Here is a 70913-nt window from a genome sequence, read left to right as displayed (position 1 = left end):
ACCCACCCAATTTGGGTTCCTGCGACAGTGCACCACCATGGACTGTCTGATTCGACTTGAAACATCGATCAGGGAAGCCTTTCTCAAGAGAGATCACATTGTTTCTGTGTTCTTCATTCTCGAGAGGGCTTATGACACTACGTGGAGGTATGGAATTTTGCAGGACCTCCTCTCCTATGGGTTGCGTGTCCATTTACCCATTTTTCTTTTTAACTTTTTACTGAACAGGCGATTCCACGTCCGTGTGGGTTCAACTCTTTCCCATTCCTTTCCACAGGAATTTGCAGTCCCTTAGGGCTGTATCTTGATTGTCACACTTTTAGTGTTAAAATTAATGCCATCACTAATAATCTTCCTCTGACTGTTGCAAATGGGCTCTAAGTCGATGACTTCCATATCTTGTGTCAGTCATCGAACATGAGGTTTATTGAGCAGCAGCTTCAGACTGCCCTCAATCAGTTGTTGACATGGGCCACTGCAAACAGTTTTAAATTTTTCTTTTCCCAAACCGTTTGCATGCATTTTTGCCACCAACAGGGTCTCCACCCCGATCTCGAGCTACGTCTCGGCGATAAAGTTATTCGTGTGAGCCCTGAGGCAAAGTTCTTGGGGCTTATTTTTTACCAGAAGCTTAGCTTCATTCCACACATCAAGCAGCTATGTGTCAAGTGTGCAAGAGCTCTGAACATCCTCCATGTCCTCTCTTCCAGCTCTTTGGAGTGGATTGATGTTCTGTGCTCAGGATGTATCGTGCCCTGATTTGATCCAAACTGGACTGTGGGTTTTTGGTCTATGGTTCTGCCAGGACCTCGGCCTTGAAGATGCTGGACCCCATTCACCATCCAGAGTTTGTACACTGAGTCCCACGAATCTCCTCTTCACCTCTGTCATTTACAACTTTCTTTACAATATGCTACCAAGCTTCGATCCTTACCACGGCATCCCACCTGGGATTGTGTCTTTCTTCCTTGGTGGGCAATGCTCTTTCAGAACAGACAGTTTGCTATTCCTCATATCCAGGCATAAGTGGCTGAATTGGGTCTGGCATTGGATGGCATTGCTCTCCCCAATGATCAGCCCATGCCACCATGGCTTATTACCATCCCTTCCTGTGACCTTTCCTTGAGTCATCTGAGGAAGGAGGATACTCCTGATTGGAAGTACCGTCTTCTTTTTGCTGAACATCTTTAGAGCCATTCTTCTCTTCCTATTTACACAGATGGTTCAAAATAAGGTGAGTCTGTAGGTTCTGCCATGGTGTGCTGTGGCTCGGTAGTTGCTTGCAGGATCCCCTCTACAGTTTCTGTGTTCACTGCCAAGTTGTATGCTATTTCTTGTATCGCTTAATGTTAGTTCTCACCCTATTCTCGTCGATATTCTACAACGACTGGCCCAATTTTCTCTATCTTCTGCTTCCATGCAGTTTTTGGATACCAGGCCACGTCGATATTCACGGGAATGAGCTCACTGACACTGCAACTAAGTCCGTATGCTTTGGTGCCATCATGGCCATGCATGTCCTGTCGTCAAGGTGCAGCTTCGTGCCAGTTGGCAGTCGACTTGGGGTCAGCAACGTCACAACACGCTTTTCTAGATCAAACCTTCTGTTGGTCTTTGGCCATCTTGCTTCCATAAGGATTGAAAGGAGGAAGTTGTCTTGGCAAGGCTACACATTGGTCACAGTTTTTAACCCATTCTTTCCTTTTATCCAATATTTACCCACCAATGTGTAGCCATTGTGACACTCAAGTCACAATAGCCTACATTTTACTGTCGTGCCGTCATTACGACTGTGAGCAGCGGCACCATTTTAGACACATGTTTTGTAAGAGTTTACCTCTGACATTGTGTTCCTCACTTCTGACTCTTCTTCTCCTGTTCACAGTTTATTCAGTATCTGCATTGGACCTCGTACTGTTCTTCCATATAGTAACTCGAGGGGTGAAAATCGTGTATTTGCTTATGGAACTTCTCAGTAAGCAAATAATACAGCCTGCAGGTACCTGTCCCAGTCACGTGGTCTCTCTTGGCACATCTTTTTCAGCATGTTCTTTAAAAGTTTACTGACTCACCTATAAATCCATTAAATTTGGGTTGGATAGGGTGGTAAAGAGCTGCATAGTCCTGATGAATAAACACACCTCTTTCACCAGTTCTATGGTAAACTTGGATCCTCTGTCACCCAAGACTTCTTTTGGAAAGCCTACTCTGCTACTCTCTCCATCTCTATCTTTGTCAATGTTATGGCTTATGCATAATATGTTACATAGTAGACTACTGTCAGCATGTACTAGATGCCCTTGTCAGATACAGGGAGTAGTTGTATGATCTAATCCACAGCTACTCTGCTGAATGGCTCTTCTATGAGATACATCCCACCCAGTAGCTGCCTTCTCTCTAAGTACTCTGCTTTGGCAGATATCACATGACCTGCAGACTCTGGTCACATCTCTATGACCCCTGGTGAATGGAAGTTGCTGGTGATTCTGTCTGCCAATTTCTTTACTCCTAGGTGTCTTCACACAATCGAGTCGTGAGCCAACTTTATCACTTGAGTCTGGTATTCTGTTCGTATGACGATATTTTTAACTTCCCCAGCAGAACTGTACTGATAGACCTGGTACAGCCCTCCCTTCCAGTCCTCTATTCTGTAAGTCCCTTTCTCCTTCGTCTTGCTTGCTTTGCTTTTCTTGAACTCCTGTGGTGACTGCAGATGTCTCATCAGTTTCCTTTCTGTCTGGTTCCTCTAAACTTCTACTGGCAGGTATATTGCAAATCACCATGTCTTAGATGGGTGCCTTCATACAAATGGCATCAAGGTCTCCCATGTAGTATCCACTTTATTCTTGCTATGGGAAACTTTCTCACTGTCCAATCAACCAACCTACACAGATGTACCTTGCCCATCATCTGGTTATCAAATACTACATTTGTTCTCACTGCTTGCACCTAGTGTCTTGTAGGACTTTCACTTTCTTGTCCCTGGCATAGCCTTCACTTACTGGCATGTTGTTGTTTTTGGCACTTTTTGATGTTTGTAAGATGCTCCAATCACCACTGGCACTGCTGACCCATTTGCTAACTTGAGCTGACCATCAATCATGCACTTTTAATCATGATGATAACACTTCCTTCTTCTGGTCAGTCTGAGGAGTTTCTTTATTCTGTTTTTTCTGGAAGCAGCATCCATGGTGACATTCACTCTTTTCCTGCATCTTGCTAGCACCATCTTTGTAGGTAGTTTCAGCTGTGATTTCTGCTGCTACGTGTTGGTGACAGATTTGCAATCACTTGCAATGTGCCCCATTTGGTAACAAGCATGGCATCTCTTCTTCTATTTGTTTATTGACTTCTTGTCACCTTTGATGGCATCCTGCTTCTGGTCAGCCACCCCTAGTTTCGATTTTGACTGGTTATTCTTGGACTTGCCAGTCATACTCTCTTTATGGGCTTCCAAATACTGTTTTGCCAGTTTAATTATTTCGTCCACATCTTTTGGTGCTTTTTCTTTTAGGAAAAGTGGCATGTAAGGTCACATATTAGTAGATCTGTCATTCCTTCAAAACTATCTTCACACTTGGCTATATCAGTCGACCTGGTGAAGTATCACTGTAGACATGCCACAAATTAAATACAGTTCCTCCAGTGCGAGGTTTGACTTTTCTGAATTTCCAGAAAAAAACCTTCCTCAGTTAGTTGATTGCACTTCAGTCATGCCACTTTTAACTTGTTATAGTTCATTGCATCTTCTGATGTCATGGCTGCACACACTTGTAGGAGGGGGCTGAGACAAACTGCCCAGTCGCCTTTGTCCCAGTTCTGCCTTTGGGCTAATATTTCATACCTCTCGAGGAAAGCATCTATGTCATCTTTCTGTTCATCAAATTTGGGCAGTTTGAGTCAGCTGGTTCTCACCATGTTGTCATCGTTAGGTCCTCTGTCTTTCTATTGGGTGAGCTTGGTGATTTATGTTTGTGTTCTTAATCTCTGTATTTTTAGTCTCTTTTCTCTAATTTTCTTCTTTCCCAATTTGTACTCTTATTCTCTGTATTTCTAGTCTCTTCTCTCTCTCATTTTATTCTTTCGCAATTTGTGTTCTTATTTTTTTCTATTTACAGTCTCACCTCTCCCTCCTTTTATTCTTTTTTAATTTGTGCTCTTATTTTCTCTATTTGAAGTCTCTTCTCTCTCTCATTTTCTTCTTTCCCAATTTGTGCTCCTATTTTCTCCATTTACAGTCTCTTCTCTCTCTCTCTTTCTTCTTTTTCAATTTGTACTATTATTTTCTGTATTTGCAGTCTCTCCTTTTCTTCTTTCTCAGGTCTTGGGGCTTGTATTGCATGCTCATGTTCTTCTTTCATTCTTTCTCTTTATTCCTCCCTTCTTGGCTTCTACCCTTTCTCCTCTGTTGACACTTTTCTCTCTCTAGGTCTTGTTGTTGTTTAAGAAACTCTCTTAGATCACCATCTTTGAGCCCAAGTCGCTCACCACTTGTCAAAGTCAATCAACATAGTTATGTACTATGGTCATGACCTCTATATTTTCACTACAACTACAGCTGTGTATATATAGGCCTTTTACCAGCTGTATATGTCTACTTAAACCGCTGTTTACCACTATAGATCCTGCCTGACTCGCCACTGTAAGGTTTTGTGTATGGGCCAGATTCTTTACAGTAGGTGTCTGTGACTTGTTGACAATAAATATAAACAATAAATAAACGGCACATAGTCAACTTGTTTTAAAATAATATATTAAAACAAGTCAAATGTATATATAAATGTTTGTCACACTGTTGGTTATCACAGTTGTATCGAGAATTTTAAATAATTGTTTTTTCGTCCTCACAATCTGATACAGTTACTTTAGAACACAACTTGACAAGACGAATTATTCTTTGTGCTCTGTTATTACAATAAAATCTGTAATAATTTCACTTTAAGATTACCACTTTAACTATTGGTTACCACAGTTGTATCCAGAGTCTTAAATTATTGTTTCATTTTCGTCAAAGTCCACACAGTGGTTTAATTACTTTAGAATGCAATTGACAAGACGAATTATTCTTCTCCACTTTGTTATTACAATACAATCTGTGATAATTTTAATTTAAAACAAGCTAATATATGATATTTATAGCTAAACAATCATGTAGTCTAGATCTATCTCTTTATCTAATTCAGAATACATTTTGGATGGATATTTATACCCCAACAGAGGTCTCAGACGTTCTGCACACTACTATATATTATGATACAACAATACTCAATTAAAACAGCGAGAAAAACTCAGAAAATTATAGTAACATGATGCAATAATACAACAATCACCAATTTATAACTATTAAACTACACAACTTATGATTCGAAAACAGATACGTAAAAAAACTGCGATAAATTGTCACTTCTAAAAATAACTAAATTTAACACTTGTGCTATATAAACTATCTAAATCATAACGCTAGTGTATATCTAGCATGCATGTATAATTTTACATGTATTGGTGGTAGTGGCTGACATTGATTGATATATGTGTGTAGACTGATGATACTGAACATATATAGATATATATACAAGTGGGCAAATAAATCTTTATTCAATCTGTCTTTTCAGTTTGATGTTTAGTGTCATGTTTATGTACAGGAGTTATTTATGGATTAGAGACTGATACTAATAGATGTGTGATATATGCACCAAGCCACAAACTATAAATCCTCAGGTCACAGTCTGAGCACACTAACTACTTGGCCATGCCCAGTCCTGAAGTAATCAGTCATAGAACATCAACTCTGACACTATCATAGCTGGGATGTCAACCTCAGCATGTCTAAACTCTCAATATATATATAAATTCATACCTACAAAGTGTTAACTCTTTCTCAAGTTCAAGTTCAGATGATACTACATCCAGTTGATATCATGAGCTAAATTAAGCCTCAAGTGTTACTTTTTATCTTCGCCTTGTGAGATTGCTCTGCAGCCGATCAGCTACAATAAAAAGTGAATTGTAAACACAGTTATGGCATTTTCACACAGATGCATTTCTAATGCTAACATTGGTGGGAAGTTTGAGAAGAGGTGAGTATCTATTGGAAGCATAATGTTAGAAAATGTTAACTTCCTGTACGATACATAATGTCTGCTTACACACAGCTAAAATTACACATTGGAGTGGTGGAAGGACTGGTGCAAAATTTACCTAGATGAGCCTCCTTTGGGAAGTACTTAATGGAAACCCATGGAGTGTGGCACCATATACCATGGAACAGTATAGGGGCACACCCATGGATGACTGCACATCGTATGTAACAGTGTACACTCTTTATCTGTAAAAAAGTGAAGTCTCAGTAGGATGGGTGGAAAGCACAAGCACAGTCAAAAACTTGCATCATGTATTTGTATTATAGCTAGAGCATATCAGACCGTACATGGTGGGTCAACTTCAGTTCAAAAACAGGCGAAATTAGGAAATTGGCTTCAAGGCCACAGAAGGAGGAGTCTTATCATCTTCATCTTAGGTTCAGTGAGACAGAACAAGAATTTATCATCCAAACTGCAACTGAGTGAAGACTTAGGTTGGCTAATCCTGTGCTAATTCAACACCAGACCACATGGGAACCCAACATCCAGACAGCAGTAGTATGGGGGAAAGGCAGTTGGAGATTGAAAAATCCTACATTGACAAAACACCACCATCATGCTCTCTACTGAGTGTAATTGGTCATACCCAGGAGGTAGCCTCCATGGTACACCACACCAGCAACTAATAACTGGTAATTGGTATCATGAATCATGCAGTGTTCACTGCAAAAGATACATGTGAGCACGTTCAAAGAAATAAGGGGTGCTATGGAAATGTAAGTTCCCCAAAAAGAGAGCGCCTCCCATGTAGGAAGAGAAGGGGAGGAGAAACCTGTGAAATCGAAACTCACCATGGCCTACCCACAAAGTGGAGAAGTCTGAGCTCCTCAGAGATTGGAAATAAAGAACACACAGAAGTATACCAGATACTGAGTGAATATGAGATGGGACCTCTCCAGCCTGATTCATCAACCAAAACGAGCCACATTCTGAAGAAGGAGAATAATATGTTCAAAGGAGTCCTAGTGGAGTGGAGTGAAATCCTGGAGGAGGATGAGAAACTCATTCGATAGCATCCTTGGCCAACGTGTCTGAAACTGCCACTGAAAGATGTCAGCAAGAAACTGGATCTTGTGTAAAAGGAACATAAAACGATGGAAGAAGGGAAGAAAAACGTAGAGCATGACCATCTGATAAAACCTGTAGTGTGCAACAGTTAACCTAGATCAGCAAATGGGTCCCTACTGGCTCTGAGCCCATGGGATAGTCACTGACGAGATTGTCGACGCCAAAAAATTCACAGAGGATAGATGGATAGAAGCAGACAAATGGAAGGAAGGGACAGAGAGTATAGAAGATGTAAAAGGATGGGAGAATATAATAGGAAAAGAATGAGCTATGGAGAAATATGAGACAAAGGAAGACAAGAAAGAATGTTGATGCATGGGTTTAACACATGACTTTAGAGAATAAGTTCCTTCAAAAATAACTTGTCAGAAGAGAGGAGCCAGACAAAGATCCCTGAGATAAGAGGGAGGCAAATATATGAGCAAGAAAAGTGTCACTCCTTAACAAATCAACCAAGTTAGAAGGAACAAGGCCAAGAAAGAAGAATGTGCTAATGTATAAAATATAAGGGAATGAGTATCTATCTAAATCCCCACAGGAGTGCAGTGGATTGCTTTAAAAAAGAAGAGGAAGAAAGAAAACATAATAAAACAGGGTAGTAAGGGGTAAACAAACAGGTGAAGTTTGGACCTGAGAAAGTTGAACAGAAGATAGAAAATCTGATCTTAAGCCTAAAGAAGTGGCTCCAGAGTATGGAAGTCCAAGAAAGGGAATGCCACCCAATGTTAAGCCAAGGCATATTTGGCAACCAGATAGGAAAGATGAGGCATGCCTGCACTATAGTGATGTTGAGATGAAAAATTGTTGAATATGAACTTGAGTATCTAAATAGGTAGGAAAAACATAAAAGGTAGAAGCAGGGGACGAATTAAGAAGGGAAGGAGAAGAATCATACAAAACAGGAAAGAGAAGGTAACAAATCCGAGAAACCATATCTCAAAGTTACGAAAAAAAGACCAGGTAGATCCACGACAGAATTGGTAGAAAATTTGGCAAGGTAGGAGGCGGAAAAAAAAGACTGCCAAAATCACCTTTGTCACGAATGGAATTCATAGGATGAGGTATATCGGGTTTAGAAGAAGGTCAGGCAGCATGAAAGACTTTATCTCCTGTCACACAGTAGCCATCACTTCCTTAACAGAGAAAAAGAAACCTGACGCCATATTAGCTAGTTGTCTAACGTGAACAATGTCTTGTTGTCTCACACCAGAAAAAGTGGAAGTTACTGTCACCTGTGAATTCATAATGTCGAAATAAAAGGCTACAAAATCTACAGGTGCAAAAATGTTTGAAAACTAAAATCCAAATTTAATATTTCCATAACATTTAGTATTTTTGTAGACACTTCCCTAATAAATGCCAATATCACAAAAGCCTACCAGCGAAAAAAAAGATGTCTTTACACATACCAGTGCCAAATTACAAAGCGATCATTGATTATTTAGTATAGAGGGAGTCGACTGCTTGGGTGGGTCGCACTTCTATTGGTGGAAGGTTGTCACATGCTTATTTGCATGCAACAACACAGCAAGATCTTGTGGAAACATGCAAGTTTAGGTAAAATCCTCCAAGCTAGTGAAAAAGTTTGTATATAGAAGACAGCACTATAAAGCTATAGGTGAGAGAGATTACAAGTGTATCGAACCAACGATCTGACTGCCGATTCTATGTGTATTATCTTCAGTTACCTAAAAGTACAGCTTGGTTACAAATTCATGTATTTAATATATTCATTTAGTTTATTTATCTTAAACTCCATTATATCCCAAAGTGTCCACCACTGGTAATCAACCTCTAATCATCAGTTAATAAATTTTATTTTCATTTCAACTTCACAGTGTATTTTTTTTCTCTTCCGTTCCACCTTCAATAAATCAATACAACTGTCCTTCCACACACTAGGCTTCGAATCTCCAGTTATTGTTAAGATCAGGTAACTGTGTTTTAGGTTTTTCCTTGGAATACCACAGACGCTTCTAGGAACTGATTTTGTAGGATGCATGTATAGACAGTTGACATTAGATGTAACTATGGTATATAAATCCTCAGACTAGTAACTTTGGTTGTGTATGAATGCCTACAGGTATTATCAAAAGTACATTTTAAAACATTAGATATTGGAGGAACGTCTGCAAGCGGATGATATCAAATATTGTGTACAAATCAGTATTTAACGCTTCTCTTCCTGGTTTAATTGTGTGCAGACAGATTTTAAGAAACTTGTATGCACTGATGTTGAATAAGGCTGAAATGATTGAAAAAATAATAAAAAAGATTGGTAATCTAAAGACTAATTTTTCATGGGTGTCTGTGGACTAAAAACATGAACATGTACCAACACCCAGATGTTTGATGTGAAACTGCTAAAAGTTATATATATATATTTAAATTGAGACATTTATATTAATGCTGGTTAGAGGAAATTTTGACATCACATGACAAATAAGTAACTTAACATCTGGAATTTTCAAGAAAGATTAGGAAATTATAAGAATAATATAAAATATATTGTTACGTCTCCGTTTGTTAATTGATTTTCCGTAACTTCGTTCCGACGAAACTTTAGCGACACAAGTCCTTACTTAATAAAACTGGTTTATTCTTTCCGAATACAACTTTACCGATACACTTATTTTCAACAGTCGCGCTATAACAACGATCATGCTCAATTTCAACAATACTATCTGACTGCAGTTCAATTACTCACTACCTACACATTGTCACGTCACGCCGTGACCATCTTATATATACCAGCCCACCTCAAATCTAGCAAATGCTAGAGCACTCCCGAAGGAACAGGATACTTCTAGAAACGTGGCGTGACACTAGTCACGTGACCTCGCTGACGCAACAATATGTTAGGCAAGATTAGATGAGATCACTAGTTGATCAGTGTCTTTTATAATAGTGAATTGATTATTTAGTCAGTCAGCTAATTTAATGTTGTAAAAAAAAGTGTTTCCAACAAAAGTATTAGTGATACAAGTATGAGAAAATTAGCAAGTAAGTGGAATTTATACTGAAATGTTACTTATTTGTGAATTAAGACTTTGTCCAGTTGAATACATAAAATGCTTTTATCATTAAGTGGACTGGAGTTTGCATTCTTATTTTTACCACATAATTCCAAAGAACCCACTCCACAGGATAAACCATTACAAAACTATTGTTTGTCAACATACTATGACCTAGAAATTGAACAAGTGCCTACATATTGGTGTTTGATTCAAGTGTACTTAATAAAGTTAAACGTAAGTTTTCACATTGGTGTCTAATGAATGTCTCATTCTGGTTAGTGAATTTACATGATTAATGGTGATGAATAAAGTTATTGTTTGGGAAGAAGTGTTTGTATACTACAAAACTGCCAGATGAGAGCTTCATAAACAACAGAAGCAGATAATTTTATTTTCTGAATAAAACTATTGGCAACATTGACAAACTTCACATACACTGTCAAACATTCCAGGTATTTCTATTTCTAAGCCACCACATATTTTCACGATGCAAAATATTTCACAACAACAAGATTAACATGAAAATTTATGAATATCATACCTAATCACTTTCCTTGGTCGTAAGCACCATGACAAACCATTGCTGTTTTAATATTAGGGAGCAGTCATTATTTATCGGGGAAGGGCAAGACTTCTGTGCATGCAAGTCAAAAGGGGAGGTCACTTTTCCGTGCATGGTGAGAGAAAAAATAAATAAAAATAAAAACACGGAGAAAAATACAACTGTACATCATTTTCCATGTGATGAATACCAAACATGGTAAGGAACATATGTAGCAAAAGATAGGATTTCATACTCAACCAGACTCTTTAATTTAACTCTTGACATAAGAAAGCTCCTGATGATTATTTGTAATTTCATTTCAAGTAGTATGCATAAAGGAAAAACAGTTTAACCAAAATATGCCTGCAATTAAATGCTCAGTATTAAACTAAAAGTTTTCAAATACAGAACTCAGTTTTTATGACAAACTTAATTCAGATTACAAAGTCAAACCTATGTGGAGATTCATCCTTAAACATAATTTTCTAAAAAGATTGCATTGGTCTTCAAATACACCTCAGAAATGTCCAGTGCATGTCAAAAACATATTTGATTGTAATAAAACAACTTATAATTATCAATCAGAAACAAAACATACAAATAATTTTGGCCTGAAAAAACTGATAACAGTTTGAGTATGACTTAATTATTTTACTAATTTTGAAAAACAGAATATTTATTTTAGGAAATAGATTACACTGGGATGTAACCATAGGAAAAATGGATAAGGTGCATCATATAAACAGATAGTTTTAAAGTTTACCACATTTGGAAGTGTTAATATACCTCTGTACTAGTTTTGTAAGCAGGATAGGTGTTCATCAAGAACCTATTGTTTATGTCTAAGAAATGATCAGTAATTTCAGTTGTAATTATAAACCCTACAGTTGGCATGTTGGATATAATTTTAAAAATATGGTCAATTAATGTTGTGATGTGTGTGGCCAATAGCCATAATTATAGATGTATTCTGTGAAATAGGACTATAAGTGCTGGGGCTGGAAATTCATTTTTTCACATCCACTATCATGCTAGATATTTTTTGTCACTAAGGTAATTCATTATATCAATTACAAATATGCTTTAAGGCATTTATATAGTGTTATCAGTATCAAACACAACCATGTAGGCAGAATGACCACTATGAAATACATCTTATCCAAATTAATTGTGTATGCTTCAATATATAATTGTCAGTTACTCCATTTTGAGATAGAGGGGTGAAGGGAGTACCTTTCTTTGCACAGAACAAAAGGGTGGGTTACATTTCTGTGTAGAGAAATGGGGGGGGGTACACTTTTTTGTGCAGTCAGTTTTTGAACTTCCCTTTAGCCCACCCTCCAGATAAAAAATGACTGCTCTCTCTTAGATAATTAGCATTTACTAAAAGACTAAAGGCACAATATATATCATGCACCATAAGTTCTCATGCCTGGGTATATGGCAAGAGATGAGCAAAGAATAAAAATTGTGAAGACACGTTCTTCATCCTCTTTTAGCTAGTCTTTCAGTCAAGGCAACAAAGCAGTACCAGCTAAGCATAACTGCTGTCTTCTATGATATATGTTTTTTTTTCAACTATCATCTCATGGAAGTCAGATCTAACCTTATACACTCACAATTACTAAAGCAATACTTAATATATTCTAAATACATGAAATGACATCAATATTAAAACCACTATAACTGTTTAACTTTAAGCTGAATCAAATCACTAGTTAAGTAACTGTAAATTATATAAAAGAAAAAATAGTATATTTTTATCAAAATTTTAAACCAATAATTAGTGAGTTGCCATTTCTATCACTTTCTCAAAATACTGCAAAAACAATAATAAGTCTTTTATTGGACAATCCTAAGTGTTAATACAGAAAACCAACAGCATTTTCAGTAATAAAATTATATGGTCCTTTTTTTTTTTATTAGTTCATTTTGAAAATTATAACAACCTGCAAAGATGAAATTTTGATACAAGGTTCAATGCATTAAGTTCCAAGGTTTTAGATGGAAAAAGAAGTTTGGCAGAGCAAATAGCTGTTAGAAAATACAGGTAAAATTAGGTAGTGAGCAATCAGAGTCTAGTGCAATTGGGCAACTGGAAGAAATGAGGCATTTTCTATAACAGTAAACTAAAGTAATTGAGAATATTTTGATACTTTTCTGTCAGCTATTATTCTGGTAATTGTAAATTAATTGTACAGTGTCTTCTGTGTAAAAGCTTGATGAGGCACTTAACTCCTTTATTAAAACTTAAGACATGAAATGTTAATCAACAAAATCTTGGTACATGAAAGATGAAAATAATTATACTTTCACAGAGTTAAAGAACAAATGGTGGATGGATGGAGTCATTTTCCCCTGTAAATCTTAATAGTAGTTGTACATTTATTAGTAACATTAAACTATATAAAGGTAATAAGACTACCCCAACTCTTCAATGTGTCATGTTGGTATGTTTTTACTGATTAAGTACTGGCAGTCAAAAAGCACTTTGTACTGAACTAAATATATCCAAGGGGGTCTGGTTCTTACAATTTCTTTTCTGAGTTTTCAGACAGGTAAACTAATTTTTAGCAGCAGTACTGAAAGCAAGTGTGTATGGACAGGAACTACTTGTAGACATCATTTTGGTTTCTATTGAAAAGAGTTCTACTAATTGCCCAGTGCATATAAATATAATGCAAAGATGCTGCAGGGCTACTACACATGGAAAAACTTGCTATTACATATACAATGACACAAATGTCACATTTCAAACACAGCAAAACATTGGAAAATGTGCACAGATCAAAATTCAAAAACCAGTATTTAACAAATTTTTAGGCACAGAAATTAATAACTTGGAGAACCCACTGTTTCATAAAATTTTAACCAAATCATAGTTCCTATGCAAGACCATGGTACAGAGCCCAGAAAAATAAAACTATCTACTACAACCATGCCTGAATCACCTTCTTAGAAGTCCTATCTTCTTATAATACTCTGACCAGAAAAAAGTCTCAATGAGGATGACAACCAAAACATTGTCCAAAAACTGACCTTAGTTAGTTCCTGCCCATACAAGCCTGCTTGAGACATTTACACTACCTAAACTTTCACTGAAAGAAGTATAGAAAGAGGTTCACAAGTTATCCAATGAGTAAAAATAATTTTACACAAGGAATAACATAAACATTTAGTAAATTTGGACATTAAACTGTAAACAATGATTTTAAGTCATGCATTTCACTATGTAATTTAACTTCATGAAATACACCATATATTCTAATGAAATAATCTACAGACTAAAGATAAACATAATTGATTTGTTTATAATCTAGATATAGCACCATTAGATATACTATAGAAATCAGAGTGAAATATAATAAATTCTTCATAGATCAAATATTTAACATTATTACATGCCAAAGAAATAAGATTTTACAACATAACTTACATTATAGAGTCAAGACTTAACATGATGAAAGATAAAACCTAAAATCATGAAGGAATGAAGTCTGTAATAAAGCACAGAATGTAACATCACAAAATATAACAAAAAATGAAAATGAGGCACTACAAAGATAAATACAAAATCAAAACTTAACATATAAAATGTAACAAAGACTGAAGGTTTTATTATCATGAAAAAAAAGAAAAAAGAGTACCAAGAGTTAAGAGCATAGGTTCAAAAATGTTAAAAATACACACATACAGAATCAAGAATTAACAGTAAAAAATACATTCAAGAATAGGGTCTAACATCAAGGGATAAATTATAAAATCAAAAATAATATTACAAAATATAGTAAGAGCAAATATCTGGCATAGTAAAAAACATCATAAATAAACTACAACAAAAATGTATCTTAATAAATTACACTGAAGAAAGATGTGATGATATCTAAGAATCACTGTTAATAACACGGTGGAACATATTTAAAACTGAATGCTCGAAATCATGACTATACAAAAGAACTAAGATTTAACTTTATAAAATTCACATATACTACTTTGTAGAGTTGAAGCTTGATAATATATACTTCACTGTAGAAAAAATGTTTTAATAACTTGACCTACACTACTTTAGGTTTTAGAAATGTCAATTTCAGATTTGAATTAATAAAACATATCATTTAATCAAGATTAAACAAATATGTACTACACTGTTGTGTCATCATTAAATAACACGAAGTACGGTGTATAGCCAACATTTGAATTAATAAAATACACTTTTAATCAAGGTTTAACAACACAAACTGCACCATATAGATGAGATTCAATAATGATCTGCAGTTTAATATCAAGATTTTAACTAATAAAATATAATGTCACTTAAGATTTAATAATATGAACAACACTACAATATCAAGGTTTGACAATGTACATTACATTATTTAGTAATGATTTAATAATTTACAACAATGAAAAGTCAAGGTTTGAATGAACAAGATACACCATAGTCAACATTTGATAAAATTAACTACACTGTGAGCCACATTATCAAGTAATGATTTAATAACATACTACAACGAACAGTCAAAGTCTGAATCAATGAGATATACCATGGAGTTATGGTTTGATAACATGAACTACACTGTAGAGTCAAGGTTTAACAATGTGAATTACACTGTTGACTCCTAATAAAATAATCTGATGTAGTATGACCAACAACAAGGATCAGAGTTTAAAAATGTGAACTAAACTGCTAAATCCAGGCTAACATGAAATGTACTTTACAGTGTAAAAGTTTGAACTAGTAAACTAATTTGCTGTATCAAAGTTCGTTAACATGAACAACATTGATAAGTGAAGGTTTACCACCATTTGCTAATAAAATCAAAGTTCCTTAACAAGAACTACACTGTATGGTGTTTCATGCAAGTTTTATTTCTTGAACTATAATGGTGAATTGATGCTGATATCTTAAAAAGTATTGTAGATTCATGTCATAAATATGTATAAATTCAAATGTTTATACTTTCTACACATTTCAGGAACACAAGTTAATGAAATGAGCTGAATGAAATTAAAATTTGATGCTTTAAAGCAAATGACAGAGAAAGAAACACAGTAAATAAATTGAATCAGGTCTTGGCTAGCTACACATTTATAAAAATCTTTTGTTTCACATTTATAAGTCAGCAAGTTTCTGTTCAAAAACTTTAGGCTTTTCTATGTAAACATTGAAACAATATTGTTACTTATTGAGATAAATATAATCAGACATTTATCTAGCTGTTTCAAGTAAACTTACCAGCTTCTACATAACAGTGGTAACTGAAAAGTTAATGACCTCGTTTGACAGATAAAGTATTAAATGTTTAACTTTTACCAGTAGTTAGGGAAAAGTCTAGAAGATATCATGTGAAGAAGAATTAATTAATATATCTTAAAGAAGGCTAATAAAGCTGAAATGTAACTCTGTGACATATAACAGAGTAATGCTTACATGACACTGCATAAATGCATTAAAAACTTCAGTCTCTGATTTGAACTATAACAAATATTAATTCTAAGTAAAAGTTTTCTGGCTCTCATCATCAACATAAACATAATCTTCAAGTATCTGCAGAATTGAGAATTACAAAAATATGAATATTTTGTAGCTGTTAGTTCTATAACCAATTTGATATTTTTGTTCAAATGCACTAAATGTGATATCTGAAATTCATAAGTTACTGACTTTTTTAATTACACAATAACTACGATTTATCTTAACAAACACTGAAAGTAAGTGATGGTGGAACTTGATACTATGATGCTGTTTAGAAATCAGAGGCTGTGAATAATGTTTATGGTTATTTTTTTAAAGTTTTGAATTTACTTACTGAGGTAGATCTGACAACATAAAAAGTGCAGACCAGGTTGTGGATTTGGAATGGTTTTTGTTGTGTTAAATATATGATAAAAGTGCATTTTTAATCACAACTAATATGTATGAAAATACAAACAAAATAAAAATCCTGGGTAAGGTGAAATCAACATGTATAGGAAAACTGACTATTCAACATGAAAGTAAAAAAAAAACAATTATTATTTAACAAGATTACACCTGTAGTTTTTGAAGAGTCAGTGCTCTGATAATGTAGAATTGAAAACTAAACACAGGAACAAATTGTACACAGTATAAAAGACAAGTTTTTCATGAACTTGTCCAATCAGAGGAACTTCACCACTTTTTTTTATCAAAAGAAAATAAAAAATTTGGATGCAATTTCTTTGAACATGTTTTAATCAGTTATTTACTTCTATCCACTAGGTAAACAAAATGGTAGACAATAATACTTGCTTAAAAAAAAAAAGTAGAATTTACTCCTAATCTCAAAGTAAACAGAAAGTATTAACAGAAATGTTGTGGATAAACACTGATCATATATCCACAGCTTTGATGCAGATAAACACAGTAGTGGATGAAAACTCCATGAATGATCACATGTGAAAAATCCACTGCTACCTTTTTTGATAAGCAAAATAGAGGATGAATTTTCTTCAAACAAACAATGATAACAAATTTAGAGATACATAGTAGCCTCTAGTTATAAAAAATGATGGATGAGCATCCCAGGAACAAAAATTAGTCTGAATGGATAAAATTCAAGAGAAAAAAAACATTGAAAAGAAACATACTGTTACTCTTTAAGTAAACAGAAGAGAAGACGAAAAGCTTGCCAATAAATATTCACAGGATATATATATCTACTACTTTTAATCTCTAGATAAACAGAGTGGATGATGAAAATCCTGTGAATGAATATTAACAAGACATATCCTGCTTCTAACCTCTAGATAAACAGAGTAGACGATAAAAATCGTGTGAATGAATATTTAAAAGATGTATACTGCTAAATTTTTAATAAAGTGAGTAAAATTGAAAGTTCTGTGAATAACTATTGACGATACATATACTGCTAACCTTCAGATAAATAGAGTAGATGATGAAAATCCTGTGAATGATTATTGACAAGATGTATACTGCTAACCTTTTAATGAACAGAGTAAAGCTGAAAATCCTGTGAATGATTATTGATAAGATGTATACTGCTAACCTTTTAATGAACAGAGTAAAGCTGAAAATCCTGTGAATGATTATTGACAAGATGTATACTGCTCACCTTTTAATGAACAGAGTAAAGTTGAAAATCCTGTGTGACTATTGACAAGATGTATACTGTTAATCTTTCATTAAACAGAGTAGAAGATCAAAATCCTGTAAATGATTATTGACAAGACATATACTGCTAGTCTCCTGACAAACAGAGTAAACAATGAAAATATTCTGAATGACTACTAACAAGGTGTGTTCTGTTAACCTCCAGATACACAGAGTAGATGATGAAAATCCTGTTAATGGCTACTCACAGGACATATACTGTTAAGCTTTTGATAAAAAGAGCAGAAGATGAAAATCCTGTGAATGAATACTGACAAGATGTACACTTCTAGCCTATATTTAAATGAAACAAGATAAAACTCTTGTGAATTACTAGAAAAACAAAGCAGTGGATGAAACTCTTGTAACTGAACATCGATAACAAATATAAATATATCGCTATCCTCTATCTAAACAGAGTAGTGGAAAAAACTGCTGTAAAATACCATTGATGAAAGGTACTTTGTTAGTTACATCAAGTGATGAGCTAACTATATAAAAAAAAACCTTACCTTATATAATTTTAATTTCTCTTCCATTACATGTTTATTAAATGGTTTTACTGTTTTGAGCAGTATCCTCTTATATACTTAAGTAATTCTCACTTCATACACCTTACAATAATGACTTCAGTTCCTAGCTTAAATATTCTTACAACAGAGAAGTATGGTATCAGCAAAGTAATATGATCACTTGAATTTAGTTCTAAAAAATAATCAAAATTTACAAGCACCACCAACTACTTTACAGGGCAGAGTTAAAACACCAAGTAACTAAGTTCCTCACAACTGACAAAAAAATTGGTAGGAATATCCATGATTTCCATAGCCAAAGACTGTAGTTATCAATAACTTACACTTTCTTGTTTCAGTACTGTTTATCAAAAAAACTTTCAACTTCTAAAACATCAATACATTCAACTAAATTAAGAATTTTTCAAAGTGGAATCATTTTTTGGATATATAAGAAACAGCCATCGAAATGAAACCACAACCTTCATAAAAAAAAAAAATTAAAAAGACCAAAAATACAAAAAAGTGTCAAAGAAAATAAAAGGGAAACTTAGAACTTAAACACTGGATCTAATAATAATATCTACTCAACGTATTAAATGGTAGTTAGGTTTTTAACCACTTTAACTGCTGTTCATATCCTACACGAGTTCATTCAAAAGAAGATAAAGATTCATATAAAATGACTTAACAAAATTGAAACAATGTTTGATTTTTTGAGTGGAACTATTGCTATACAGTTTATGAAATAAATAAAAGAAAACTGATGTATTCACTTTGAACACATTGACAGATGTTTGTCTATCAGTTGTTTCTAGCAATTTAAAAAGGTGGATTAAATAAATGTTTCAGAAAAAAAAAGTCATCACTAGTAAAGTACATTTGTTTAAGAGGATTTTTATAAACTTAGCAAGAAGGCAATTTAACCAATCCGTCCCAAACAAATAAAAGCTATGTGCAACATCTTCAGCAATCACTAAGAGCCTTAGAGGCTACTCAGTTGAACACAAAGTATTTTATATGTGAACACATGTTAAACATAACCTTGAACTTTTTTTCTTTTTATATATTCACACAGAAATGACATCAGGCTTTTCAGACAATAAAAATATTTTAAAAGTCAAAGAATATTCTATTGCTTTAATATCTTTGCAGACAAATGTCAATTTAAGCTAAACAGATTTAGTTTGGATACTCATCTGTTTACATAGAGTACAAACCTGAAGCTTAGTTTCTTTATGAACCAACTTATGTGTTTTTGTCTCTTTCGACAGGAAACTTAACATTCTATTTCACATAATTAAATATGATGTTATTTCATTTTCTATCTACAACAGAAAAACAACAACCTTGTATATGTTGTCAACTTTTGTTTCAAGTAGAATTTATACTAATTCATTTTTAGAGTCATGATATCATGACTATTTCATTCCCAAATAAATCATACCATGACAATCTCACCCCAAATAAGTGTTCCAAAATAAGTCATAATATCATAATTACTTTGTCCTAATGAATTTGTAAATAACAATGCTTTGACTACTTCCCAAATAAATCAATACATAACACTCTATCTCTGAGATAATAATATTATGACTATTTCACTCACAAATCAATACTGTCTTAACTACTTCATTTTCAAATAAATTATGTCAAGATTATTTTATCTGAAACAGACATCAAGACTATTTTACTCCCATGTAAATCACAGTATTATGACCATTTCCCTCAAAATCAAATCATATCATGACTACTTCACCCCATATAATTCATATTACCATGACCACTCCACTCCTAAGGAAATCATATTGTCACATCTGACTCAATCCTACAAAGCTTGAAAAAAACAATATCACTTTACTTTGATGGATATCAATACACTATCTACATTAATCTTACACAAATTATAAAATTCAGTTTTCTTTTCTCCAATACCTTATTACTCCACAGGTTATTAAGGTGCCAGTTTTATTTTTAATTGAAGAAGGATGAAAACACATTCTCTACCTTAACCTCATGTATGTAAAAAAAACACCGTACTTCTATATTGATATGAATAAACCATGGAAAAAACATTTTATTTTATTCCAAGGTATCTATATATCTATCTCAATTTCACCATATATTACTTTCTTTTTCTACTTTATTCTAGTCTAAAACATCATTTATCCACTTCTTAATTAATTTAATTACAAAATACTGTAACTTAAACTAATCAATCAAGTATATCAAACTATTTCCAACCATATTTATCCTGTAAAACAGGTTAAACATCCCTCAAAAACTAAATCTGACCCAAACCCCTACTGCTATGCAAGGGCGTCTACAGAAAGTAATCCAGAGAGGGGCAAAGTAGTGTGAGATTGTGAATTGAATAAAAAAAATCATATACATACAATGAATGAATAAAGAAATAGAGAGAGAATTATGTTTCACATTTTCCAGGGGGATGCCCATGTACAATCTTAATCTTCTTCTGTGTACAATTTCAACCAAACTTTTACCACTACTTACAATCTTAATCAAACTTTTATTGCTATATACAATCTTAGCCAAACCTCTACCACTATGTACAATCATAACCAAACCTCTTCCAAGATGCAGACTCAACCAAAATTTTTTATCTCCTTCAGTCTCAATGACACTTATTCCCAACGTAAAGCTTTAACCAAATCTGTTTTTTAAATACAATTTCCAAACATTAAACATAAGTGAAAGTTTTTTCCAACATATATACAATCCTCAACTGAAAATCTACATAAAACATTTTAAAAACATTCTCAAAATACAGCATCAACTTAATTTCTTCCTACCATACTATTTAACCAAACTCCTGCAATATTAACTGAATTTCTTCCAACACAATATTTAAACAACATTTTCTCACATACAACCTTTTCCCAACATACACCCTCATTCAAATCTCTTTCTAACATAGCCTTAACGAGATAAATTTATCCAAAATGTTTTTCAAAAAATACAGACTGAACCAACCTTTCTCAACATAAAATTTCATCTATAGATCTGTATGACTAATTAATTAATCCTCCATTATTCATCAATATGTTTTTGAAGGTTTTGATTAAACAAACAACATAAAATTCTATGCAACTTATATATGGTGATATAGTTTTAATTTTTCTTTGTAATGATAGACCATGAAGCACAAGAGATTAGCTGAAGGCTCTTTGCTATGATGAAAAGATGATGTGTAACATTATCAAATCAACTGAGGTAATATGTTGAAGATGTTGTTAAAATAAAATATGCTGAGTTGGGAGTTCTGAGTCGGGAGTTACTCTGATGGTATTTTCTGCTACACAACTGGAGGATTTTGTAAAATGGTATGATTCATGAACAAGTTTTATGGTAATCATTACATTTGAAATTTGGCTGACAATATTACTTGTTGCGATCAGACCTGTGGCTTAATCACAGATAGATTTGAATAAAAATATTAGATGTCTACTACATACCAATATGTGCAGAGGTTGTCCAAGTACCTCCACTTTTTTATTTTCACAAATCTACACAATGATTTCTCAAATTTGCACTTATGTAGGTTCACTTTTTCTTCAAAACATCTATACAATTACTTCTTAAAACTGAACCTACATGTTTAACTCCAACTTCATTCATAACATCCACATAAGAGTGCCTTAAATTTGAGTTTAACAGTTTTGTCCAATTTCCCTCATAACACTTATATACTAATTTCTCAAATTTTGTTTCACTGAAATGTCATCTTTCTCAGTCATACAAATATGACAACAATTCTAAAAGTATAAAGTATTTCACACATACTAAATCTCATCCAAAAGGACACACAAAAACTGATAATGATATGCAACAGTCAAAACTTTCCCAAAAATAAATCTATCTTAACCAAATTGATGTTAACACTTTACAAAATGTGTATTCAGGCACACATGCTCTTCAGGTCTTCCTGAGCTCCTAAGTTGGCTATGGTCTTTTTGATACGTAAAGCTGTCAGCCGTGCAGCAGGATTCTGATACCAACATTCTTTCATAATCCTGGACACAACCCGCAAGGCCTAATAAAAAAGAAGCACAAGTGACTGTAGATTCTTAGACTTAAAAATTTATGTTGACAGACAGAAGAAACAAATGAACCTGATAACATTCTCAAGATCAGAAAATTGTATGTAATTTTAGCCACTCAGAGACATCAAAAACTATTAGATCAAGCTATATGGTTTACATATTTAAAAACAGCTGACATAAAAATTGATACTTCTATGTAATTATATGTGTTTAATATTAAATAATATGTCATTCAATCAAGTGTTAATTTTAAACTATATTTTCATTGGTTCATGCAGAAAGAAAGTCAAGTTAAATCAGTCATGTCATATAAACCATCCAAACTTTAAGACTTATATACACAGAAATAAAAAGAAGAATCTTACAGAAAAAAGAAAGTTATCTAATATAGATGATAACTAACAAAATGAACAATGAGACTGATTGGCAGATAGCAGCCTTCACTTTGCTTACAGTAGTTTAATCCTAATCAAAATAAAGTCCAGGACTCTGTTATATGGTGCAAAAAATATGCAAGACATGTCAAGGACAAGTTTAATTTAAATCCAGCAAAACCATCAGAACCACATAACCCTCACACAACCTATAGATAAACTTATAAATAATGAAGTAATATATAAAATACCTTGCAGTTGTGAAAACAAATACATAAAAAAACAAAAATACACTATTTAATTAACAAATCCAACACTTCTGCCAAGTTAAAGAATGTGCCACTGACATGGTACATAAAATAGTCTGTGGCAAATGTATTGTTACCCAGATAATGATCACGATCGATTCACAGTTTGGATTTCGCTGAGTAAAGAAGTGTTTTCTCGCCTGTCCGCATATTAGAGTTTTTTCTCTGTGTTCAAAAAGTCCTTATTAGGACTAGGTGTCTAATTTTAAAACAAAGTAGACTTGATATAGTGTTTTTAGTCTACCTACAAACTACAGTTTACTCCATATATATCCTGTGTCAAGGCTAGCTACCAGAAGTGCTCTCGCTAGTGCTGCTCATCCACCATGAGTGTTAGCCGCACTAACAAGAGAAGGAAGAAAGACCGTCCAAATACCCGCTCCCGAAGTCAACCATTTTCTGCCTCGGAGCAATACAACATATTAGCCCCTGCCCGTGCCACCATTAGTACTAACGAAGAATTGGATTCTTCTTTATCCTCGATTTCTACCGTCACTGCTGCCTCACAGATATCACCTAAGTCCAGCACATCTCGCCACTCCCCAGCCCCTGAAACTCAGGAGAGCAATGTTCCTACACAAGCCACGTCGCACCTACCTGCCATCATCATCAAAGGAACCTCGCAGCCCTCAGACAACCTCAAGTTGCTGCTGAACTTCGCCGTATCATCCCGAACATTGGTTTCAACAATGTCTGCCAACTTCTCCGAGGAGGCATAGTCGTCAAGTGCATGTATCCCAAGGACTATTTCACTCTCATGAAACCATGGCCCACGGATGCGTTCAACGGTTGGCCCATTAAGCCCCATGTTCCGACTGACAACGAGCTCAGGAAGACCATAATCATCCGAGGAATTCCGCTCGGTACTACAGACCAGGAGATTGATGAGGAACTCCACTACAGAGAAGTGAAGTTTCTTAACTTCTCCCGCATCAGATCTTCCAAAACTCATGAACTAACACCACTTATCCGAATAACGTTATCGGATACCAATCAAGCTTTTCAACTCCTCCAAGACGACATCACACTTTGGTTCAGGAAACTTAAAGTAGAAGAGCCAAACTTCTTGAGTCCCCCAGTCCTCCAGTGTTTCAATTGCCAAAGATTTGGCCACACCAGAACTGCCTGCACCACCAAACCCCGATGTGTTAGATGTGCTGGCGAACATCAAGTCATTGAATGCCAAAAGAATAGAGCCAAAATCAAATGTAGCAACTGTAGTGTACAACATGTGGCCTGATACTGTGGATGCCCTAAGTTCCAGTTCGTCACGGGTATCAGGGCTAAGCTGTTTTCACGTACATTCGGTCCTCCCGCACCTTTCACGAGCCAATATTTCCCACCCCTACCTCAATAGGCCAAATTCAGCAACAGTGTCCCTGACCAGCCTAGACCCCAGCCTCCCCTCACCTTCGCCTCAGTTACCAAGCACCCAGTTCAACCAACACAGCAACTAAATTCACCTTCAACTAACTGGCATGTTCTCCACCCAGCTGGCCTCATCGCCTTCATCGTTGACGTAATACTTGCAGCTGCCAACCCAAAAGACGACAAGGCTACATCCCTGAGCAACGTGTCCCACGCAGCCCGTCACCATCTCAAGGTTCGAGAAATTATTCCAGAATCAATCAATGAACAAATCTCAAGTGGGTGCCCTGATTATCGTTCATAGGTAAGTCACTAAATTATTTGACTTTATTGCATGTTAATATACAAGGCAGTCTCAACTATAAGAAATATGAACTACTAGATCTATGTAACGAAATAAATGCCTCAGTAATAACTATTAATGAAAGTTTACTAAATAGTAACTCAAATTTCCACCTTCCTAACTACAAAATCATTTCTAAACCTAAAGGTACACACACAAGAGGTATTGCATTATTACACAAAAATAATCTCGCCTTAACTCTCATCAACCACAACACTCCTACTTATCACGAACACATTCTTTGTAAAATCCGTCCCTACCTGAATTCACACTCCTAGCCATTTACATGTAACCCCATACAACTCCTGACATTACATTTCTAAATACAATCATGTCAAATTGGTGACCTCAATGCTTCGCACCCCTTACTTCGAGGATACACCACAAACACTTCTGGTAGGATTATCGCTAACTTTACAAGACTACATAACCAAACTGTTATTAATGACAACTCTCCTACCCACACACACCACAATGGAACACAAAGCATCATTGACCTCGCAATAGTCCCATCAGCAATAGTACACCGCACTAGTAATTTTAAAGTACACGAAAATATCGGAGGAGACCATAATCTTCTTTCCTTTAAAATCAGTAACCCGAACTGGACAATACCCAACAGTCAAGACCAACACCCTTTAAAGAACCCCAATTTTAAGAAAGTTAACTGGACCATGTTCAATCAATATTTAGACAACAACTTACCTGACCCCATTATCTATGCTAACTCCGAAGAGGATATCGAACATTATTACCAGAATATCTCACAAGCCATAAGCAAAACCATAGAAAAATTAGTTCCAAAAAACTACACTAAAACCATACCCAACCACTGGTCATTAACTCCTGAAATATATAAACTCATACTATACAGACACAAGCTCCGTAAAGAATTCATAAACACCAGAAATCCTGCTATAAAAAACCCAAATCAACTCAGTCAAAAACGAAATAGAAAAGCTAATTAAAATTCAGCAATGCGACAATTGGAACAACTTTTGCAACAAGCTCGATAACCTTAAACCAGACCCTTCTACCTTCTGGAAAACTTTTAAAGGAATATGCCGCAAAAATAATGATACTGGCAACATATGGTATGAAAACCTCACAGCCTCTACTGATAAACAAAAAACTGAACTATTTTCAAACTATTTCGAGAAAACATTTGTTACCCCACAGGATGCCAGATTCAGTATGAAACACCAGGACAAAATCAACTCCTTTACCAATGCTAACACCGCATTCACTAAATCTGCTAAATTCTTAGGAATAACCATAAACTCTAAATTAACTTGGCATACACATTTTAAGGAAATTTGCAAGAAAATGAAAACAAGAATAGCTTACCTCTACAAAATTAGTCACCACGCCCACGGATGCGGACCATAAATAATAATTTACATTTACAAAACAATTATCAAACCCTAATTAAACTATGGCACAATGTTTACATGTAATGTGAATAACAACCAACGGCTGATTTTACAAAAGCTACAAAACAAAATAATACGGCTCGCCTACCACCTCCCTCACTACACACCTGTGTGCTACATTGAAAAACACACTTCACTATACAAGACTGCATTTCTAAACTTGTCGTCAAATACTACAAAAAAGCCGCCCACCGAAATTCACTCACAGCCAAATTTCATAAAATTGCCGCCACCTACAAACCATGGAGTAAATATCTATCCTTATACAAAATGATACACGACACCACTAGCACACCACCATGATTCACAAAACTACTTATAGAATATTATATGTATAACCATTTCACTGTTCAGTATCTTTCCAGGTCTTCAACCCATCAATAGATCTTCACCCGGGCACTAGTCGGGTTTTTTTATTCCATCCTGACTAGTGAAAGTGGTTTTTCTCGGGGTACTCCTGTCCCCCCCCCCCCCCCATCAAATTCTTTGGCATTGGATCTATAGATCCCAGCCTTGGCACTTGGATCCACTGATCCCCAAGGGCCCTGTAAAGGCCCATTTGCTTCATTTTGTTTCGATAACTTGTCAAAAACAGCTGCCGACTTGTTCCTTCTTCAAGATCAACCGGCCTCTGCTATGCCTTGGACTTGCCTTCACTTCTGCCTACTTGCCTCATCCTCATACGTATATATAAGAGAATATATATATATATATATGTAATTTATTTTTTTACTTCTTTGCCCATACCACTCATTAATCTGCTAACCATTAATTGAAATTTAACCTTATGCCTTGAGCAGGGTGAAGGAGGATTGTTTAATCTTCGAGCACCCTTGATTAGTAATTATTTCTTAGGAGATAATTATTTTTAAATCAAAATAATTGCCAGAAAAGGTATTGTTACTGACAGAGAAAAAAACTTAAAGAGAAAAAATAAAAGAAGCTATATACATTAGAAACAAAACCAGAACTTTAGAACACATCATGGCTGTACATCACAGACTTAAGTATACTATAAGTAGACAATGTATAAGATCTACAGTAAACACCATTAGCAATTTGGAGAAACAAGAGCAGTAGGTGATCTATGACAAATGTGGATTATAACACTAACAATCTGTAGATATAAGATCTTAGTTGAATTTTTTTAAACTATCACATCTATGGGTAATATAGAGTAGATGTTGGACAAAGTGATATTTAACACAATCACATGCACAGAGAAAGATGGTAGTTATAAGCCAAATCTAACGGTACACAATCAACAAATATGGCACTCTAATGGTGATAAAGTTGAAAAAATGTCTGTTAGTAATACCTTTACAGATATACATACAGGATCAAGAAGTGTTATGTGTTACTAAAGCTGGTGTACAAAACCATGGGATATTATGTGTTTCTCAAGGTTGATAAAAGTTTACAAGAAAAAAGATGCTCAATAACATACACCTACTTTTCTTAATATTCTGATGAAATATAGCTGTTTGGAGTGTATCTAGAAATCCATTAATTGCTGCAGATTGCATACAGAAATTATTAAATGTTATCACTGGCTGGTGTAACAACTGGCAAATCCTTTTAAATCTGCTCAAAGCCCAGAGCTTTATTTACCAATGAAGTCTAAATAAATATTTTCAAAATTGGAAAAAAAGTCAAACTACAACTAGGCAACATAGGCATCAAAATAAGCTCTAGTGCCTAAGTTTCTTGGTGTAATATTCAGTGGAAGATTTACATGGTCAGAACACATGAGAAAAAAATTGGTGAGTAAATCAATAAGCTCATTAATCGTGCAATAAAGGTTGTATATCAGACACCCTTATAAAAATCTGTAAGACATACATCAGACCAACCACAGAATACATATGCCACATTACCTACATGTCCAATAATATTCTTAAGAAGCTACAGCTTGAGCAAAACAAAGTTTTAAGATTAGCCCTAAGGCTTCTGAAATACACCTGTCAGCTACCTACACAAAGCAAGCAATATTCCTCCTCTGAAAGGAAAAAAACAAGTTAGTACAAAAATACTAACACAAAGTAGAAACTCCCACCTCCACACTACATACAACCCCAAGCATGCCCTACAAGTTCAAGTTGTTATCTCTATACAACTTATACCTCAAAGAAACACAGACTATTAGAGAATAGTAGTGAGTAATTGGGGTTTCTTTTTAATCTGCTTAACCATTTAATAATCATGTCTTGCTTTTCCACCTGGGCACAGGACAAGTTCATTGTTGGTCAACTTTTTAATTTTTTGTATAATAGGGGTGAGGTTACTAGGATCCAACACAGGTATTTAGGATAGTTGAGTTTTATTTTTTTGCCTACCTCACAAGATTGCCATCTGTTTGGAATGGCTGGTCTCTGCTTATCAGTAGCCACCACCTTTCTCATCTCTTCTATGGTAGGGTCAGATGGCACCATGTCATAGTAGGGAAGTTGATAATCTTCATACATTCCTGCATAGACAGGATTGGTTTACCTTTATACTGATTAAAGAATTTTAAGTGTTGTTGTTAAATCTAGCTCACATGAAACACATCTCATGAAATCTTTCAAATTCAGGTATTTGGTGCAGTAGTAATTAACTCCATAAATATGTATATACAAAATTAAACAGCAGTTCTATATTGGTAGAGATCTAGAAAGTCAATTTTAACAAAACAGAAAAAAATAAATAGAAATATATGATCACAACACTAATATTCACGAGTATAAATTCTCCTATTAATGTTCATGGAGAAAAGTCTATGATTATTTTGAACTGTTAAGAGGATATGATGGCTTATTTAATCATAGTCTGGCACGAGATTTAAAACCAACTACTAGTTTCACCCCCTCTTAGCATCAAGATTATTTATTTACAAAGCTGGTATTCCTTTATTACTTATCTAGGTAAACTTATCTTGGAGATGAGTTTGGTCTTATTTTAGAAGTCAAAATATGATAGAGGCAAAAACTAAAATTAATGTATCACTGTTATATTTATAAGTAATCTAAGAAATTAATTAAAATATAAGAGAAAATAAAAATACAATAAAGCAATTATATATATTATATATTTGATTCATTTTGACCAATAACTTGTTTGTAAATGTAGGTAAAAAATGTATCTTTTTCATGAATTTGTGTGAAGTTTCAGTTATCAGAAAAGTAGATGTAGAATAATATTTACTTTCTTAATTATATTGGGTGATTTTTAAAGTTGTTATCTCTTTTTATTATAATATAAAATGTTTTTTTTACATGCCTGATAATTTAGAGGCTTAACTATACCATATATACTGATGATGAAGATTGATTGGCTTGGAGGTGTTACATCTTAGAAGTTAAAAACTGAAATGGACTAAAAAACAAAATTATCATGTCACTTCTACAGTGTAAACATACCACCAACAACATTGCAACGCCTAGCAAGTTCCCATAGTACTAATCCAAAGGCATAAATGTCAGCCCGTTTGAATGAATCGAAGTGGTTCAGGTTGATGGTTTCATCGAGCACTTCTGGGGCTAGGTAGCGCTTGGTACCTACTCGAGAGTTAGGTGGGATGTCAACTGAATTGGTAGATGAGTCAAATCGTACAGCAAGTCCCAGGTCAGCAATAGAGCATGTCCCATTATTCTTAACAAGGATGTTCTTGCTTTTTAAATCTCGGTGAGCAATAGCTGGCTTACCTGTTGTTAGACAGTAAAACAACATCTATTATAAAAGAAAGTTTTTGCTCCCTTTGATTACCTTACTTACGTAATACATATTACAATACCTTCCTATATCATTTAACATCATCATAATGTCTCACAATAAAATAACACTTCATTACATTGTGTAATGTCACTGCAACTACATTTAATACAAGAACACAAAAATTATCAAAATTACCCTAAATATAATAAAACTTTTCCATATTTAATATCAGAAGATCTATAATAATGCAAAAGTTTCTGATGATATTCTATACTATGAAAAATAGTATCTATGAAACCAATTTAAGCTTTTTTCTGATTTTGTTTAGACTAATTCAATATGCCACTGAACAACTCTCAATACAGTAAACTCTCACTTAATCTTCAAACTTATCTTGTATCTTAAGTATAATCCAGTTAACCGCTAAGTTTACTTTTTTGTTGGTAGAAAGAAATAAAAAGTATTAAGATCAGTAACTGGGATAAGTTACAAATATCACTACTGTATAATAAATAGTAAACTTGTTCAGAGAAATTGATACGAAGATCAGAAGAAAAAAAACAGTTGAAGAGAGCACAAACTAAATGTATGAACATGAGCACTGCCAAACGAGAAGTGATAGTTAGGCTGAATAGCTTAGAGGGAGTCATATGTGTGGAGGGTACATCTATTGGTGGGGGATTGTCGCATGATGGATAGGCTTGTGACATGTGAAAAAATTTTGCAAATAGAGGAACCGTACTGAACAAAAATAGTTATGTATATGAGTGGAAGTAAAGTACTCTGTCGGAAAATTTATATTGTATCTGTTATTCTCTCTACCCTAACACTAATTGTAGCTAAATCATCACTTTACAGTAATACAAAATTCAGAAATAAAATTAACAATATTTTTTTCTCTTCTACTCTGAATGAATTATTTGTCACTATATTTTCAATTTCATCTTCATAATTTTAACATTTTACTTTTTCACATATATTTCGTTTTAATATTATAGTTTTACTGCCTGGCTTGCGGGACGTTTGTTTGTTTTCATACATGTACACTCATCTATAGCTTTGGACTTGTGCATTCATAGTTACCTAACACTAACATTTTTAATACATAAATTACTGAAATATAATGTACAAGAGCAACTATAATTTAACTGGTTTTCTAACTAAGCTATTTAAGGTAAAGAAAATCATTAACTGTTATGAGCATCAACTCACCAATAACCACTGAAATAAATTCTCTACTGTCTGATGTCTATTGGTGCCAATTTCAAAAAGACTATTGAAGGCATGAAGTTTAAAATGAACTCTTGCTACTGGTTATAAAAATGTATGTCAAGCAGGAGCACATAGTTTTGAAAACTGCCTTGTGAAGTTAAGTAGAGATGGGCGGCAGGGCTTCTATCGTGGGTTGAGAAAATTTATTTACTTCTCATGACAGAGAGAAGTTAGCATGTTGAACCTGCACATTTGACCTTGGAAATGTTTATAGAGTGTATTGAGGATAAGTCAGACAGTGTAGTTGCTATAATATTGAAGTTATAAAAACTAAAAGAGCATCTCCGAATGCAGATGTTTCACATGACACACACAGAAATGAGGATTGAGAATTTTTTTAAATATTTTCTATTGAAATTAATAAAGTTAAACTTACATAATATAAAAATTTCAATAATAAATTACACTCTGATGTAAATTTTATTGGCATATATTGATAATAAACTTGTTTAATTAAATTATGAATACAAACATTATGACATGTGCAAAACAGCCAAGCCTGTATGCAAAGAATAAAACAGTTAGCTTCTATACCTTATTTAATGTCCCAAACACATTCCAGTTAAATTTTTTATCTACACTTCCCTAAATATCACTGTGTTTCTACATCTAATTGTTTTTTCAGAACCCTACTCTCCCAGTTATCTTCTTTACCTAGTTCCTTGTCCCAAACATCTTTCAGTTAGCATTTAAACCAGCATTATCATCATATACATCTGCTTATTTGCTTCTTAACTAGCTCTGCCTCCAATGTCCCTATTTCATGTAAAAGCTTACCTTGTGTTCCAAATATTTCCATATGAAGATGTGCTAGTCCATTAGTTATAGAATAAGCCATTTTGCACATTGTAGCAATATCAACAGTTGTTTTGTTTAGATAGTCAAACAAAGACCCATTCTCATGGTAGTCAGTAATTAGCCATAGTTGAGTCCAGGTCCCATTGTCTATATAATAAAAACAGAGAACAAGAATACTTTTCCAATGTATAACTAATGGGTTGAAACTAGATTTTCATAAGCTTTTTTACCAAATTATTTAATCAAACATGCATATTTACTTCAAACTCAAGCACCCTGAGGGCAATATCATCATTGAGTCGCTTTGACAAATAACTTACAAGTTTAATTTTAATGTCTTTACTACTTTAACTGAGCTCACAAAAATTGTTCAAAACTTTGAGTTACACACACACACACACACACAAGTACAGAGGGTTGAGTATGTTATATTAATAAAAATCACGAAGTTTCATGAGAACCATATCTAATATAGTCGCTGTTTAATGGCACATATCAAAACTACAGTTTGATATTGTTTGTAGTTTTATCAGTAGTGCGATGCCAAAGAAAACGTATTGCTTTTAAAAGGGGTATATGTAACAGTCATTTTTGATGCAAAATATTCTTATGCTCAGATCATAGAGATGTTTCAGATTGGATATTTAATAATTTCAAGATTAGGATATCCCTTGTTCTTAATGGCATTGGAAAACAGATGAAATGGATAAAACTGGAGTAAAAGAACCATCTGGAAAGAGACCTGCAACAAGTTGTATCTCAGCCAAAGTACTGAAAGTACAGCATAGGTGAGAATCCAAGAACACAAAGGTCAATGGCAAAACTTGTTCACATGTTCCAAGCAATAGTAGACAACATAAGAAAAAGAGTCTCCATCTGGAAAAGTGATGAAAGTCACATTTAAATAAGTTACTTCCATGATATATCAATTCATTCATCACAGTAATCAAGCAGATGGAGAATGAAATGGGTATTCATGCTATTCAATACAAACACATATATCAAGATGCCAGATGCAGTGCCTATGGATTTCTGTGTGGTTGGACTGTTGAAATGGGTGCTAGGAATGTGTCATCCTTGGAAAGGCAAAAGGGAGGAGTGGTGGGCTTTTGATATGACAGCTTCATAATGGTGACTATTATAATGGAAAATATGTTGCAGGGCTAGTGTCAAGAAGCACTGTCATTAGAACATGACTAAATGTGGCAACAAAGACTGTAATGATGTAGTGAAGTTCTAAAAATTGTGCTCAACCTCTGTACAGATACATATTATATATCTTTAACATTGTCTGTAACAATTAATGTCAGACATACTTTAAATGATACAATAATTACTTTTAAGTGATTACATAGTTTAATTACCTTTATTGTCGGCGGCAATAAAACCAAGGATGTTCTCATGACGAAGCATCACAGTCTGGTAAATCTCTACTTCTCTAAACCATGACTTCTCATCACGTGAGGAAAATATTTTAACAGCTACAGGTTCACCTCTCCATCTTCCTCTCCAAACTTCTCCATACCGTCCTTTCCCCACCACCTCCAGAAGTTGAATCTGGCGAGCAATACTTCGTTGAACAAGCAAAGGAAGCCCTGGCAAGATAAATGCTGTTTAATATTCTTTAAAAATTATTTTTTCAAATTACTCTACTGATAGTGCAGAGGTAGCCCAGTCAAATGTTAACATTTTTCCTATCTGGAAATGTATTTTTGATAGATACTTAGCTCTTCACACAATTAAGCTATCTTCTCTGTGTGTCTGCCTTAGAGATTTGCGTGCCACTAGTCTTTAGGCAAATCCCATCTAATCTCATGTGATTTCTTGTGAATTACGCTACTGCATAATGACATTATTATGCAGCAAAAGCCTTCCATGAATAAAAGGGAAACACACCTCATTGTGCACTAACTCCCTCTATAGTTTTGCACTCATGAAACTTCATTTTTTGATGAGGCAAGGAACACTAAGATGCATTATAAGTGGGGAGGAAGAGTGGGAATGTGTGTGAGGAGGCATATATCTGAAACACATTTTAAGGTAAGAAAAATCTTCACTTCAGAGATGATACACACTCTTCACACAATTAAGTTAAAATCCCATGTTCAAATGGTGGGGGAGGGGCTGCAAAGATTTATCTAGATGAGTTTCCTTCAGAAATTACTTAAAGGAAACCCATGGGATGTGACACCTGATGGCAGAGGCTCCATAAGGGCACACCCATGGGAGACCATATATCATCTCTTCCAGGGTATACTCTTCACCCAGGAAAAAGGGAAAAACAAAAGAGGCAAATGAGCCTCATGTGTCACATGGATGGGCAGAATAAGGACATGACCATCTGAGTACTTGCACACAAGAGGTCAGAGAGTCAATATGGTGCACATTCAGACCATACCTTGTGCTCACCTCAACTTTACTGTCAGACTATCAGACTGACACCTGCTGAAGGAGGAGGGTACGGAATTTATGCCAGAGATGTATAATGGTATGTATACATGCTTTGACTTGACTGAATAGACATCAGCTGCAGGAGGAGGGCATAATATAGTGTTGTATGCTGGTCCCCTTGACTCTACTGGACAGTCGCAGGCTGCAGGGCACAGATCTTGTTATGTGCTCACCTCAACTCTACTGGACAGTCACAAGCTGCAAGAAGAGAGCACACTCTTCTGAATGCATGCAGACTGCAGGAGGAAGACACAGTATTGTATGATGTGCTCGCCTCAACTCTATACAAGTGGTATAAATATAGTTATATGAGGGATGACCTGTGTTACACAGACAGTGTCACCACTGCCCCACTTCCCACTGATTGGTACTCCTTGTTGTAGCCCCAGTAATTAGGTCCTAGTCAGTGAGGATTCTCCATGGTCCACCACCCCAGCAACTAGGAACTTGGAAGTGGCTAGAGTCTCCCATGTTCCACACAAAGTAAAAACAACAACAAAAAAACGGGAAGTAACTTTTAGTGGGGAGGCCCAGAAAAAATTCCCAGATCCCCATCAGGGAGAGAGAGATAGTTGGCAGGAGAAGAAGAGGTTGTGTTGTTAGGTGGCATAGAAGAGGAAATCAAGGTTGTGCCACTCTAAGGACATGGCAAGGAGTGTCTCTAATCAAGGCCAGTACCTGAGGTAAAAGACAGAGAGGTGGATAAGCATGATAAGAAGAATAAGACCAGTCTTGGCTGAAGGCATTGATTGCCAGGGCCATGGGATGGGGAACAGATGATCAGAAGAGACAAAGCTTGGAAATGAGAGGGCACCAATGAGTAGTGGAGTCTCTAAAAGAGAGCACCCACAAGAGAACATCTGGAGGTGAAGAATCCATTTAATGGGCAGAACACAGTCTGGTCAATAGAGGCAGTCCACAACTAGGTTCATAGCACCTGGTACAGGGCAGGCGATGAGATGAACTCATTGAGAATTGGCCCAATAAGCAAGGTCCAGGGTTTGAAAGTAAGAGGTCCTGGATCGATTTCCCTATGCCAGTTGATACAAACAAAACAACAAAAAATGAGTTGTCATTAGAACGAATCATAAATGATTCATTAGAAGGGGTAAGTATGGGAGCATGCCTGACATACTATTGGAAGTTTGAGTGCATTATATGTAGAGAGGACTCTCCATGTGCCAGATGTGAAATTGTCATTCAGAAATGTTCTCCAACCAAAAGGGGGAAGCATTGGTGAAGAGGTGCAGGTACAGTTTGGGCAGAGGTAATGGAACACCAATGGTGAGATTAGATTGGTTGAGTCACCAATACAAATTATTGAGTAGGAGTGGGAACAGGTGAACCACTGAGGTTAAAATTTCCCATAAGACATTCCTCTGGTTGCACAAGGACCAACGGAGGAGATGCATATGTGTGTAACCCAAAGGGATAAGCAGTTTCAGTAAAGCCATGGCCTCCAAATACTAAAAAACCTCTCACGCAGTATGAGTAGGAAAGGCACAAATCCTGGTGACTAGCAGTTTCATAGTTCACAGGCAGATGGGAAAAGGCTAGGCACAACTGAGAAATGAGTTGAAAAACACTATCATGTGAATAAGATACTGAGTGGTAGTGAGAAAAAAAATTGGAAGTGTTGATGAACACCATCTCCTCAAAATATTGTCCATAAATGGAATCAGGAGGAGGAAACATAATGAGGGATAAGAGAAGAAGGTGAGGAGAACTAGAGAGAAAGTCCGTGGGTTGAAAATAGAGTAACCCCGTGTGGATGGAAAAGTGTGACAGTTCAAAACACGAAATCTGAGCATCAACAGGACCCAAATTGACTTAATCATCACTGACGAGCTTGATGAGTATGATGCTGGGAAGAAGAGGAAAGCTGGAAAATGAGAACTGAAAGACATAAAATTGGGGACTAAATCAAGATACAAAAGTGGAGGGTTGGGTTTGGGACAGTGTTAGAAGCAAAGGATGAAAACAAGGACTGACAATAGGCAGCCCCAGCCCATGATTCAATCAAATCAGGAATACCTCCAAAACTTTAAGGCAAAGAAAGAAAGAAGGGCAGGTAAAGGTCTTGTAGAAGGGAAGAAAGAAGTCAAACTTGGGATAGGAGGGGTATCCCTACCCAACAATAAAGAGCCTAGTGAGCAGGGAAATGGTAGAAGTGGAATGGGCCAAAATGGAGAGGTGAAGAGAATAAGATATGCCCATAACATTCTCTGGAGCATGGTGGAGTGCCTCAGACTTGAGATGTAAAGAGGAGAGGTAAAGAAGTATATTAAAAAGGATCACACACACACACACAAAAGGGCAAGGAAAATCACAAATGTGGGAATCACAAAATCAGAATGACTAAAATCAAGGAAACGAGAATCAGATTAATGGAGAGGGCAAGGCTTGAGGTCACAGGAATGTAACTGGTCAAGGAGAAGGTAAACAAAATTAGTTAGAGTTAGGATTAAGAAGTAATGAACAAGAAGAATATGACATAGAGGAAAGAGAAACAATTGTGTATACCTGTAAAATTAAGTTCTGATAATGCGAGAATGTTTAATGTTTCTCTTCAACAGGAAGAAAATTTTCCAAAGCATAACCAAGTGAAGGAAACAGTGAAATTTGTCCTCCTCATTCTACCCACAAAACAACGGGAAGGAACATTCGAAGATGGACTGGAACTGAATTTGTGGCTGTATAAGGGAACCCACTACCCTAAGCACAATGGCATCACGTCATCCCCAATGAATGTATGTTCATAAGCCATAATTGTTACATAACTTGTGTGAAGAAATTATTCACTCATACAAGTAGTAGAAGTTTGTACATGAAGTAGTGTGTCCATAGTTTGTAGAAAGAGGTAAATGAAGTTCCTTAAATATTGCAAATCTAGTTAAATTGAAAAAGAAAAACACGTCTGATGCGTACAGTGCTGAGGAAGAGAATGATGATTCACAAGTGCAAAAGCATAGAGTTAGTGTGTAAGGAAATGTGTTGCCCTCCTATTGGTGGAAGGCTTTTACTGCACAATAACATCATTATACAGTAGTGCAATTTACGAGAAATCTTGTGAGATTAGGTGGAAGTTGCCTGAAGGCTAGTGGCATGCAAATCTTTAATGCAGATGCATGGGGAAGATAGATTAATTGTATGAAAAGGTGTGTATCATCTTGGAATTTAATTACTTCATGCACGTCATAACACTGCAGTAGCAGATGTTTACAACTTTCTGCCAAAACCACAAAGTTTGATTAAAGATAAAACACTCCCAATTAAACAATAAAAATTTCCAATATACTTTTCAAAATAATCACATCAATTGTGCTGTTTTAACTACAAGTATCTCAATTCAAAAGATTGTAATTTGTATCAGTTCTAGTTTTCTCAATTCTATTGTTGTTACTTATATTCTTGTCAATTCCTGTAATAATGCTAATATTATCCACCGTTTTTATAACATTACACATATGAACTAGTTCTGTAGCATTATCAAGTCCATTCTAGTTTTCAATAGCTATACTTTTGTAACTATCTCAGTTTTCTATGTTCAACTTTAGAGCATGTGTAAACTATTTCTACAGTATCATCCATATCAACTGTAAACCTTGTAGTAAAATTCATGTCAAAAAGGTTCTTGAACAATATTTATATCAGTTTACCACAGCAGAACATACATGACTACTTTCTATTCAGCTTCATTCATGTTAACACTACTTCTCTAACACTTTATGCTAAATTTATTTCTATAACTATCTTCCTGTCAACTCTACTTTAATTATTATCTTGATGTCAACCCTACTTGTGTAACAGTGATATAAGCTCTACTTCTGTATCAATAATCATTTCTTATTTTCCATCTGTAATAACCTAACTTTGTAACTATCATCTTGCATTCTACATGACAACTCTACTTCTGTGATTATTCTAATATAAACTTTCTTCTGTAAATATATTCATCAACTTTATTTCTGTAACTACCTTCAGGTCAACACTACTTTTGTAACTATCTTCACGTCAGTTCTTCTTTTGTAACTATTTTCATGTCAGCTCTTCTTCTGTATCTATCTTCATGCTACCTCTTCTGTTGTAACTATCTTCATGTCAAATTTTCTTCTCTAACTATTTTTATTCCAACTCTATTTTTGTAGTTACCTGTGTGTTAACTCTGTTTCTGTAACTATCTTCATGTTAACTCTGCTTCTGTATCCATAATCATTTCAGCTCTTCTTCTGTAGCTATCTTCGTTTCAAATTTACTTTTGTAACTACTTTCAATTATAAATGTTGCAATGTGTTGCCTTCACATTTAACAGCAATTAAATCTAGATTCAGGTAATTCTTGGATCTGTTATTAGCTGTGAAAGTATCTCATAAATGGCTTCACATTTAGACGGTTAAGTAATATTCAGGTGAAAACTTAAAGTTAATAATCTTCTATGTATCACATACTCAGACTTCATAGTTAAAAAATGTTATTAATGTAGTAGTGATATAAGAGTTGGAGTTAGTAGACAATTACATTTATAACAGTCATTTTGAGATAATTGCCAAGAATAACTAATATCCTTCTAATTGTTATGCAAGTCACCTTTACATAGTAAAATCATATTCATGTGTGTGTGTGTGCTTAGGTTTGTTTTTTTCTCCAGGATTAAATATATGAAATCTCTTAAAGTCAATATAATTAAAACAGTTATGTTAATATAATCAATTAAGGTTTACATTTAGTCATCTGTTTTCCAACTCTTTGTTTATTATCGTATGTAATACATACCTGATCCTGACCCTGAGGTTGTCATTTCAATCAAGTCCTTAATGGCAGCTCCTAACATGGGTTCCTGAGCTTCCATGTTCAACTCCAGTTGTTGTCGGTACAGATGAAGCCGCTGTCGCTGTTGCCATGTCCAGATGATAATTAGCACCACGATACAGACCAAACATATTGGACAAGCTATGACCAGAGCAATCTCTAATGTGCCCAAATGCCTGCTTTGTGCTTTCTCAGGTTTTACTGCAGGGGAAGAGGACAAAGTAATACTCACCTCTCTTCACACTCTCAAATATAAACATTGCTGTTTTTACCTGTTGACTGAAGCCACACCAAACCACCAATTCCACAAACACAGTTATCTGATATGCTTAAGAATGTCTAGTACACATATAAATTTCAAACACAAATTAAAAGCATAACTAGATTATCTATTTGTTTAATGTCATACCTTCTGCATGTGTTGGTCATAAATATTTCTCTCATATTTAATAATTTGTACATTCAAAACTGTCCACAATTCTTTGTCCATTTTTATTGAGAACTGTCAAGAGAATAACTTTTTTGGAATTGTTCAGTAGTGAACAAGTTACTGTTGTATTAGTTGGAGAACTAGGATATTAAGTGAAAAATTCAAAAGTTAACATTTTCTTACATCAAAAATGTATTTCCAATAATACTTACCTCCTCTCACACTTACAGCTATTACTTAAATGCCAGGGTTTCCTTCTCTACACCCATCAGGTATCTGTCAGATTTTTTCTTGTTTGCTCCAATCTTTTATACCCCACTTAATTGCCCTTGGTGATGTTTGTCTTGTGACACTCTCCACCTATGTCAATGCACCCTCTATCCTGGTACTGTATATAAGCACCTCACATGTTGTGTTTTCTTGCTGTAGTTTCTCCCCATGATTACTGTTTAGTGTTTTATTTGTTTAATTATCGTTATATTTAGCAACTGTACTTTGACAATGTATAAAGACTTATGTAAATTCATTTTATTATGCTTTAGATACTGAAGATGGAATCTGATAGAATTCCAAAACATTTATCCATGTCCCCTTTTTGTCAATAAACAATTTGTATATCATAGGTAGGCTTTTTACCAGGAACTTAATTCATGTACTGTGGGTGGAATTTTACATGACTTGCCTTCACTACTGGCCAGGTCTCAACCAGATAGCTGAGGTTCCACTATTCAGAGTTGGAATTATAAGGCCATGATCCCTATATCCAATGTTGGTGGCTAGGGCAATCATACCACAATATATATATATACACACACACACTTATGAGTGGAACCCAACTTGTAGCCATAGAGTGATGAATACAAGCCACAAGAATCATGACAGGCTCAGAATGACTGAATCGTGTATGCCTTACTCAACCTGAGAAAACAGAATTCTTCCAATCTGGAATTATGAACACTTCTCCTCACTCCCCAACCATGTGAGAAAGGTTACCCCAGAATTATGGGGAGGACATGGAACAAACTGTGCTCAACCAAGGACCCAGGATGGAACCACTCTGCATTACAAGGACACAATAGACCCTCTTCCATGAACAATGTACTGAACCAATATTGATGAAAAAGAAGGGCCACACTCAACCCAACCAGATAGCTAAGCATCAAATCTGAACCAATATTACGAGGAGGCTCTCCTGCTGACAACTAGGAAAAAAAACATCCAGGGACATGGGTAGGAGGCCTCCAACTTCCCCCTCTTCTCCAAAAGTGGAGGAATTCACTCTAACACTCTGGAGGAAAAGCCTCTGTTCATCACCCCAGTGACTGGAAACCAGGTGTAGTAAGGACTCCCTAGCTCCACTAGTAGAACCTTAGAGAGTAATGCACATTGGGGAGTCCTGAGGAACAGTGCAATAGGTGAACCAAGTTCCTTAATTTTTAAAAGCAAACCAACCCCGATATATTCAATCCAATGATCAGCTGCGATGGGTAGGATCCCCTTATACCTTACTCATGATAGTCCATGAGTGGCAGTCCAGCATAGTGCTGTAATACCACCTGATCAGCCTCTAGGTGGTCTTATGCAACACTTCATTTCTACAGAGCCTGTTGCAACCTAGATAAAGTATATTGAATTAGTGGTTGCTAATGCAGAATTGGTTCAATAAAAGAATCCCTGCCTGGGCAACACTTGTTACTGAATGGGATCTTGTGAAAATGAAATAAGGGACCCTGAAAGGTAGCAATGAAAATACTCACCCCTCTGTATAATCTAGTGGAAGTGGTTAAGAGATCTACAGGGGGTAGGCAAAAATCATCAGATGAAGATACTGCCAGATCATGCAAATAATGCGAGATAAAAGTATTGGGGGAAATCCATACACCAGTCCACACAATGTCCTCCTGCAGGTAATTCAAATGGGCAGCTAAGAATATAGAAATGTGACAAATCTGATTAGACATGACTCCAGAAGATTCCTCGCCTTCAAAGGGAGCCCAGAACAAAAAGTCATTGTCTAGCATCTCTAAAGCATTAGTGCAGGCAACAAAACCTTGAAGACCTTCACTGAAGATCATAATGATTGAAATCTGATCAGTCATAGAAGTGAGAAATAGTGATCAGATGAATTGGTGAAAAGGATCTATCCCCTTCCCTGTCTGACGGTGTCTTCAGTAAGAACAGACCTGAAGATGTAGGTAGGATGATAAAGTGGTCTGAATAAAAACAGTGCAAACCACTCTGACCAGTGATGTCTGTAGGTCAGCAGCAACTAAAGATAAACTTTCAAGTAAAGGTGATACATAGCATATGAGAATTAGGCCACAAAAGGGTGTTGAGAAAGGACATGTAATGTAAACTTAATATACCAGTTAGGGAACTGGAATGATCGTTTGGGACAAAGGACCCCAAAATGACTTGAGTAATTGATAAGATCGCCTTATACAGGGTGATTGTGGAAGATGCAAACACCCTTGCCAAAGAGCCAGGTCAAAACCGAGTTATGGTTGGCACTTCTGATCGAAGTGGGTTCAACTTCCTTTCAATACACCATTGCCAATATGTGTGTTATTTCCGTCGATGAAGATGCAAACACCCTTGCCAACGAGCCAGGTCAAAAACCAAGTTATGGTTGGCACTTCTGATCGAAGTGGGTTCAACTTCCTTTCAATACACCATTGCCAATATGTGTGTTATTTCCGTCGATGAAGATGCAAACACCCTTGTCAAAGAGCCAGGTCAAAAACCGAGTTATGGTTGGCACTTCTGATCGAAGTGGGTTCAACTTCCTTTCAATACACCATTGCCAAAATGTGTGTTATTTCCTTCGATAAATGTCCATCGTGGGACTAAGCAAAGACAGAGACAACTACATGGCAACCTTAGAAATTAATTCCTGATGCCATGCGAAAGACTGAACAACCTCTATGCCTGAAGCTTGAGCTTCTGGATAACCAGGTGTACCATGTCATATCATAGCTGCCTCAACAGAAATGGCCTAAGAAGAATGGAGATTCCTGAAGTTACCACAGAAGTAGAAACCAAAGTGTAGCTGCCAATCTGGTGCTATCAACAGGACCCAACAACTGGTTGGAACAAATCATAGCTAGCACCTTGGGTAACATATGAATTGGAGGGAAGGCCTAGAGTTGTATTCTCAAATGGTCCTGACAGAATGTATCCACTGCTAAAGCCCAAAGGTGGGGTACTGGAAACCACACTGCCAGTAGTTGGGTGTTCCAATGAGAGGCCAACCCACCAATCAGAGTTGCAAAATGAGAGCCAATCCAACAGAGCTTTATGATGCAGCATGTATTCTGTTGTGAGAATCCATTTGGATTGAGACATTTGTTCTGCTACTGCAATCATCACCCGTGGAACATGGCAAGCTAGTAGGGTGATATGATAGGAGTGGTCTTGAGAAAGGAGGTCCAAGATTTAAAAAAGGAGCCCTGAATCAAGTGCCTCCTCAATGAGAAACACAAGACACCACCATGGAATTGTCAGAGTGAAGCCTTATGATTTTCTCCTTAATAACACCAGACCATGAGGCATTGCCTTTTGAAGACCATTAAAATGATATATTGTGCTCTCATCCCAAAGACATGAGGGATTTGAGCAATACCCACATTCCCAGAAGAGAAATAACTATCCATGCAGTGGGAGAAGGAGAGCTGAGTAAAGGGTCGGACTTCCTGTTCCGTAGCGTGGAGCCAGATGGGAGTGAGCTAAACCTGATTGAGAGACATGATGAAAAAAAATACAAATTGGAGCAAGAACAGATCTCTCAGCTCTGAAAATGAAGCCTGCCTTGGTTGTTTTTGAAAGTAGAATCAGGGCGTGATGTTCTGGCAATTGACGAGATGGTGCCAGCTCGTCTATGGAATGGTGTGTGTATAGTGCTGTGGAATTGAGGTGAAGAGAAAAAACTCGTACAATTTGGAAAAACCCATGAGAAGCTGATGTTAGTCTGAAGGTAACAACCCTGAACTGCAGTTCCTGGTGGGACGCCACCACTATGACAATGTGCAGGTAGTAGCCGACTACAACGAACTTGAACCTCTGCAATCCCAGTAAAACATGTCAGCTGAGATTGAGGAATGAGTAGCTCATGAACCTAAGAGAATCTAGGCATTGATATAGACAAAAAAAGATCAATGATTGGACACCAATTTCCTTTTTAGGCCCCAAAACTGAAGGGAATAAAGCCCCAGAAGAACTAGCATGATTCTCTCACTACTCCTACATCCACCAAACTCTGATAGCCCTAGAACTAAGTTCCAGATCCCAAGGATCTGCGGAAGATGGAAACCCTACATGTTGGATGGATAATAGTAGTGAAAATGTGAACTGAATGACTAATCCTGACTCAAGGACCTGTAGTGCTCCTGGATCTGTGGTTAAGGTTACCACAAATTCAGAAATTTTTGGAGCTGAGCCCCAACAGATCCTGAAGGCATGCAATAATCACCAATATCATTGGTGGTGATCCAATCAAGTAGCAGAACCCTTGGATACAGACAGACTATTCTGGTTACCAATATACTGCGGGGCTGATGCCGGGAGTCAGGACCCTCAAATAGGTGCAGAACTATGACCCCCTGTAGGAGCTGATGAAATATGAGATGCTAATGACAACAGGGATGAATGTAGGAGCCGAAAATTAAACCAATGTGCATGCTAAGAATGGTTCCAGCTCATCATCAATGAAAATGGTGATCCTGAGAGTCTTCCAACAAAGTGTAGTGTAAGGAAAGAAAAACATTGTATTTTAGAGTTGTAAGTTCGTAGACTTACCATGTCCTACCAGGGGACATTGATCTATTCAGGTTAACTACAAATTCCACTTTAGAACCCCTAAATCTGAGGAGCAGATGTATTATTCGAGAGTCGGAATATGCTTCTACGTGGCAGTGGTAGGCTAAATCACAAAGTTCCAACTACTGTGTAGGATAAGGCATAGACCCAAAACATTACACTTTCAATGAACCAACTGAAGAAGACAAAACATAGGCAGCTTATCCCAAAGACTGTTTGTTTTGTTAGAGTAAAGCAACATTAGGTTACCTGCTGTGTCCACCACAGGGAATTGAGCCCCAGATTCCAGCATTGCAAGTCCGTAAACTTACCACTGTCCCACAGGGGGAATGAAATGCCAACAGACTAAAAGAAAGTGCAGGAAAAAGTGAATCTAAATTCCCTCCAGAATGTCGAGGATTGCTATCAATTCCAGCCTCAGGTTCCCCCAGAGGAACACCACAAAACCGAATATATGTCTTGAACTCAATATAAATAAGATCACTGACAGTCTCCATTGACAGTGACCCCCACCTCCAAATTGTTGTGAGATGCTAGATATCAGAGGTGGAATAGGAGAGACCGTGCCAAAAACAATAATCGAGGAATTCATACTGTAAATCCCCTTGCCATATTTTTTTTTCAAGAAATTCAACTAAAATCTAAATCAACTAGATAACACGGAGAATGCTCAAAGTATCTCTGAATGATCATAGCAATGGGAAACCCGTTAGTGACGCTTTCTTGAGAAAAAGTGATAACATTATTTGAATGAGGTACTTACATACAGTAGCAGGATAGAGGGTGCATTGACATAGGTGGAAAGTGTCATGAGACACATATCGCCAAGGGGCAATTAGGTTGGGTATAAAAGACTAGAGCAAGCAAGGAAAAATCAGACCAATGCTCAGATGGGCAAAGGAAGAAACCCTGGCAGTCGAGGAATAGCTGTAAGTGTGAGAGGAGGTATGTACATTTTGGAATTAAGTGTATAACATTATTGAACTTCTAAATTTAAAATTATATGTAGTAGGTAGAACAAAAGTGAGTTACTGTAAAATATTTACCAACTATGAAACGTAATGATAACAAATAATTATCAATGCTTAAGTAATAAAATAATGAATGAATTCTTACAAAAATATAAACCAAATGCAAGTGATGACCATTACATAACCACTACTAATTAAAACAAACAATATTTATAACTGATTTAACTTATGTCTGAAGATAAAAGTTAAAAAAAGTCAATGAACTTTTAAACAAATTCATGTCAATTTTTTAAAATTATGTTTATAAAGTGCAAATTAACTTAACATTTTATGGAATATGTTGAGAACGTAAACAACTTCCATTGTTTCTGCAGGTTTTCATATTCATTAAATTTTTTTTATATCAACGTTCTAGTAACTAAAAAGTCCTTTATTTTTAACAGCATTTTAATTTTCAGATGAAAACCTTGAAACTGAGAACAAATATCAACATAATAATCTGTATTCAGGTGGATAAGGTGTGGATTGGTTGTACATGCATTAATGAAAATAAATCAAATACTATAAAACAACAATTAAATCTATACCATGATCATTTACATATATGTTCATTAATGACAACTGCAATACTAAAAATACAAGTTAACATTTTCCTTACCTGAAAATGTACTTATGGTAATTATTATCCTCGACATAAAACAGACAGATAATAAATCATGCTACCACTGAAGCATTTTTGCATATGTGCCAAACTTTTTTAAAATGAAACCCCTACCCCTACTTATAATGATGTGTAATGTGCTAGTCTATGATGCAATCAACATTAGACTATATACTCCTTCACCAATAAGTGGGTGACATATCCTCCATGTACAGTACTCCCCTTGTGTATATAAAAAAAAAGTTAATTTTTGATGAGACACATCAGAAATAGGGAGGAAGGCTGGGTGGTTCTGTGAAAAAAAATACATTTTCAGGTAGGAAAATAACTTCAAAAATACCACTCACCCTTCCACCAAACAAACCATTAGAATCTTACACTGAGAAAGGAGTAGTGTGTCTAAAATGTTATTTATACAAAAACTGGTTCTACTTGAACATTATCAATAAAAATATCATCTATACCTTAACTGCTTTTACTTGAACTTGATAAAATCTAGTGATCAAAATACCAATATCAGAGATGTGACTTATGTCAACAGTGAGTGTGCATTAATAAAAGTTTTTTGGTGAGATACTAAGAGAAAAGGTTCTAGCTTGAGCAAAAATTTGGAATAAAGAATCATATCTCTGGTATAGTGAACTACTTCTACCAAAGTACACTGAACAACAATATTATGGCTTTTTGTAAAACGAAACTGACATAAGAAATCTTCAATAAGTTAACTGTTAAAGTAATTAATTTATCTCAACAAGCCAGATGTACCTCTCAGGTCCATTGTTAATGTCAAAAGCTTCAGTAATTATGGTCTAATGTAATTCCTGTTTCAATAGTGAATCTAGTGAAAAAACAGATCATGGTTAAAGAATGGTCACTACTCCTGGAACTTTCATATCAGGTTAGAAATGTTCTAGCCATAAGAATATCATGAGTGATTCAACTTTACCATACAATTCCTAATATTATAAAAACTAATGACAAAAATTAATCTTTGAAACTACCATTTTGAGATCATTCTTAACATTAGGCCTCTGTACATTATCAATCACAGTATAACATAATCTCTGTATAAACATGTTATTTAACAGATCTTAAAGAACACTATTACTTCACTATTGTTGTACATTTTGATCTTTTTGTTTACAAAAAAATATAGTTTTTTAAAGTTATCAATATTTACTTAAATGTTTTAAGAACTGAATGATTTACTATCAGTATGAACTGGTTCATTCTAAGAAATGCTTAACTAATATATGCACAAATAAATAATAATGAAAAAACCAGAGAAAATGAGAGAACTTTTATACTGTCTAATTAAATAAGCAATAATTAATCAAGTCCTGAAGAGATCTACAGGAATTAGTAGTGGAAAGAATAACACTAAACATTTCATGATAAAATTACAAAACTACCTAGTTCTCCATTCTCTTAACAGTTGTTCTTCTTAATAATGTTTCTCTGCATATTATCAAACAACATCTGCTTAACAAATACTTGGTATTAGTTCCCATAGAAACAGAGTAAGAATGGTTGACAGCTATGAATACTGCTCCTTGAACAATAAGTTGATTGTTATGAAAATGTTAACACTTCCAATTAAACACTGAATGTATAACACAGATGACAAACCAAGATCTGTAAAAGTGAAAGAAACATAAAAATAACAGCCATAAAGCTAATAATTCTAACTTTAAAACACAACAATCTATGATATATATGACCAGACAAAATCTAAACGAACACTAGTACTAGGCATGTGACATGTATAATTGATTACGTTTCGCCAGCTCAAACCATACAAATTGTTATTCAAACAAAAAAATACTAGTAAAATGCACAGTATCAATATGCGATATGTTTATTCAATATAAACTATTGTTAGTTTTTCAACATTTAAACTTTGTTATGATATAATCTGTGAAGTAAAGGCCTAATATATCAAACAGTTGATCCACTGTATAATATCTAATAATAAATTTGGCATAATGCCACAAATATCATTCACATTCTAAATTAATTTAGGTTACTAAATGGCGAGGTAAAAGGACTTTAAACTATGTTATTAAATGTTAGTAAGGTAAGGGCTTGTTACCATGCCAACAGAAATTTTCATTGCATTCAATGATTTTCATGCCGTGGTGGAAAATATTACATTCATTAATAGATCAATATTATCTTATAACAGAGGAACTATTTTGGTTCCTGATATTAAGATCATTACAGCTTAAACTTTTATTATTGAAAAGATGTATAGATCCAAATCTATAATACAGTTACTAAAACACAGGGCTCCCCTACTTATTCTTAAGATTAATATTGTTACAACTAAAGGTTTTATCACCAGTAAAGAACAAACATTATACATACAACCAAAGTCACTTGAGTATATAACAAAAATTCTTGTTCTTATGACTACCATAATTAGAATTCTTAAAATATAAAAATGATACATTCATCCCAAAATAGACCAGTCACTAAATCACACAAACTATTCTGGGTCTTGAGGTTAAGAATAATACAACAAAGGCTTTATTATAAACAAGGAACAAACATATAATAAAAAAATCAGTATCATTAAAAATATACAAAAAAATCATCTTGATCTTATGAATAATATTATTATGTAAGGTTAATTGCACTTTATAAGAGCAATTTATGTATGCTAATGTAATGGAGTATCATCAATGATACAAATCATGGCACCAAGGACAACATTGTTTGCAACAATATATTTCATTTACTCCAAATTCCTGATGATTAATCATTGAAATTTCACTTGGAACAAAAAGCACAGGCTTTTCAATGAAGGGTATTCATATAGATAGTTTGTTAATGTTCTCTATGGAAGCAGAGAAATTCAAAGGACAGCAATGGACTTTGCAATCACATTCCAAGCCAATAAGAAGTAACATATTCACCTGCAAAGACAATGGTCAAAAAAGGGGAATTCTTCAACCCAAAAAGTCACTTTGATGAAGCTGGGCATATATTCTTGTGCTGTCTACAAGATAACAAGCAAGGATTTGAAGTTGACAAATGCACACATTCCAAAAACTCACAAGATTTTCCAGCCACATATCCATTGAATTACCTGATGAGGCCCCAGTGGACTTTTGTGGTTTGGTCTGTTTAATCATGATCTTGGAAGCTAACATCCAAGTACAGTGAAGAGTCTGTGGAAAGTTTTTCAATATGTATGGTCTAAAAATGATCTCACCATCCTTCACAGAAATTTATTATAATTAAAATTGCATTGTTGAGATACAGTGCATAATCATGGCCATATAATTAAGCACAATTAATGATGGAAGAAGTAGTCTCGAGAGCAGTACAGGACTTTAAAGATTATTCTTCCTAAGTGCAATTAACCCTTAAATCTCAGTACAATCTTTATAACAGGAAAAATATATAATATATAAATAAGCATCATTAAAACACAAAAACAGCACTGGTTCCCTAGACTAAAATCATTTTTTTTATATATATAACGTATACATCAACCATCACAGGACACAGAAACCCCTCTGGATTTGGAAACTAGGGTAAAACTGCCCAGTGTTTGGACAAATTTCATTATTCAGGTTGAGAGAGAAGTGTAATGATACAAATACCTGCCAAAAGAAAATATTTTTTTAATCTCTGCTGTAGATTAACCATCTAATTTGATGTGTGGTCATAATATGATAAAAGTTTCAAATATTTTCTAGTAAAATGACAATAATTATTTAGTTGTTTTTGATATTCATGTTAATTATTCAGTTGGTTATTTTCGAGATTTTTTTATTAATTAGATTTTGCAATTATTTCATACTTTAAGAGATTGTTGATTGTTTTTTAAATAAAGATATGTTGCTTAAATATGAACTTGTACTTTTTATAAAATGTATATCTATATAAAACTACATCAATGTTAGAAACTAAATGTCTACTGGTTGAAACAATGTTTTTTGGAACTCAACTTTTAGTGTTTAAAATAGCAGCTTTGTTAAATTAAAAAACTATTACTATTGTTCTTTAAAAAAGAAAATTTTTTTGATATTTTTCAGAAGTTATGTATTAAAAAATCAAAACAAATTTCTTCATTTTCAAGATTACAATGATTTTTGTATCTGAAACATTTAAAACTTTAGAAAATTAATTTATATTGTCTATACTATATGTCCTACTGTACTTAGTAACTACAGTTTTGAATAATGTGTATGTGAGAGAAAAAATTGTAAAAACCTGTGTAGAGGAAGTGGAAAGTCAGAAACTGTTCCAAAAATTTACTTTCCTTTCATGTATATGTTATGTAATTTTTATAATTAATTCGTTTGTGAAATTTTTTCTGTAGACAGTGGATAGCAGATTTATTTTATATTTTGTTTGAATATCAAGCTCAATGGATATCACTTTAAAATATATGTCACTAAAATTTTTTTTATTGCTTATATGAACTTTTATAGTGACAATCTCATAAATGACATCTTAATAGAATATTCTTTAAGCAGTTTAAACTTTCATATATTAAATTCAGTGTCAATAATAGTATTTTTTTTAGCTTAACAGACATCTAAAATTACCTATAAAAGTATAACAAGTTATTCTTATGTTAACAGATCTAACTTTTATTTAAACAATGATCAGGCATTTTTATACTTCATTTTGTGGAACAATGCAAGGCTGAGAAAAATACTGTTTGCTTAAGGTATTATGGAAAATGTAGTGACATGCTCCCTTGACTTTTTGGGGTTACTAACTGTTACACAAGTATAAAGTGCTGGAGAATTTGATGGGGGAAGGGGTTGACAAAGTTCTATAATTGTTCATTTATTTCAATAGGATTGCATCTGTAGCTTTTATAACATAGTTAAAAACAAGAACATTTACAGTATTTAGAAATATAAAACTAATGAATCAAAGATATTGTAACAAAATTTCATTTTATGGGGTTTACTCACAGTAAATTTTAACAAGTTTAATAAGATTTAAAGCTCTGAAAATAAATATTAATAATTTTTCTATTCAAGCAATTAAACTAAGCTGAACTCAAACTGACAGGGTCTTCATGTTGTGTCAAATTATTTTACTCATCATAATTTTCATTCTTTTTTTAATTATCATTGTTATTTTACTTACACTGATACGGAAATATATTGGAAATGGTTTATCCATTAATTACAAATATTAGTGTTAGATTTATCAAACAATTTCATACACATGTAAGTGACGTAAATACCAGAGTTAGTGCATCCTGGTAACACACATTAGTAAAAACAAATTGAAAGACATTCTTCATAACTAGAAACAGTTGTCATTTTCAAATAAGACTCAACTTGGATTGTGTGGTTATCAAAGTTTCTGTAGTTATGAAATGATTCTAAATAAATGTGGTATAGATACTGTAGTTATGAATTGATTCTAAATATATGTGATGTAGATATTATAGTTATATGACTGTAAATAGATATGGTATAGATATTGTAGTTTTGAAATGTTTTGACACTGTATACTATTGATAATTATTAGTTTTATTGAAATTTATTTTTATGGAATAGTTTAGAGAGAGAAATGATATAGATATTGTGTTAATATGGTGTTTTTTTAAAAAAAAAAGTAAATATAGTTACTAAAGGCTTTAAAATAGTTATCAAAAAAACTTTTAAATGAACAAAGTTTGGACAAAATGATTCTTTATTGTGTACAGAACCTTAGGGTATAGTTGTATAAACACATTACCTATGCAAATCTTAGTGTGTATTGTTATAACTCATTTAAGATGTTGCAGTTTATGATTTTTTTAAACAGATATGATTTAGTTTTAAATCCTATTGAAATACACTCAATTTAATTATGAAACTTTTTTAAATGGTCATATAAGTATATTTGTGCTTAAAACAGGTGCAATTATAGTTTTTTTATGTTGTATATGTGACAAATATCCACATATGGTGTTATAACACTACATTTAATTAATGTACAACAGAGTTTAACTTTAGGTTAACATTTGGCAGTTATTTCTGCAAGTGTCTGTACTGTACAGCTTGCCAGCCTGCATGCAGAAGTCAAGCCAAGTAGAAGATGACAAAATACAGTGTCACATGCAAGCTGTACTTAGGAGAATCTTCACTTTCACAGAAGCTTTGTCTAGTCATAGATCAAATAATTACTTCAAGCAAAGGGTGCACAAAAGTAACAGATATTATTGGAAAGAAAAGCAAACACAGACAATGAATTAGATGTGTTTTACAATATAAAGCTCTCAATTATTACTTGATACAGTACAAACCAGAGGTAAATTTTAGGGACAAAACTAAAAAGAAAAACAGAAAACATCTCAAACAATAATGTAAGTACCATTTTTGATGTTTTATTTTTAATAGAATTAAATACATATAAAATATTTATAAGTTTTAGAAAAACAATAACACATGCAAAAAATTAGGAGAAACTGGTTTCCTTAATTGTTCGCTTTGTTCAGAAAATGTGCTAATAATTGTTTCAATGTCACTAAAAATAATATACCTGAATGAAAATTCAATTTAGAAACATTTTTAAAATTAAAAAAGCAGTACAATCATTTTGTGCAAATGTTATGAAAATTTATAGATAAATAGATTTATAGATAGATGTCTGAAGAAGACATACCAATGTTTGGTCAAAATGTGTAGTATGTTATCCCAAAAATAATCCACTTCATTATGCTTTTAAATCATTGTTTGCCAATTTATTATTCTAGTTCTTAACATTTAACTTTCAGCTACATCATTGTATAAGAGAATAATATATAGAACTTCTGAAATAAAGTGGAATTATCAAAAACTGAAAACTGTTTTGTTGTTGACAACTGAAAAATTAAACTCAGCGATAGCTTTTATCAGAAAAATATTGCATAAAAAGGAATTTGATCTTTATGTATTTACCACCACCAGTGTTTCTGATCTTTTCAGTCACCCATTTCTTGAATAACAGTAACAACCTCACGCAACTGATAAAGTTTTTAGTCTTCTTTGAAAATACTGAAACTCATTGATGTGACTTTAACAACCGGAAAATGACTAGAACTTTAGGGTGGCTTAAATTACTAATGAATATTTGCTGACAGGTTTAACTTTATACAGTTTTAATAGCTTTCTAAGAATAATTTGAAGACTAACATTAAGCTTGATTGATGCAGTTTTAACAGCTCTTTTATATCTGAAACTAATGACCAGTTTACAGATACAGTTTTATCAGTCTCCTATAACATATTTGAAACTAATAGTTGTATTGCTGCAGTTTTAACAGTTTTCTATAACATATTTGAAACTAATAGTTGGATTGCTGCAGTTTTAACAGTTTTCTATAACATATTTGAAATTAATGGTTGGACTTGTGTGGTTTGAACAGTCTTCTATGCCTGAAACTAATAATCAATTTGATGCAACTTTATAAGCTTATATGTTTGAAAACTAAGTTTCAATGATACATTTTTAAAATCTTCTGCTCTTCTCCAGTATAACAGTTTAAATGAAGTAACTTTAATAGTTTTATTTATAACAATAACAGTAAACAATCAAACATATGCACTTTTTGATATTCTTCTATAATGTTAAAAGGAACTAACACTTAATAAAAGCACACACTTGGTTTTAATTAAAACTGATGTAGTTTTAAAGTATTCTATAAAATGAGAAATTACTGCAAGTTTATGTAATATAATTTTATCTGTATTTAAATGGTAAAGAGAATTAACACAGTCTAACTGATGTAATTTTAGAGTATTCTATGAAAATAGAAAATATTCACAGTTTATCTGATGTCGATTTAGCCATCTTCAAATTCTAAAGAAGCTTAACATAGTTTAACTAATGCGGTTTTAGAGCATTGTACAATGGATATGATGGTAATATGATTTAAGGTAATAGTAAACTGCTTTACTATATTGACCACAATTGGTTTTAACTCCAAGCAATTTAAGTTCTTATTAAATAAAGTTAATATACAATTCTGTATAAAGTATGGCATTAAGTCAATAGTTCTGTTAAACTAATGAGTTTTCTATAATTACTTTATTTGCCATATTAATGAGACTTGTAGCTTTCCTTTCTAGGTCATATTATTTTAAATGAACATGTTTCCTTTTCAGCTTTTACAGAATATTTATCATTATTTATTACTTCCTGTAGCAACCTCTATGTGTTTGTTAAGTGTCACAGGTTACTTAAAATAAAATTAATAGGTGCTGACACATTACATTGTATGTTATGTTGTTTTCTTTGTTTCACACATTGAACAGTTATATTTTCATGAACAGTTCAGGTATTACTCTATTTTTATTATTTTGTATCTTCATACAGATCAAGACACATGGTAGTGTGTTCTGCAGCCAAGACAACCTGCAGGACACACTCTGTGTTAATCATTAACAAGAGTGATAGTTTAGCAATTTTCCACTTTCTGTAGCTCAGACTGTGGTAATCCAAATTACCACATATTTTCAGTGGATGTGCTCTACTGGACTCTTACTTCCTTTACCAAATTTCAAGGCAATCCATTAAGAAATACACAAGATATAAAATCTCCAATTTTGATTGAATTTCTTCCTATTTTTCTTTTCTTTTCACTGAAAATACGGCAACTTTATTTGCTAGAAAAGTTATAATTTTCCTATACTGAAAATATATTTACGATAGGTACTTACCTCCCCTCACATAATTAGCTATTCTTGTTCAGTGTTACCCTCTATATGCAAAAAAAATTTTATTGTTGCCAAAACCCTTGAAGCTCCAACCCTTCTGGAATTGACTAATTCCAATGCATCTCACATGTAAATCATCATGCAAAAACCCTCCACCAATAAGAGTGCACACATACTCTTTTGATGCATGTGACTCCCTCTATTCAATTCTACCAAACTATCACTTCGAGCTTTGGCAGAAAATGGAAGCACCGGTTTTCAGTGGGGAGGAAGGGTGAAATGAGGTAAGCACCTATCAGAAATATATTTTCAGTATAAGAAAATTTAAAACTTCCAATATGGTACACTACCTCTGCTCAAATAAATTGCCAAAATCCCACATTTAATAGGTGGAAGGAAAGGTGCGAGGAAAAGAAAGAAGCATCCTTTGAAAGTGTGCGAAGGACACTCCACAAGAGGAGATCTTTGGATTCAAATATCATACATGGGAGACTGCACCACTCCTGAGACATCTATAGTACACATGTGAAAACTTCTGTTGATTGGTTCAGCTCTAAATCCAAAACCCAACCACTGGAAACCGATATCCACATGTGGGTAGGATGAGGGATCCCAATCAAAGGGGTGAACTGCAATTTTGATGGCTCACACCAAAGTTACATAGTGGAGGATACCTCATCATCTAGGCCAGCAGAACACCACTGCCCTACTCTCAACTGAATGGTTTTATAATCATTTATGTATATGTTATTTCATTTACACATTCAGAAGGATATCTCCAAGGTCCACCACCCCAGCAGATTGGAACTAGAAAGTGGTAAGGACTCTCAAACTCCACTGGAAGGAAAAAAAGGGGGGGAGAAAATGCAGTGGAGAGTCTGGAGGAACAAAAACATCTGAGACAATGCAATGGGTAACCACAAAACCCTATTTTGAAAAGCAGACCATATCAATTTATACAATACAAGGCATGGCAGGGATGGGCAGCTATCCCCTTCTGCTTTACCCACAAAGGCCATGGGTGAGTACAGTCCAGGATGGGCAAATTAATGAAGCAAAGATATTGCAAGGATAAACCTACAAGTGATCTCAGCAGTGTGTATTTTTTTGGCCATGGAAATCATAATAATGAGATATGAACATACAAGGAGTAGTCCACATGCCTGACTGAAGACTTTCCTCTAAGGAATGATGAAGATGAGATGCCAATGAACAGATAAGGTGACTGATTTGATGAAAAGACATCTGGAACAATGTATGGGAAGAAGAATAAGCCAATCGAATTAAAACCCAAACATAATTGGTGAGGGTGGAAGGTGAAAGATCACAAACAGAGGATGTCTGCCAGAGAATGAAGAGGCAGAAACAAGCACCATGGAAGGAAGCCAAGTAGGCAATATAACAGAAATGAGCACTTACAGGACAAAGAAGTCTATTTGGGTCAGACTGATGATTGAGGTGGGAAATGGAAGGAAAGGAAATCAGAGAAACAAAGGTGTTACCCTCTTGAGCCACCGAAGTTTGGGGGAGGAAAGAATGATCTGTATAAAGAAGAATATATGTCGAATGATAAAGAGTATGTGAAATGTTGATGGCAAATAAATCTGACCTCCGATGTCCACAGACTAAGAGGAGAAGGAAACAAGTCTTAAGGGAGAAGTGAAATAATGAGCACATGAACAGTGGTTTGAACGCAGACAAGGTGAGGCAGTGAAGGACCACATTAACATCCAAATCCCGAGGGACATGATGAATCTAGAAAAAACACATCAATAGGGAAAGAGTAGGAGAAGTAAACACTCTACGGTACCAGGAAAAACAGAAAGTGTGAGACAAGGCAGCCCTATAACTTGTGATTGAGGAGACAGAAGACCCCCAATTAAAAAGCCAAGGGAGAAAATCCACAACATGAGGAACAGTTGGTCAAGCAAGTGAAAACCCTTGTCCCAAAGACCAGTGGTTGAAAACATTCCATTTATGTTCATAACCCTCCCTGGAGGAAGGGCAAATGGAACTAGCTAGAAAAGAAGCTACCCATTGGGACAAACCGGATCTCCTTGCCAAGGGACAGATAAAAACCAACGTGTAGACTGAGGACAGGAAGGGATGGATGAAACATTGGTGACCAAGATTGATAAAGAAGGGATGGAGAAAGATGAAGAGGTAATGGAGGGGTAGTTTTGAGCTGGAGTAGCTGCGGGAACCATGGTTGAGTTGGCCAGTAAGGAGCATTCAGAAGGACGTGACACAGAGTGGCATGGATGATCAAAATCACCCTGTGAAGAAGGCACATGGGAGGATAGACATACAAGTATTTGTTGGTCCAATGATGAGCAAAATGATGAACAACTGGAGACCAAAACAGAGACAATTCAGTGTTGAGGGATGTGGCAAATGCATCGAGGTGAGGAGTACTCCACTGAAGGCAAAGCCACTGGAAAACACAAGACTTTGTATGGGTGGGAAAGCTGATCCATAACAAGATTGAAAGCATCTGTAATATGACATGCAATGATACAAATAATGAGCATGTGCCCCCTCCCCCAAAATGTCCTATGTATGAAAATATAAGAACCAAGAATGGGTTTCAACTTGTGACTGAGATAAGCAACCACTGTAGAATTGTCAGAATGGATCATTACCAGATGATTCCTGGTAAGATGGAGAAAATGAACCAAATCATGATGAACAACCAGAAGCTCCAGGATGATTATATGATAAAACCTTTTGGCCACAGCCCAACATCCTGTTAATCGACTCACACCTCCAGCCCTGAAGGGACACATCTGTGAAAATGTGTAAATCTGGATGAGGAGGAGGAAGTGGGACATTCGCTAACATGCGAGTCATGTCCAACTACCAATGCAATCATCAACAACGGAAGGGAAATAGAGCCTTTAGAGAATTCCACACAAGATTCCACTGGTCATGAAGGGCCCACTGAAGAGCTGTAATAGAGGGAGCAGTTAGAGCATGGAGAACTGAAAGCTCCATCAAATAAAGTCAAAGAGGAGAAGGTTGGGCCCAACTGAGATGGGTGTTGAAAAAACACCCAAATGGACAACATACTAGATAGGAAGAAGGAAGGACTTCTCCATTTTGATTAACCAGCCCACACAACCCACCTCCAGGAGCAGCCAATGAGTGTTGTGGGTTGACTCCTGTTCAGAATAAGCCAGAAGCCAGTCTTCCATGTAATGATGGAAGCACAAACCTTGAGTATGTATATGGCAAAGTGAAAGCTTTGACCACCTAGCAAAAAACATATGGGGCCAAAGCAAGCCCGAAGGGCAGTGTGTGAAACTGATAAACCACTCTGTGGTGAAGGAACCAAAGATAGAATCGTGACTGACAAGTTATTGGAATATACAAGTAAGAATTCATAACGTTCATCTTGGTCATCCACAACCTTGAGAAAAAGCCCACCTGAGGGTGAGAAAAGATTCCATGGTAAAGCAGAGTAAAACCAGAAAATGATTGAGGCAGGACAAATCTATCACAGGCTGCCAATCTCTGGTATTCTTGGGGATGACAAACAGCCTGCAATATAAGCCTGGAAAGAGATTAGGGACAGGTTTGATGGCCTGTTAAGATAGAAGGTCTTGCATCACCTCAGACAGATGTTGACTTGTAGTAGGATACCGAGGCATTGGGAAGGAAATGAGTACCTGAGACAAAGGAGGGGGGGAAGTATTTGTAGGACAAGTTCCTCAGATAAAACCTGAATAACCATGGATCTGTGGAAAAAGGTTTCCAAAGGGGAACAAATTTGGACAAGCAAGCTCCCACTGGAACAGAACTCACCAGGTAGTCACCGGTGCTGTTGGTGACAATCTACATTGAATAAAATGACAAAATGAGGAACCCTTGAAGAGAGGAACAGGTAAAGACTGAGAAGGACTAGGGCGGTAAACAGGAATAGGGGCCTACCTTGACTCTGATAGTTTTCCAACCAAAGAGGAAAGGGTAGAGTGTTGATGCACTGACTCCACACATGATTCCAACATCTCAGGCACATTACCAAAGAAAAGGGCCCATATGCAAGTCCCTGAGATAAGGGGTCAGTAAATAAACCTGGGACAAGGCTGCGTCTCTACCCAGGATATCCCAATAACAGAGAAACCATGTGTGTAAAACGAAAGCCAAAGATGACAAATGTGCAGACATCGAGGTAAGTAGGTAGAAGTTCTCCTTTGAAAAACCCTCAGGATCTCTTGATCTCCTCAGAAAGGAGATGGATAGTAGATAAATACTGTAGAATGGAAGTAACAGTAAAAGGAAGAAAGGAAAGCTGGGCATGGGATAAACACACAGGAAAATCAGGGACTGCCCCCCACACAGGCAAAATCAACCCCCAACTGTTGAGAGTTGGGAAATGTACAATCAGCCTGACGATAAATTAATGCAAACTGATCCATAGCCCATGGAGGGAGAGGCATGCTGGCACCCTCAACCAACATAGAAACAAAATACTCAGCATGAACCCTAATATCCGGGGAAGGGGGGAAATCAAATACTGAGAAGGAGAGGTATCATGCAACAAATAAAGACAGGGATCATAAGAAATCAGGGAAATGAACAAAACATCACATACCTGAGAAATCATGTCTAAAAACGGCATATTAAGCTGAGCTGATTCCGCAGCAGGGGCCTAGGAAGACACAGCAAAATCTGGTGGTGGAATAAGGCTATCAAAATCCTCGATGGCCCAAATAGGTTTGGCTTGTTCAGGAGGAAGTGGGGCAATCTCATGTTGTATAATATCAGATAATTCCAATGATAGGTCTCTCCCACCTGCAGCCTGTGTGATAGTGCTAGTAGGAGGTATGATACTCAAAGTGGTAATGTGAACCTCAGAATTCATAGTTGTAATATAAAATCAAACACAAATGTTTGATGGGGAAAAAAGAATCGGAGAGAGAGAGAGAAGAAAAAAAAACAACTGAGAAATTAAGTTCACTGAAAAATTCATTAACTATGTGAAGAAAAAAACAACGAAAATTAATAAAGAAATTCCACTTCAGAAAGTAAACTATACAAATTCATGAATCCAAACAATACAAAGAGCACATAAAAACAACAAAAAACTGTCTTGACACGAGTACTGCCAAACAAGAAGTGATAGTTTGGTAGAATTGAATAAAGAGAGTCAAGAGGGTATGTTGCACTCTTATTGGTGGCAGGTCATTGTGTGATGAGCTACATGCGAGACACATTGGAATCAGTCAAATCTAAATCCTAAAATATTTTGCCTATAGAGGGCAGCACTGAATGAGAGTGGAGGTAATGTATCATATCAGAAACATATTTAAGTTCTTTGGATTTTTTTTTAACAATTTGTTGCACTGACAGATCTTTTCAATCTACAATTAGATGTCTAATTTCGTTTAAATACAAGTTGTATGTGCAAAGTTATTCCACAAAACTGCTCAATTTTGACAAAAATTTTTGCTTACGTCTATGCAAAAAGTCACATGAGCTATTGGTCTGAAATTTTTACTACAACTTCATCTAAGAGTAATGATGGACTGTTTTTAGTTTTTGTTATTCGGATCAATGACAGCTGACTTAGAGCAGCAAAACTAAAGGATGAAAGCACAAACAGATATATAAGTATTGGTTAGGCCAAACAAACTACATTAGCAGTTTCTAGCTCAAGTTTTCAAAAGAATCATACAGGAAGATGGTTGATATTTATTATTCATTGCCAAATTTTAAGAACAAATTTCCTAAATTTTATGAAATTCTCCTAATTAAAGAGCATCATGTGATATTAGTTTAAGCAATTAACATAAATAATGAGGCTTGATATGACTGTATCAAGTGCATTCCTGCAATGAGAAGAAACTGTTAATCTAGTTTCCATGGTATTACTATAAATGAAGTTATTAACACTGTTTTAGAGAGGAAAAACTATGACAATATATTTTAAAGAATCTGGTTGCTTCTGTAAAGTGTTAGTCTGTTCTGAATAATAGGGTTGCAATCCTAAAGCTAATGTTGGTAACTATCAAGTGTCACTTTTTTACTTGCTGTGTATTGACAAAAAAGTCATGACATCTAATCAAAAGCACCTTAGGTGTGAAAAAAAAAGGTACAGCCAAAAAAGGATTGAGCATGCGACTTAAAAGAATGAAACCAAAATTGGCGGCCAAACTGGTAGTTACATTTGTAGCATTGATAAGAATTTTTCATCAAATATTCATTCATTAGTTAGCTAAGCTGCATATTTTGTTTTACCTACCATCATGCCTCAAGTTGAACAAAAAACATGGCATCGCTAACTAATGAATGAATATTGGATGTAAAATTCTTATCAATGCTATAAGTGTAGCTAATGTTGGTTACTATGAAGTGTCACTTTCTTACTTGCTATGGTTTGTTGATGTGTATTAACAAAAAAAAAAGTCATGATGTCCATTCAAAAAGACTTTAGGTGTGAAAAAAGTTGTAGCGAAAAAAGGATTGACATGCGACTTGAAGGAATGAATCCAAAATTGGAAGCCTTTAAGTTACACACCCAATCCTTTTTTTGACCACACCTTATTTTCACACCCATGGTCTTTTTGATTAGATTAGAATTTAATTGTACTATAGGTAAATTACAGTTACTAACTCGACACAGTTTAAACAGTAACATGTCATCACAAGTTTGTCAGTGTTAGACAGTAGGAGTAACTTAATGTGTTTTTCTGTTGGTCAAAAAACTTAAGGAAAATATGAGAAAAATTAGGCATATTATACTAGGTAATGTTGTTCAAAGATATTTACTTCTACAATAGTAGCTTAAACAAACAGTTAATATTTATGTTATCTCTAAGTAAGGTATACTATATTATTTATTTATTGTTACTTTCATTAAAAGTAGTTGTTATACTACTCAATATATTGAAATCATTACTTTTTAATTATAGTTTTTATTATTATACTTTTATTATAGATTGTTTTGCATTGGTAGTTTAAAATATGCATTTGTGACAAATCTAAATTTCCTAAGATGGACAAACCTTATGAGTTTAATTGATGTAGTTTGAACACTCTTTATAGTACAATAAATTTTAACATTCAGTTTAACTGCTTTTTTGCAATCTTAGGAAATACTATTGAAAGTTGATTGTAACTGATTTGATTTTAACAGTCACTTATAATGGTGATAAATGCTAGCAAACTCTTTATCATATGTGGCTGTAAGAGCTTGCTGTATTACAGATGAAAATTAATATTCAATTTAATTTCTGGTCTTAAGAGGCAAAATCATACCATGAAAGTTAACATCCATGTTAACTGAAGTAGTTTTGAGTCTTTTAAAACGATAACCAAATTAATATTAAGTTTATCTAGTGACAATTCAACAGTCCTGAAATTTACTAGAACATCAAATGAACCTTTAACTGCAGGTTTAAAAAATATTCTTTACATTGTCTTGTATTTTTGGCATGTATCTTCAGTGAAACAAATGTTTATCAAGTAATATTTGAGAAGATCAGACTAGCAGCACAGCCAGTCAACATTAGCTAACCTGATTAATAGTGTGCCTCCTGAAAATCTCAGTGACAAATAAACAAGACTTTACTCAAACAGAAAAAAAAACAAGAGAGAGAGAGAAACTAAAAGAACCAGCATGAGAAGAAAAGAATAAGAACTAGCCAGCAAGCCACAAACAGTTTAGACATCACAACTACCTACATAAGTTAATCTTTCTCTTCTCCTCTCACCTGTTGAATCATCAGGTGGAAGGGTGGGCTTCAGACCTGCATTACAAAAGTCATAATCACTACAGCAGATTAGTGCTAGATTTGGCCTGTTCATATGTGGTGAAAGACACCAGAGGGGGTGATATGGTGGAAACATCTGTGATTGGTTGAAGCACCTAAGTAAGAAGAAGAATTATGAAAGTTGACATTCAAAAAATGCTTACTGTTACACCTGCACAGTGGTACCTTCAGGTTGGAAAATCTGCTAAGAATTTTGAAAGTACACAGGAAATTACTGATGTAATTATGTTTGTAAATTTCTTCTGAAACTAGATAAAAGTTTGCAAGAACTAATAAATACATTCTAGAAAAGTGTTACAAATATTCATGTATCCAAAAATCCTATGCTAAGCTACACCTATTAGTCTTAGTGGAAAGAATTTTATGAACCACTGCTAAGCATCTATTTAAAGTGCATTTTGAACCCTGAACATAAGAGTACACTGGAAATATGTTCAAAATCAAATCTAAAAAGCTATGTAGGAATTCCATTTTTATCCAAATCAGTATGTAAAGAATTATGCACAAGGTTTAATGGAGGGGGGGGGGGGAGGCTACAGGCATAACTAAATAGGAATTCTGTTCTTAAACTACAGATCTATGGATAACGTTTATTCCAAGTCACAGCTAAAAACCTGGTAATAGTGTTTATTCTGAATCAATGACTATAGAATATGTAAAAAAAATCTCATTTGAACCACAGCTTAGAACTAAGTAGGAATTCTGCTCTTAAACCTCAGGTAGGGCCAATGTAGAAAATCTGTTGTTAAACTACTGGTAGAGCTACAGATCTATTGATAAAGCTTGATCTAAGCCACAGCTAAATTGCTGGTAATAGTGTTCATTTTCAAACAATGGCTACAGAATATGTAAAAAATCCAATTTGAACCATAACTATAAAATCTGTAAAAAATCTCATCTGAACACCAATTATAGATCTATGCAAAAATTCTAATTGAAACACAGCTGTAAAAAATCTAATCTGAACCTCATTATAAATTTATGCAAAAAATCCAATTTAAACCACAGCTTTAAATCTCTGTAATAAAAAGAAAAAATCTACTCTGAGCCACAATTACAAATCTATACAGAAATTCTAGTTTGAAAAACAGCTATAAATCTCGGTAAAAATCTAATCTGAACCACAATTACAGATTTGTGCAATGAATCCAATATGAACCACAACTGTAAATCTCTGGAAAATCTAATCACGTAGAAATTAAAATTCGAAAAGTCACTGTAAAAACCCTAATCCAAAACACAGCTCTTGACCTATGTAATAAAGTTCATTTTAGCCAAATATAAATGTATATAAGACATCTATTCTGAACCATAGTTTTTAAAATTTCTCTATCAACTACAGACTTTATATGGAAGATACTGATATAACACTAAACAGCTACTTGAATGTTAATATCAGAGAAGCATCTGTATAAAAACTGTATTTTGACTTACTTACCATTGATATAAAGATCATGTGTAAAATCTACTATACATCTCAAGCAGATTAAAACCTGTAGACACCACTGTGCATAAAACAGTTCTCTTACCTTCACCTGCAGGGGGAGCTAATGTTGGGGAGAGGAAACGATTACAGAAGTCATAATCTTTGCAGCATTTAATTACAAAATGGAAACTTGCACGCTCTGAGTTTTGACAATGTATTGGTTTGTTCTGGGGATACATATTATCCTTTGGAATGCACCTGTTTAGAAAAATAACAGGAAATGGTTTAAAACTGATACAAAAAATAAATGAGTTCACTCTGTACAATTATATCAAAATTTTACACTCTATAAATAAGCAAAAATCAGTAATGCTATATATATATATAAGAACAACTTTGCAAAAATTAACACTATCACCCTTTTCTCTCAATCAAATGATTCTAGTATCAACAAAGACACTTATCATACAGGCTACAGTAATATACAAATACAGAAAATGCTGACATGCAAAATAACAGTTACATGAAATCCTTCCATATGCAAAAAGTAGCAAAGAAAATTAGTAATACTATAACTGAAACTTTAATAATGTATCTAAAGTTTTGCCTAATATTTCTTGTAATATTTAATTTGTTTCATATAACACCTGAAAAAGGCCCTACATAACACAACTGTTCATATTTTCTCTCTTATTAATTTGTTTTTTTTCTCTCTCTCTCTCTTTGAGACAAAAAGAATTGAGCTACCATACAGAGTTTCTATATATGGCTGGTGCCTGGTATACACATGCACAGTAGAAGATTAACAGTAGCAGTTTGGGCCCTGAGAATACTTTTCAAAATTTATATAATATTGTTTAAATCAAACAAACATGTTTAATAAAATTTTATAGGAAAAAAATTAAAGTTTGGAATTTAATAGAATATTATAAAACACAAAAGACTTATTTTACATATCTTTATATTTGACAAGTTTAATCATTATCTTGCCATTTAAAACAGTCAAATGTCATAACATTTAACTGTTAATGAGAGTTTAATGTAGGGTCCATTACTACCAAAATGCGATTGATGACTCTGTAAGTGACATTCAACTTTTAAACAAAATCTGCTCAAATACATTAACAACAACCAGGCAGGAGACTGTGTCAAAATATCTGCTCAGCTGATATAACTATAAGGGTTGAGTAATGATCATCAGTCAGCTCATTCAAGGTAAAAAAAATAAATAAATAAGTGACAAACAAATTGTGCCTAAATAAATATAAAAGAACTTTCAATAAAACATATTAGGATAATACATCCAAAAAGATATAGAGCTATAATATTTTCAATGATATTGTTACGACTCAGTTCGTTAGTTAATTTTTCGTAACTTCGTTCCGATGAAACTTTAGCGACACAAGTCCTTTCTTAAATAAAACTGGCTTATTCTTTCTGAATATAACTTTGCGATACACTTAATTTCAACAGTCGCGCTATAACAGCGTCTCACATGCTTTTGTTCAATTACACACTCTCTGACTGCAGATCAATTACTCACTACCTACACACATTCCCGTCACGTTGTGACCATCCTATATATACCAGACTACCCCCAATCTAGTAAATGCTAAAGCATTCATGAAGGAACAGGATATTTCTAGAAAACGTGGCGTTACACTAGTCACGTGACCTCGCTGACGCAACAATATCTTAGACTTTCAATAAAGTTAAGGTAGTAACTTTAACAAACTAAAAAATTACAATTTGGAGTACATTACATTAAAACAATTGTAAATATGCAAATAAGCAAGTCACACAACAATAACAGCCAATATAGTTGCAATTGAACACAATGTATCAGAACTATATTTTGATATTGGCTTTTTGTAGTTAGCATGATGCCACCAAATATAGTTCACTTTTGGGAAGGGTATGAAACAGTCCTTTCTGATGCAAAATATTCACACATTCAAATCCAGATTGAGGATCTTAATAAAGGATATCCATCGTACTTAATAGACTTAAAATAAGACCCAAAACTCTAGCACTTTCGAATAGATGACTATTCTCTTCAGGAGAACAAAGGGTGACCTTTAGCCTGCGCAATGCAATATGTAGTAGGACTGTGACATCATGTAAACCAGAAGTCACAGTTGAGTTGAATCTGGTGACCAGCCAATCCCAACTTAATGTACTTAATGGTGTTGTACACAAAGGAATATGGATAAACTTGGGGAAAAGAACCATCCAGAAAGAGACTGCAACAAGTCTTACTCCACCAATGGTACAAAAAATGCAGTGTTTTATAATAGGTGAGAATCCACAAACACAAAAGCCAGTAACAGAAATTGTCCACATGCCTTAGGCAACAGTATGTAATATAGTCAAGAAGGATCTCTACCTAGAAAGGTGACACAAGATACATGTATACAAGTTGCTTCTACTAAATATTAGTTAAACTATCTCATACCTCAAGCAGCTGAAGAATGAAATGGGTATTTAACTATTTGTTATGATGACATATTGGTGCAGTTGCCAGATACAAAACCTATGTATTTCTATGTGATTGCACTGTTGAAACAAGTACTGGGAAACCATCATCCTTGCATACTAGGTGGATTATGGAAAGTAAGCAAGGCAGAAGTGTGTTTTGGAAATAAAAGACTTACAATGGCGCTTTTTGGAATGGAAACTATACTGCAAAGTTATTGTCAAGATCCATTTTCATCTGACAGAACATGAATGGAATTGGCAACATGGACTGTTATGACATTGTGAGGCTCCAAAATCATTCTAATACAATGGATTAAGCCCTTTAAATAACATTTCCAATAATGAGGTCAGTGGTAAGAGAAAGGGCTTGTTGGGGCTTAAAATACCCCAAAATGTGCCTTAGCCTCCCCTGTAGCTCCTGTATCCAATAAAAAGTGCTTACTTTTAAAGATGGTTCACTTTCTTAAATACTACAGTATGTAGTATGTATATTGTTACGTCTCCGTTTGTTAATTAACTATCCGTAACTTCGTTCCGACGAAACTTAAGCGACACAAGTTCTTTCTTAATAAAACTGGTTTATTATTTCCGAATATAACTTACCAATACACTCAACTTCAACAATCGCGCTAAACAAACGCTGTAACGTCTCTCATGCTCTCTAACTGCAGTTCAATTACTCACTATCTACACACACATTACATTACCGCGTCACGTTGTCCCCTCTTATATATATCCGCCTACCCTATATCTAGTAAGAACTAGAACATTCACCAAAATACAGGATAATTCTAGAAAGTAGAGAGCGTGAGAATCACATGATCTCGATAACGCAACAATATATTTAGTATGCAACCCTTTCAATTTTATGTTTAGCTCACATCTTCCTCATTAGAAAGAGGCTGGCGCAGCCCCTTCCAATAACATAAGATGTAGTAAGATATTCAAAGAAGTACAGTATGTAACTTTATAACCAAATGATTTTCTGGGTTCTTTTGTTCTGCCAATGAGCTCAACTCAAATCACACTTTCCAACCAACATCAAGTTCCACTACTAACAACATCCATTCTTCTTATGTTTCTGCTGTTCATTCTTCTCTACTCGCATACCCTTCACCTTCACTTTATTTTCAAAACTACACAAAACCAATAGTAGTGTAATTACTGCATGTTCCACATTACAATCTTCATCAGCCAACCATGCCTTTACTTTTCTTGCAGAGTTTCCCTCATCAAAACATCTTAGTCCTTCTTCTACTAGCATCAGCTTTCACAACTACCTTCAACATACATTTTATGTTTTGTCACTCCATCAAATGCTCCCTGAAGAAGACAGCAGCAGCCCTCTCCTCCCTTGAACTTTCTTTATATAACCATTCCAGTAAACATTTTCACCCCAGTATCTGACAACACTCAACCTAAACCACACTGCAAATCTCTTAAATACAGAAGAAAACAACATTTCAGAAACTGAGAAAGTTTCCTGACAAATGCACCAGATACCATCAACATACCACGTCACTACTCGAGAATATACAGAACAGAAACATACTCCCATCTCTCACATAAGCAACATCCATCACAATAAGAGTTCAAGAAATGGTTATAGGGTTTCATATCTTTGTGTAAAATTGACATATTGAGCCTTGAGTAACTGACAATCTCTATGTTCTCCACAAGGTAGCTTCCATAATCAAGAGTTGGTTTTTGTATAATTAAAAACAGAGGGTGGGGAATTAAGAAGCTTTAACTTGAATATGGTTACAAGTGAAGTTCACTTAGGTTAAATTGATCATTATTTTGTTCTTGTTTGGAAGGATGAGAGATTAATTGAGATATGGTGAGGCATATCATTCAACCCCTGGAGACTATGAGAGCTCTTGAGAGTTCTGCATATCAGACATAGAAACAATGAAAACTCTGGTTTTTCTCTTTTTTTTGATAAGAGAGACTAGTATTCTAATGTGGGTCACTTTGCATTCTGTGAAGTCTTCGTATAATTTGAACTTGAATATAATTCCAATCAAAGTTCGTTGGGGTTAAATTGGCTTCTGTTTTGTTCTTGGTTAGGCAGGGCTGTACCAATTGTTGATGAGAAAGACAGACCACAATTTCCACCACTAGTCGAGTTTAGTTGATTATTCTTATTGTTTTGAAACATTTTCATCCTGTTTCTATAATAATAATATTATCATTATTATTACTAGCCGCGACTCACAAAATATTTGCGGTAAATTTCATGCTCTTCGCTTGAATTTGCTTTCTTATATCATTTTCACGCACACCATTTAAGCTATGCTTTCTTGCAGGCATTGTGTGTTAGATCTACGAATACTGGTCTACTTGAAAACAAATTACGCAGTCAACAAACTCACGTAGAAGTAACTTTAATTAATGGTACTTATAACAGTGTACGAAACAATTATGAGCCTTCAGTGTATGAAACGGTTTTACCAGTTGAAACTCACAAAAACGAAAAATAAAACCCATAGTAGAGAAAAAAAGTAGCTAAAAGGTGTTTATAGCAGTCTATGAAACGAACTGAAGCTAAATTATTGCAAAGTAAAGTAAATGTAAAGTTGTAATGAAGGCAAACTTAGCTGATTATGTAGAAACATCTGAATGGGTGTTCACAAAAATGATAAGCATATGGTTTAGAACGAACTACGTATGCACACTTTAGACCTAGATCAGTCAAGAAAGCCCGTGTAAAGTGTATTTAGTGTAATGCTAATTATTTTAGGAAATTACACGACAGTTAAATGTTGTTTGTGTGAAATAGTTTGCAAATAAAAAACTACAGTTCAAATAGAAGTCAGTCGTCACGTGATAATAACGACATTGTGCCATCGTGTACCATACTCACTCGTTGCATTGAAAAGTTTGACTAATTAAAGGACAGGTGAGGTGATTCTGAGTTGATAAGCCAATATGCAATCCGGACTCCTCACACAAAGACCTTTCTAATAATATGAAATTGTGCGTTTGATCAAGAAATGTGCGAGAAAAGTTCCGGACAGACAAGCGCAAGCGTATTATTTATAAAGATTATAAGAATTTTGGCATTCTTTTTCAGAAGATCAAAAAGCTTTAATTACGGATATCAATAATATAGGTCTCTGGAATGACTATAAATATAACTCGCGGGCGCACCGCTCGCACTGTCCTTGTGATCTCCGTATGTAGTCAAGCTTTGGCCGCTTGTATTACACACAGAAAAGTTGTTCATTTTTAGCAACGGCATAGCGGCTCTAAGTTCTTGTTTTTTTCTTAAGTACAACAGATCTAATTACAGTTTTGGACTCAGGAGGTCAAACCCTTTCGATTGATGTATTTGATCACGTCCAAGATCTCATATGTTAATTTACTCTAATCCTGCCTAAAAGAATTTGAATATGAGGGTAGGCTGGTAGAGATCCTGATGAGTAATAAAATTGAATCGGGTATACGCGCGCTCCATGCTTGGTATTGCTGGAGAAAAAAATAAATATAGCTAATAAAAAGAAAAAAAAAAGGTCTCATAGATTAATATACTCTAATCCTGCCTAAAAGTTAAGTACCGCGGCTATTGAGGGTTCCCTCTTGTTTAAGAATAGTTTGGCTATTACTTGCTGTTATTTCTATTTCTTTAATAACATGTTTTATTTATACCAAAGTGTAACAAACGTACCAATCTTTCTATTTTGTCTTTTGGATATGTCTTCTTTATTCACGCCTCTTTTTGTGGATTTGACACTTACCTTTCAGTTTTACCTGAGAATACCAAATGTCTTTTAAAGTGAACCATCTATAGCTGTTCGTTTTATTTTGGACGTGTTTGAATATTTCACGATCTGAAACAAATTTTTACAACCACTTTTTGTGTGGACCTAATACTTACCAGTTGATTTCAGTTACAGTGTGACAAAAATTACACAAACGGAACATGAAGTTTAATATCTATATATATATAATTTGATGGTGTGAGAAGATTGCCGTCTTTAAAAATCCTGACGTTTTCAATGCTTATTATATGTGCCAACAAGTATATGTATTTCTTATTTTGAAGGCATTCTGGGTGTCTCTGGCACAGTGCCGAAATTCTTTCTAAAAGGCTTTAAAATGTAAAGCATTGAGAGAACACGTAAAAAGTTTTCTATTTGGGCATGTATCCAAGCAACAACACACGTACGCGTTAAAGGAATTTTTTTTATTGCACTAGGCCAGTTGTGTATACTCATTAATGATTTTTTCTTCCAGTGAAAGGTATTTGGTGTTTCTTTTTTTTTATAGCAAAGCCGTATTTGGTTCTCTGCAATGTCCACCGAGGGGAATCGAACCCCTGATTTTAGCACTGTAAGTACTTGGATGTACTGCTGTCCCACCGTGGAAC

At 34.8% G+C, this 70913-nt stretch overlaps 1 protein-coding gene across 2 annotated transcripts; it reads right to left on the bottom strand.

Moving 5' to 3' along the window:
* Positions 1-10573: 10573 nt before the first annotated feature.
* On the bottom strand, positions 10574-64342 carry LOC106469619 (TGF-beta receptor type-1-like). Of its 2 annotated transcripts, none has more exons than XM_022398194.1 (7): positions 64167-64342; positions 39291-39527; positions 33431-33661; positions 32046-32213; positions 29702-29986; positions 28640-28770; positions 10574-22467 (listed from the first exon to the last, which is right to left on the bottom strand). In XM_022398194.1, exons 1-7 carry the CDS (start codon positions 64300-64302, stop codon positions 22333-22335), a joined length of 1323 nt encoding a protein of 440 aa, XP_022253902.1. In that variant the 5' UTR covers positions 64303-64342; the 3' UTR covers positions 10574-22332. The 2 variants fall into 2 exon arrangements, with proteins under 2 accessions (XP_022253902.1, XP_022253903.1); XM_022398195.1 differs by lacking the exon at positions 64167-64342 and adding an exon at positions 62578-62734.
* Positions 64343-70913: the final 6571 nt, after the last annotated feature.

This window comes from Limulus polyphemus, unplaced genomic scaffold (assembly GCF_000517525.1).
Source record: "Limulus polyphemus unplaced genomic scaffold, Limulus_polyphemus-2.1.2 Scaffold3573, whole genome shotgun sequence".
Classification (NCBI taxonomy): Eukaryota; Metazoa; Arthropoda; class Merostomata; order Xiphosura; family Limulidae; genus Limulus; species Limulus polyphemus.
This window is presented reverse-complemented; position numbering and strand designations above follow the sequence as displayed.

Coding starts and splice junctions, on each gene's coding strand:
- LOC106469619 (XM_022398194.1), bottom strand. CDS start 64,302: ATGTATCCCCAGAACAAACCAATACATTGTCAAAACTCAGAGCGTGCA. Junction 32,214..33,430: donor TATTGCCGCCGACAATAAAG/GTAATTAAACTA, acceptor TTTATTATATAG/ACAATGGGACCTGGACTCAA. Junction 22,468..28,639: donor ACAGATGGCAATCTTGTGAG/GTAGGCAAAAAA, acceptor CTTTTTTATTAG/GCCTTGCGGGTTGTGTCCAG.